Genomic DNA, 72089 nt, shown 5'->3' on the forward strand with positions numbered 1-72089 from the left:
ATTCCGTGTGGGGATTTCTGGTCCCAAAGGACGGTGCCACATCAAAGTTTTGTTCCATTGCGTATTCAGACATCAATACTAATCCATACATACGTTTGGGCCACACGCAGGCAGTGGTTGTCTTCGGGCACTAGCTACTTGCGTGATTATTGGCAAGCTAGCCCATCTCTGGGGTCGCGTGGATGTCCATCACTTTGACCAACAACAAGACAGAGGTTGTACGGCCAAGGTGGATTCTTCTTGGTCTGTTTTATGATATACCTTGGTGAGGTGCCCTATCCCACCGATTGAAAGAGTGTGTGTGTGTGTGTGTGTGTGTGTGAAGGGAGGGGGGCTGCTACTTCGTACTTTGATAGGTGAAACTCTATGGGGTTGGGGATGTCTGGTTAATTTGCGAGGCATGTGACGCATCAAAGATGTGAATTGGGTATTTAAATATCACACCACCTTTTTCATACATATAGGTGGGCTACCACTGGGTTGTTCGTATGTGGTCTCACCCCAGCTTGCACCAGAAGCACACAGTTCTGGGCCTTCACACGGTCCACCTTTCGCTGGAAATGGAACGGGGGTATGGTTTGAGCATGATGGACTCCCATAGGTTTAGTGTTACGGTAGGGTCATATGTTAGACCTAGCGATTTGGGGGCATGCATTCATAGCTAGGATTCCCCTCCTGCCGACACGAGGGGGGACAAGCAATACTATGCGCTTTGTGAGGCAGGGGCCACATCAAAGTTGTGCATTTTGTATTTGAACATCAAACCACCATTTTCATTCATTTTTGGTCCACATGCAAGTGTGTTTGTGCTTTGACCGTTTCCCATGTTGTTTTCGCCAAATTTATAAACATTAGACAAGTCGGATGACACAACAGACACGTTTCACTCACACTACCTGTGTGCCACTCCGGTGCCCCTGTCACTCCCATCAGCACAGTACATTGGGCTCCATGAGGCTTCCCTCACAATCTCAAAAATATCTACCCGCCTGTAGGGTTTTTCTGTTTGATAACACACGGTTATTATGTTTTGATCGTGTGTGATGTTTGTTGTTCCCGCTCCCACCTGTATCCCTCGAAATATCTTCCCGGCTAGAGGGTTTTTCTTTTTGATAACACAGGGTAGTTATCTCGGGACCTTGTGTGATGCATCATCCAAATTTTCAATAGCTCCGGCATTTTGCTCCCGCGTAGTAAAATTTTCAGTAGCCACGTCATTTCCTCAAACACCCCCCTCCACACACACACACCCCAAAAACTCCTCACGCGCGTGCACACACACACACACCACCACCACAACCCCTCCCTCGCTTGAAACCCTAGCAAAGTCGCCACCGTCATCGCATGGCCTCCATTGTCAACATCTGCCAGTTTGCCCATGCAGCTTACCCACCGATCTCCATACCCTAGCCGCCCTGAGTTTCTTAGATGACACCTGCCAAATGCTCCCTTTCCCACAGATCCCCATCCCTCCGTAGTGTCGCAGCCTAAGCTTGGCTATGTTTCCTGTGGAGCTCGAGGAGCGACTGCCAAAAAGAGGTGTATCGCAGCCTCTTCGTCTGACGTCGCCGAGGTGGTCGTCGAGGAAGCTGACGACCATTACAGGCCGCAGGCACTCAATCAGCGGGCTAGACTATGCTGGTATGTCATAGATGCCGGCGACGACATTGAGGTCGTCGACAGCGATGGCCTGACGAAGCTATGTCACAGGTTAAGTGGCCCACCCCACCCCCTCGGGTTCAACCGCCGTCAATCTCATCCATGGCCCCACTGATCTCCTATGGCTCGCTGTCAAGAATTTGCCATTCTAGACATCCATCGAGCCCCTTTTGTCATTTCTAAAGGACACATTCTGCGACGCTGGCTTGGGATCCACAGCTGCCAAGTTAGACCTCATCGACGGCTACCACGAAGACGGAACCCTCTCCGGCTCTTCTAAGGGAAAGAGCCCATCTGTGACATTAGGGAGGGCACCCAATAATCATGCTCTTCCAAGGGGGAGGAGCCCATCTGCGACAACATGGAGCGCACCCAGGGTCCATGCTCTTCCCGCGAGAATGAGCCCATCTGTGACAAGTGGAAACCCATAATTTGTTTTGACGTCCCTCTTCACAGGGGGAACCCATGATTTGTTTTGTCGAGTCCCTTTTGTAGTGTAGTGAGAATATGTCCAGTTTTAATTGCTATATTTGGTTGTTTGCGGTATGCCTTGTTTATTTTAGTTGTTCACAATCTGATGCTCTATATGTGAAACTGTCAGTGCTTTGGGAACCAGGGTACCCAGACATGCCTGCCTGCGGCCCACGGCATGGCTCTGTCAACGGCCTAGTACGGCCCATCTTCAGCATCGACAACACAGGACCCTCACGAGGGGACAAGCCTCGCGAGGTGAACGACGCCAAGACCTCCAGAGGGAGCGGCCTCTCTAGGCTGGCTCCTAAGGAGTGGAGATTCCTATGCAAGCACCCACCTCGTGAGGTCCGGATGAAGTAAGCCATGACGACCACGGCCAGACAAGCGCAGTACAGCAGGTTTCCTCTTTTATGCTAAAGAGGCAGGCGCGAAGTCCCAGGGATCATCCAAAGGTTTCAATTTCCATGCTACAAGACCAAGACCGCCAGGATGGCAGGACAAGGTCATCGCCGAGTCCACCACGACGTCATGACCGGAAGCTTTGCAGGCGAAGACCACCTTTCATCAGGATAAGATGTACTATTTGTCTCCCTTCAAACTTGGTAGTTGTGGGATCACTTCCCGCCTTCATTTTGGGGGAAGAGGACCAAGGCCACTACAAATATAGGTTAGCCACCACCATAGAAGGGGATCGAACCTGGGCAATCCATTCAAACCCTCACCAACTCACACCAACCCAAGAACAGACCTTCTGAGGTAGTTCTTCACCTGTACTAGTTCATTCTCAGCCCACCGCGAGGCAAATCCACCACAAAGCAGGAGTAGGGTATTACACCATAAGGTGGCCCGAACCTGGGTAAACCGTCGTGTCTCTTTCCTTTCTGGTTCATCGAGCTAGGTTGTGGGAGCATTGAGTTGGTAGGCTGGGGAGATTGAGTTCTTCGCATGCACCCCACACTTCGAATCTTTCTCAGGTCTACGGATCCCCGAATCCGACATTTGGTGCGCCAGGTAGGGGTGTGTCGGAGCCTCTCTCCAACCGACCAATTCGCCACTATTCCACCGTCCTCATGGCCGACGCTCGTCGAGTCCGTGCTGAGCGTCGGGCTGCCCTTGCCGTCCGTGTCGCCCTGACAGCACCTGCGGGTGACGGTACCCTCTGTTGTTCCCCATCGCCTGCGACAAACACCGCCACCGGCCCCGCGGCCCATGAGCAGAAGGCTCCGTCGCTGCAGCCTTCTTTGCGGCGTGATGGACGCATCGCCACTCCATCACTGACTCCGGTGGCTGCTTCGTCTTCCCATGCTCATCACGGGCTGGCGAACGTGCAGGCTCCGTTGCTCATGGCACGCGAGCTTCTGCGATATCGCCCAACCGATGACCTCTACGAGGACTGGCTGGACCGCATCGCCGAGCTTGTCGGCGCTGCTGGGGAGGCCCTTGTGTTGTCTCGCTCGCTGCCTCCCCCACCGCCTGTTCCGGGTGACGCATCCAGCGGTGCGCCTCCTCCACCTCCAAGGCAAGATGTCATCCTCGAGCCAAGGCGTGAGGCCCCTCGACACGAGCCGCCGCGTAGGGCGTCGACGCGCGATGAAGAAAGCTGTCGAGTGGTGCAGCGGCCTCAAGGAAAGGCACGTGCGCTCCCAGCACCGCCACGTCAAGACCGCGTGCTACCCGAGGCAGCGGTGTGCGAGCGCCAAGACCAGGCTCGCCCTCTACGACGGGCTCCCGTGAGCGCGGCGGGCTGCCGCACGTTCACCCCGGAGCTGCGCCGCATAGTCTGGCCTGGGAAGTTCAAGCCAGACCTGCTTCCTCGCTATGATGGAACCCCCGACCCTGCCGAGTTCCTCCAGCTCTACGACCCGAGCATCGAAGCAGCCAACGACAACAAGAAGGTCGTGGCGAACTGGTTTCCCAAGGCCCTCAAGGATGGTGTGCACTCATGCCTCCTGAATATCCCCGCAGGATCGATCTCCTCCTGGGATAGAATCCGAAAGCGCTTCATCGCCAACTTCTAGGGAACTCACGACCGTGCCCCCACTGCGGGTGACCTACGGCGCATCAAGCAGCAGCCAGGGGATACCTTGCACAAATACTTCCAGCGCTTCACTAACGTTCGCCACAAGATTCCCAAGGTGTCGGATGAGGCCATCATTTCTGCGTTCACTCATGGCGTTTGGGATATCAAGATGAAGGAAGAGCTCGCCATACATGAGGACCTATGCTCGGCTCTAGAGATGTTCAACATGGCAACCAGATGCACGAGGGCCGAGGAAGGTCGCCTCTCCCTCCTTGAGCTCCCGGAGGCCGATCCATAAGATAAGAAGGACAAGGCCAAGAATGTGAAGCGCAAGTGCCAAGTTGTGCTCGCGGGCGAACCTGCGATGAAGCGCGGCTACGACCACGCAAAGTCTTCCAAGGGCAGCCGCCCATTCTACCTCTTCTACAACGTGCACAGCCACAACACCAATGACTGCCAAGAGCTCAGGGCCATCCGAAATGGGCGACTTGATAGGTGTCCCAAGCGCAATGACCGCGGCTATGGCCGTGGAGGAGGCCGAGGTGGGGGACGTTGGGACAACCTCGACCCTACCAGGAGTGGCGTGATCAGACTCATGAGAATCATTGGCAGGGCCAGCCTCGCGAGGGCCCTTGGAGGGATCAACCTCGTGAGGGTCGTCCTCCGCTACCGCCACCACCATGGACGAATGACGACCACCACCAAGATGATGGGGACGAGGGCTTCCAAGAGCCTCGTGCCATTGCTTGCATCCTAAGTGGCGCTTAGGCACCCGCCTCCCATCACATCTTCAAGCAGTTCGCTCGCGAGGTGAACGCGGCCCTCCCCAAGCTCGAGGCGTCGCGTCCGCTCAGGTGGTCCAAGTACGCCATCACCTTCAACTCTGCTGACCAACTCAAGTGCGCATCCACTATCGGTGCGCTCCCGATGCTCTGCTCACCCACCATCACCAATGTCCTTATACCAAGACACTTATAGATGGAGGCGTGGGGCTCAGTGTCCTCTCTATTGAGATGTTTGACACGCTCCAGGTGTTGTACGACCAGCTCCAGCCTACCAGGCCCTTCTTGGGGTGACCGACAGCTCCACCGTCCCCATAGGGCAGATCTGCCTCGCTGTCTCCTTTGGCAAGCACGATAATTACCACATTGAGCTCATCGACTTCGACGTCTCCCACATTCACCTCCCATACAACGTCATCCTTGGATATCCAGCCCTGGCCAAGATTATGGCCACGACTCACCATGGCTACAATGTCCTCAAGATGCTAGGGAGCGGCGGCATTGACGGTGTCCTGGACTAGGGGGTACTCACCACATCGTCTCCCGACCAGGTGGATCGGGCCGAGGACCCCCCTGGCGGTTCACTCATGGGCCACTTCAGGAAGCCCATGCCGCTTACAAGGAGTATTCCACAAGACTTGGTGATCAAGACAAGGACTCCTCTCCACCAACGTATTCGGCTAGGACTCTTATTATCCTAGGCCTCTGGTGCATTATATAAGCCAAGTCTAGGCTAGTCGATAGATTATTATGACAATCACACAAGCTAGACTTCTAGGGTTTAGCCATTACGATCTCATGGTAGATCAACTCTTGTAATACTCGTATTCATCAATATCAATCAAGCAGGACATAGGGTATTACCTCCATAGAGAGGGCCCGGACCTGGGTAAACATCGTGTCCCTTGTCTTCTGTTACCATCGATCCTAGACGCACTATTCGGGACCCCCTACCCAAGATCCGCCGGTTTTGACACCGACATTGGTGCTTTCATTGAGAGTTCTGCTGTGTGATCGGCAAAGGATCAATGGCTCGACTGTAGATCAACTGTGATGTCGGCATCTTCGTCACTGGCTCGACTAGTCACCTTGGGTTGACCGAGGACTGCACCCTACCTCCGATCGTCGTGTTAGTATGAGGGCCTTCATCAACATCAACTCCAATCTCTATCAAGATCATGGAGGAATCATCCATGGAGCTCGAGGGCTCAACGTCAACATTGCCCTCGGGCGACCGTGTTGTTTTTCTGGACAGCGAATTTGTATCCGCTGCCACCACCTCCTCGAGTGTCTTTTTAACGATTGCTTCGATGGAATTGCGTGGAATTGTGTCTACAACAACCCTGGAAACTTTCGTCGAATTCTGATGAAGGAATCTCTGGCAATCTATGATATATTGGAGCCCTGTCAAATCTGAACGGGAATCCGGACGAGTTTAGGGCGTGATCTCCAGAGCCCAGCTCGGAGGTCCTTTGTAAGATCCAACCGTTCATCTTCTGTGGAATTCTCATATCTACCACCCCTCAATATTTCAGCTTGATCCGACCGTCCAAACTCTGGGAACTTCCGATTAGTGCATCACTTTTCAGATCCGTTTTCTGCGCGAGAACGAATCCGACCCGAATTCATCTTTTTTATTAACGGGATTTCAGACATTCTTTTTGAAGGAAGTTTTGTAACGGGTATTGTGTTTTGTTCCCAAACACATCTCTCTAAATTTAAATTCTTTTCCAATATGATCTTCACCATCACGCTGGTGTCAAACCAGCCCGACAACGTTGCTCTACGGCTGCCGACATGCGCTAGACACGTCGTCGATTTGTTGAGCCAAGCTCAACTTCTTCCGATCATCATCTCTACGAGCGGAAGAAGAGTTCGGCATCGCGAAGGATAAATCATCACCAACATCGCCGCCCCACAGACTACACGAAGCGGGAACACTGGCATCGCCGCACGGTCACTTCATCAAGCCGGCATTAACCATGTCACGAGCTATGACCTACATCGGCATGGCTGCACTATTGATTCTTCAAGCCGATGTCCATCACGCCGACCTACTTCAACACCTCGACTGGACCGGGGGCTCCGCTATTTCTTCGTCAACCTACTCCGGAGACTTTGACATCACTAGCCGACCATCTTCGTTACGTTAGCTGTGACCGAGGGCTTTGCCTTGGCGAGACAATCTTTGCCAGCATCGCCATGTCGTCGCTTCATTACCCATCAGGCAATGGGTGTGCGGATCGAGTCCAAATTTTGGGAGTGACGTTTCTTCGGACTGCTACAGCAAATAAACCAGGTGCTATTAATCCTAGCAATTTTTGTTTGTTCGGGTTTATCTTTTCCAAGGAATTATTACTCTGGTTTGTTCCATCATCTGTACACAGGTCAATCAAATGCTGGCATTAACGACGGTCGCGTGGTGGTTCGGTCAGTTTCCGTACATAGTTCGGCGAACACCACATCCGGAGCTCGGACCGACCTGTGAATTCGGCTTTGCTACGCCTTTACCGCATCATGCCGACGCCCTGCATCGACATTGACTTCGGCGCCAGGCCACATATCTTTAAATAAATTATTTTTGCGAAAAGCAATTACCAAAGGATTATATATAGAGGAGGTGCTCAGTCTCGGCGATGGCCGTGACGAGGGCGAGCCCGCCGACCGCGCCTCATCCAGCTACGGTGGCTCTTCTCTTGGCGAAAGCTCCAGCGGCGGCGGCTACGACTAGCCGCCATGTCACACCCTGCATTTTGTAACATGTCATTTTCATTATTAAAGCATGAAAAATTGGAACAACAAAAACTTTTGCATTATTTGGCTTTTATTTTGGAGTTGGTTTTCTCTGAGTGATTTTTTCAAGTGCTCTTTAAATTCAACTACTCCACCTTCTGTACTTCATCTCCTTGCCCCAAACTTCTACCCAATGATCATGCCATGTGTATAGTACAGTATAGTATTTTCCTACAAAAATAATTTGGCCAAATAGTATTTTCAAATTTTAGTTTTCCAAAAACCCCTGAGCTGAGGTTTGCACTACGAGTACTTGATTTGGGGTATGAAAAATATTTCAAAGATTATATTTGAAACCTATTAGATATAGGATTCCCATAAACCACAGTTATTTTCACATTTTATTTAAAAGCTTTTTCTTAAGGCCAAAAATGGTCCTTAATAGGGAAAACTTATTTTAATGTTTCAAAAATATTTGACAAAAATCAGGGAAACTGAGTGGACATATATTTTCCATATATGAGTTTCAACACATGGTCATGATCAAAATATTGGACAAAACCTCCAAAAACTATTTCTGCCCATTTCAAGGATTTGAAATATTTCTACAGGAAATATTTTCATAAAAATCCAAGGAAAATCCAGCAAGTCACAAATGCATATTGTGGTCACCTTGCAAATCCTCTTCTCAATTAAGGTCAGTTTGGTTCACCAAAATGCACCAAAACCCTCTCTAACCTGAATCAAATTTGAACAACTTTGTACTACCAACTTTCTCTCCTTGACCCCAACATTTGTGATCATCTTCATATGACCAAATGAGGTGACTACACCAAGTGGTGCATCAAGGAGAAATGATTTGATCAACTAGATCTGCACAAGTTCATTTCTGCTAATTTCTAGGGTTTACAAAAGTTGCATTGGCAACTTTGCCCAAATAAGCTCAAAATTGGTGGAAGACCCAAACTATATGTGTCATTTCACCCTGTGGAGTCTCATGGCAAAAGGAAACCATCTACTTGCCCAAACCAGCATCAAACACCTTCTGCTACTTTACAAAAATCCCATTTTTGGCCTCTTCCACTAATCTCCGTAGGCTCAACTCTCTACCACGACCCCTCCTAGTCCCCCTCAAGCACTTGTGTGCTTTGCTGCCTGAGGAAGCAATGATGAAGGGGGGAGAACCCCATTTTTCTTCTCTGGACAGTGGATTCCTCTCTCTCTCTCAGCATCCCTCTCTCCTCTCAGCCTTCCAGAGCATCCAAGGCACTCCCCAGCTTTTGCCCATGCCCCCTTCAGCTGCCAGACGCAAGTGGACACGCACGGACGCGGGAAAGCCGCGGATGCCATACAAAGTCGTGCTCTGGAGCGCCTCACAGGGCACCCGACCGTTCACGCCGCGCCTCCCGGCCACCTCGAGCCTCCCCCGCGCGCCAGTCGATGCCCCTCGACGTCCGCTCCATGCCAGCAGGCCGCCCACTTGCTCCCGCGCCTTCCTCTCTCTCCTGCAGCTCGCGCCAGAACGCCGCCCCATTCGGCCAATGCTCGCGCCGCTCCTATGGCCCGCCTGCAACTCGCCCCGCTCCTCCTCTCTCTCCCTGGCACCCTAGACAACTCTCACGAACACCCTCGAGCCCTCCATTCCCTCTCTAACGGACACCCAAGCCGATCCCGCGGGCACCCGTAGGTCGCGCCTACGGTGGACCTCGGACAGCCTATAAATGGCGACCCCGAGCCTCTCTATCATTCCCTGTCGCTCCCCCACACTCCTAATCCACCTCCTGCACCACCCATTTGTCCTCAGAGCCGCTCGAGATCGAGATTGAGCTCGAGCTCCGCCGCCTCAGCTTGTCGGCGTTCGCACGGTACAGGCCTCCTCCGCCCCCGTTCTCTCTCGATCTGGAACCACGCAGCACCACTGACCCCTTCCCCTCTCTTTCCCCACTCTTTTGCAGCCGGGAACGGCCGGAACCATCGACACCCGAAGCACCTCCGCCGCGTGACCTCATCACTGGTGAACCAGGCTGCTCTGGTGTCCAACTCCACCTCCACCCGAACGGCGACACGACGCTGAGCCCAGTCGTGCCCTCGCCCAACCTCGCCGTGCCTTGAATCGTCGCCGGTGAGCTCGCCGCCCTCTCGACCCAGGGTTGATGACGATGGCCGTGGGGCCCGTCCGTCAGCCTCACATCCTGACACCTAGGCCCGGCCCGTCAGGTTTAAATCTGGCGCGCGCGCGTGTACCGGTGCGCCGGGCCGCCTCTCTGGCTGGGCCTGCTGCGCTGCGCCTGTTCTGGCCCAGCAGGCACAGAGCCCTTTTCTTTTTATTTTTCTATCACTTTTCCAAGAATTCCAGAGGATAAAATATATGTCCAAATAAATTGATTCCAATTCCAAAATTCCTAAAGTATTGCAACCTATTTAATGGTGCAATTTTCATTCAAATCCAACAACCTTTTCTTCACTGTGAATATTTAAATGTGATTTTAAGCATTTAAATATACGTTTGTGAATCCATTTCTCCTATTCTGCTACTCCAAATCCAAAACTAGGAATTTTGCCCTTCTTAGTTTTCAACCTAGTATTTAACAAAAATGAGTTGACATTTTTCTCAGCACTTTGGTTTTTTTGTTTTATTATTGCCTTATTATTCTCGTTATTATTTTGCGACGATAGACTGCGTTGCTGACGAAGGAGTTGGACTAGAAGACTTTGAAGACCTTGAAGACTTTGTTGAGCCAGGCAAGCATCCCTTTGACCATATCTATGAAACCCTTTTTATGCATGTCGTATAGCACTTTAGTAGTGTTGCATCGGAATCATGATGAGATGGTAACCACTTTGATGGGTTGCCTCTATTACTTCCTCGTTGATACTTGCATTGTGCATGACCCTACCTCCTTATGAGGGTTATGCCGGTGGGAGTAGATAGGATGCTAAAGTAGTTGCTACGCAAAAAGGGACGGGAATATGCGTGGTGATGGAGACAAAGTATTTTCAAAGGACTTTTCAAAAACCCCGTCGGATGCCACTTATGCCCGAGGGAGATGATGAGTTGGGTAACCACTTGATGACGAAGTGGTGTACCGAGGCAAGTGTGGGTGTTGATTTTCAAAATGGATTGGTTTAAGTTGCGACCATTATTCCAACCTTACATGCGCAACCACTCTACCCTTGTATGGGAAAGGGCATTATTGATTACCTAGGCCGATACTAGCTTGGAGCCCGCATTACTAGTGACGACAGAGTTGTTGGTGCGCTCTCTCGGGACGGGGTCGTGCCAGGTAGGGCGGCCATGACTGTTTTCACAGGGCACGGGATACACCGTTGTGTCCCCTCTCGGATGATACGATCTCGAGTGAGTCTTGTATGATGTACATCGTGAGGATACAGAACAACGAGTGGACTCCTTGTTAGTGTCGTCTAGGGAAATATGGTGATCGGGTGCTTACCCCGGATACTTGAGGTACCGCGGGTCGTGGATGAAACGGAAGCTCCCTGGATCTTGTGGGTAAAGGGCGCAACCTCTGCATAGTGTAAAACTATTCGAATAGCCGTGTCCACGGTCAAGGACAGTTGGGTAACCGCTCTTGGGCTACGTCCACATGTTACCAACCAGTGAGTGTGTTTGGATAAGTGGGAAGATCTATGTGGATCAAGTCAAAGGACTTGACATGATTGAGTTGGGTTGATGCCCACTCTATTTATGTTGATATCTGTAACCTGTCCTCATGGTTAATTGAATTCTCCTGATGCATGTCTTACACGTGGTTGAACATGTCATAGCACTCAAAAGCTAACTTTCCGCAAAAATTTACCTATATCATGCATTGTTGTACCTTGAACCAAAACATGGGTTGCTTGCGAGTACATTCAAAGTACTCATTGGCTTGCCACTGGTTATTTAATTGGCCAGGCATGGAAGAACAGGAGTTCGAAGAAGAGTTCTTTGGAGACGAACATGCGAACTAGGTCGTTTCCCAGTCAGAATGCCTGTAGGGTTAAGGCAGATGGCATGGGTTCTACTCATCGACAAAGAATTTCCGCTGCTTAAGTTTATTTGGTATTCAGCCCTTGTGGCTTTATCTATGTAAGACTTGACCATAATGGTCATAATTTGTGTAAGACGATATGTATGGATGTAAGACTCTTGTTATTCAGCTTCTGTGTGTTCAGTGAGCATTGATCTCTGGGATCACTGTACATGTGCATTCGGTGATCACGACTTATGAGTCGGGGTCCCCACACGCCACGCCGCTGCGCTCGCTTCAAAGGTGGTAGCGGGTCGTCTCGTCGCCGCGCCTCCGTGATGCGTGAGGAGGGATCCGGCTAGGCTCGGGATGTCGCTGGAGGCCTTCCCCCATGGCTCACTGCAACGCCGCTTTGGTTTTGTTCCTCTTTTCTTTTCTGCATCAAAATGAAACCAGTATGGGCCCGGAGGGGCGTGTATCGAACTGTGATTCCTAAATCATGACGCTATGCTTGTTATTTCCGTGTTGTGTCGTTATTTTGTGCGCAGATAACTTAGCCTGGCGCGTTCGGGGCACCCTCTTCTTCATGAGGCACTTGTTTCCTCATGCCAGTCTTGGCTTAGTGGTTGCTCAAGAACTGCAAAAAATCGTTAGCAAGCTCGCTAGGAGACTTATCATTCACCCGATCCTTGACCCAGCGCCTCATGTCGCCGTACCCGAGGGGCACGGATTAGGAGAGATGTGTCGACTTGTGGGCTCGAACGAGGGTGCCTCGCGAGAAAGCAGAGAGAAGGACCAACAGGAGGAAGAAACCCTCGCGAAGGCGCCTGCCTAGCCCCCTCGCGAGGTATGTGAGAGAGAGAACATAAGCGAACTAGATTCTAAAAAGGCGGCAAAAGGCGATGGAACCAAATCGGCAAGGAACACCAGAAGAAAACTTCGATTAAGAGAAGGCGAGCCTACTACGGAAAGCAAATGAAAAGCCGCGTCCGGCACCTAGTCTAGTCTTCAAGTCTTCTCACGAATGTGGAGCTAAGTGCTGCCACTAGGCGTGGGAGGGAGCCCCTGAGGCCCGAGGGCGGCAGTCCTGAGACTCCGGGGTGTGTACAGGCCCACTCATTATTACGTGAGAGTGTCACGGGCGGCGATTCTTCACAGGCACCGGGCCTTCTTGACAGGCATTGGGCCTTACTTCATAGGCACTAGGCCTTACTTCACAAGAACTAGGCCTTGCTTCACAGGCACTAGGCCTTGCTTCATGGGTAGAACTTCCGGAGGTGCTGGATGTTCCAGGCTTTCTGGATGGGCACCCCGTCCTGTGTCTCCAGGCCCGTGGCACCAGGCCTGGAGATATGGACGACCCTGAACGGCCCTCCCACATGGGTGAGAGCTTGTGCAACCCTTCCCTAGAGTGGACCCGCCTTAGGACGAGGTGGCCTGCCTCGAGCATCCTGGAGCGGATGTTGCGACAGTGGTATCGTCGTAGTGCCTACTGGTACCTTGCCGCCCTTAGTGCAGCTTCGCGGCGATGTTCCTCCCCTAGTATGCGGTCCATCCCCCGCATGGCATCGTGCTGCGTTTCATCAAACGCCAGGACCCGTGCGGAGCAATGCTTGACCTCATGAGGGAGGACCGCTTTGGCTCCATAAACAAGGAAGTACGGGGTCTCGCCAGTAGGCTTAGTGGCGGTGATGTGGATGGACCACAGCATGGACTGGAGCTCGTCGTGCCAGCCCCTGCCGCGGGCCTCGAGCTTCTTCTTGAAGGTCCTGGTTTTGAGGCCTCTCAGGACCTCCGCGTTGGCGCGTTCAGCCTGGCCATTGCTCCTAGGGTGCGCCACCGAAGCGTAGCAGATCTGCATTCGAAGGTTAGCACAGTATGTTTTGAAGAGGTTACTGGTGAACTGTGAGCCGTTGTTGGTGATGATGCGGTTGGGGACCTCGAAATGGCTCACGAGGCCCTTGATGAACTTTAACTGCGGAACCAGCTGGGATGGTGCGGATGGCTTCCACTTCCGCCCACTTTGTGAACTTGTCGATGGCGACGTAGATGTACCGGTAGCCCTCTGGCACTCGAGGGAATGGGCCCAAGATATCCAGCCCCCAGACAGCGAATGGCCATGTGAGCAGTATAGTCTGGAGGCCTTGAGCTGGCTGATGGATCTGCTTGGCATGGAACTGGCAAGCTTCGCAGGACTTCACCAGCTCAGTGATACGTCTTCAACATATCTATAATTTTTTATTGTTCCATGCTATTATATTATCTGTTTTGGATTTTTATGGGCTTTATTATGCACTTTTATATTATTTTTGGGACAATCATATTAACCCAGAGCCCATTTCCAGTTTATGTTTTTTCCTTGTTTCAGAGTATCGCGGAAAAGGAAAATCAAACGGAGTCCAATTGACCTGAAACTTCACAGAACTTATTTTTGGACCAGAAGAAGCCCACGGAGTATCGGAGATGGACCAGGAGAGTCCCGGGCTTCCCACGAGGGTGGGGGCGCGCCCACCCCCCTGGGCGCGCCCCCCTGCCTCGTGGATAACCCGGAGATCCACCAACGTACTTCTTCCTCCTATATATACCCATATACCCTAAAAACTTCGAGGAGCAGAATAGATCGCCGCCAGAAGTCTCCATAGCCACCGAAAACCAATCTAGACCTGTTCCGGTACCCGGCCGGAGGGGGAATCCCTCACCGGTGGCCATCTTCATCATCCCGACGCTCTCCATGACGAGGAGGGAGTAGTTCTCCCTCGGGGCTGAGGGTATGTACCAGTAGCTATGTGTTTGATCTCTCTCTCTCTCTCTCGTGTTCTTGAGGTGATACGATCTTGATGTATCGCGAGCTTTGCTATTATAGTTGGATTTTATGATGTTTCTCCCCCTCTACTCTCTTGTAATGGATTGAGTTTTCCCTTTGAAGTTATCTTATTGGATTGAGTCTTTAAGGATTTGTGAACACTTGATGTATGTCTTGCGTGGGAAACCCGTGGTGACAATGGGGTATTCTATTGATCCACTTGATTTATGTTTTGGTGACCAACTTGCGGGTTCCACCCATGAACCTATGCATAGGGGTTGGCACACGTTGTCATCTTAACTCTCCGGTAGAATCATTGGGGCACTCTTTGAAGTACTTTGTGTTGGTTTGAATAGATGAATTTGAGATTGTGTGATGCGTATTGTATAATCATACCCACGGATACTTGAGGTGACATTGGAGTATCTAGGTGACATTAGGGTTTTGGTTGATTTATGTCTTAATGTGTTATTCTAGTACGAACTCTATGATACATTGAACGGAAAGAATAGTTTCATGTTATTTTACTACGGAATCTTGAATAGATCGATCAGAAAGGTTAACTTTAAGGTGGTTTCGTACCTACCATAATCTTTTTGTTTGTTCTCCTCTATTAGTGACTTTGGAGTGACACTTTGTTGCATGTTGAGGGATAGTTATATGATCCAATTATGTTATTATTGTTGAGGTAACTTGCACTAGTGAGAGTATGAACCTTAGGCCTTGTTTTAGCGCATTGCAATACCATTTACGCTCACTTTTATCATTAGTTACCTTGCTGTTTTTATATTTTCAGATTACAAAAACATTTATCTACCATCCATATACCAATTGTATCACCATCTCTTCGCCGAACTAGTGCACCTATACAATTTACCATTGTATTGGGTGTGTTGGGGACACAAGAGACTCTTTGTTATTTGGTTGCAGGGTTGCTTGAGAGAGACCATCTTCATCCTACACCTCCTATAGATTGATAAACCTTAGGTCATCCACTTGAGGGAAATTTTCTAGTGTCCTACAAACCTTTGCACTTGGAGGCCCAACAACGTCTACAAGAAGAAGGTTGTGTTGTAGACATCAAGCTCTTTTCTGGCGCCATTTCTGGGGAGGTTAGCGCTTGAAGGTATATCTTTAGATCTTGAAATAGAATATTTTAGTTTCTTGTTTTATCACTAGTTTAGTTTATAAAAGAAAATTACAAAGAAATATGGAACTAAGGGTACCTCATATGCTTCATCTTTTTAATATCTATCATGAAAATGAGGATTCCGATAATTGTTCTCAAGTGCTAGAGGAAGAATGCATTACAATGTTTGGCACTAAATCTTTGAATGATGAGCATGATTGCAATGTTGTTAGTATGAATTCCTTGAATATCTATGATGCTAATGATATGCAAAGCCACAAGAGTGGGGAAGCTATGTTTGATGAAGGTGATATTTTTTGTCCCCCACGTTTTGATGAGCAAATTTATTATGATGAAAGCATGCCTCCTATTTATGATGATTATATTGATGAAAGTGGATTTGGAGAGGTCATGACTTTATTGTGTGATGAATCCCCTATTTCAGAAGAGGTTCCAATTGATTATGAGAACAAAGTTGCTACCTATGATGATTATTGTGATGACATGTATGCTATAAAGATTAATGATAACCATGAAACTTGCCATCATTATTTTAGTTTTAAATTGGATTATGCCTCACATGATAGGTATTTTGTTGAGTTTGCTCCCACTACTATTCGTGAGAAGAAGTTTGCTTATGTGGAGAGTAATAAAAATTCTATGATTGTAGATCATGAAAGAAATGCTTTATGTGATGGTTATATTGTTGAATTCATTCATGATGCCACTGAAAATTATTATGAGGGAGGAATATATGCTTGTCGGAATTGCAATAATATCAAGTTTCCTCTCTATGTGCTTAAAGTTTTTATGTTATGCTTGTTCTGCCTTCCTATGCTAGTTGATTATTGTTCCCATAAGTTGTTTTCTCACAAAATCCCTATGCATAGGAAGTGGTTTAGACTTAAATGTCCTAGTCATATTCTTCATGATGCTCTCTTTATGTTTCAATTCTTATCTTTTATGAGAGCATCATTAAAATCATCATGCCTAGCAAGGGGCGTTAAACGATAGCGCTTGTTGGGAGGCAACCCAACTTTATTTTTGTTCCTTGCTTTTTGCTCCTGTTTAGTAATAAATAATTCATCTAGCCTCTGTTTAGATGTGGTTTTATGCTTTTAATTAGTGTTTGTGCCAAGTAGAACCTTTGGGAAGACTTGGGGTAAGTCTTTGCGATCTTGCTGTAAAAAACAGAAACATTAGCGCTCATGAGATTTGCTGCCATTTTTTACTGGAGAGTACTATTTAGTTAATTATTTTTGCATATGATTAATATATAAATTCCTCACGTCCAGAAATTTATTTTTGAATTTTTGGGGTTCCAGAAGTATACGTTTGATTCAGATTACTACAGACTGTTCTGTTTTTGACAGATTCTGTTTTCTATGTGTTGTTTGCTTATTTTGATGAATCTATGAGTAGTATCGGGGGGTATGAACCATAGATAAGTTGGAATACAGTAGATATGACACTAATATTAATTTATAATGAGTTCACAACAGTACCTAAGTGGTGATTTATTTCCTTATACTAATGGAGCTTACGAGTTTTCTGTTAAGTTTTGTGTTGTGAAGTTTTCAAGTTTTGGGTAAAGATTCGAAGGACTATGGAATAAGGAGTGGAAAGAGCCTAAGCTTGGGGATGCCCAAGGCACCCCAAGGTAATATTCAAGGACAACCAAGATCGTCTTCGTTCATCGGTAACTTTACTTGGAGCTATATTTTTATTTACCACATGATATGTGTTTTGCTTGGCGGGTCATTTTATTTTCTTTTTTTTGATTGCTGTTTTAATAAAATACCAAGATCTGAAATTCTTAAATGTTAGGGAGTCTTCACATAGTTGCATGATTATTCGACAACTCATTGATCTTCACTTATATCTTTCGGAGTACTTTGTTGTTGCTCTAGTGCTTCACTTACATCTTTTTAGAGCATGGTGGTGGTTTTATTTTATAAAAATAGATGAACTCTCATGTGTCACTTATATTATTTTGAGAGTCCTAAACAGCATGGTAATTTTCTTTGGTTATGAATTTAGTCCTAATATGATGGGCATCCAAGAGGGATATAATAAAAACTTTCATATAAAGTGCATTGAATACTATGAGAAGTTTTATACTTGATGATCGTTTTGAGATATGAAGATGGTGATATTAGAGTCATGCTGGTTGAGTAGTTGTGAATTTGATAAATACTTGTGTGAAAGTTTGTGATTCCCGTAGCATGCACGTATGTTGAACCGTTATGTTACGAAGTCGGAGCACGATTTATTTATTGATTGTCTTCCTTATGAGTGGCGGTCGGGGACGAGTGATGGTCTTTTCCTACCAATCTATCCCCCTGGGAGCATGCGCATAGTACTTTGTTTCAATAACTAATAGATTTTTGCAATAAGTATGTGAGTTCTTTATGACTAATGTTGAGTCCATGGATTATACGCACTCTCACCCTTCCACCATTGCTAGACTCTCTAGTACCGCGCAACTTTCGCCGGTACCATAAACCCACCATATACCTTCCTCAAAACAGCCACCATACCTACTGTAACACCCCGGATGTAACTTTCCCAATTTGTACTCCAACTCTTGCCGTTTCCGGCGTTAAGTTAATTTATTTTCTTGGGTTCGGGTCTTTGTCTCCGTGTGTTGTTATCGTTGTCATGCATCTCATATCATGTCATCATGTGCATTGCATTTGCATACGTGTTCATCTCATGCATTCGAGCATTTTCCTCGTTGTCCGTTTTGCATTCTGGCGCTTCGTTCTCCTCCGGTGGTCATTTCTACCTTTCTTTCGAATGTGGGGATTAAACATTTCCGGATTGGACCGAGACTTGCCAAGCGGCCTTGGTTTACTACCGGTAGACCGCCTGTCAAGTTTCGTATCATTTGGACTTCGTTTGATACTCCAACGGTTAACCGAGGGACCGAAAAGGCCTCGTGTGTGTTGCAGCCCAACACCCCTCCAATTTGGCCCAAAACCCACCTAAGCCTTCTCCATCATCTAGATCGTTCGATCACGATCGTGTGGCCGAAAACCGCACCTCATTTGGACTCTCCTAGCTCCCTCTATGCCTATAAATCCCCTCAAAAAATCTCGGATCCCCCTCCCCGAAACCCTAGAAATCGCCCCCGTGCGCGGGACATTGTCCGCACCGCGTCGGACATCGCCGCCGCCCACTCCCGTCGCGCCACGTGGCGCCGCCACCGCCTCCACCGCCGCGGCCCGCCCGGCCCAGTGAGGGCCCCCGCGAGCCCGCGCCTGCCGCCGCCCTCCTCCCACGTCGTGCCGCCCGGGGCCTCTCCTCCCCGCACTCCGGCCACTGAGCCGCCTCGCCGCCCTTCGACGCCGGCCGCCGTGGTCGCCGTCGCCGGACGCCGCCGCCTCGCCCGGTCGCCGCGCCGCCCGGCCGCCGTGCCGCCTCCGCCGCCCCGCGCCCGTCCTCCACCGGCGCCGCCCCACCTCTTCCTCCCTCTACTCCGGCCATCGTCACCGGCAAGGTCCCGGCGAACCTCGGTTCGCGTGCCGTGAATAGTAAACCCTAGATCTGCGAGGTGTTTTCTCTAAGTCCCGAACTTCCAGATCCAAGTGCTCATGTTCATAGCCTCGTTACTTTGCATACGTAGCTCCGATTCATGCATATAGCATATCAAATTGTTCGCCTCGGAGAGTACATCATTTCATTCCATTGCATCATTTTCATTTGAGTTCATCTTGGTGCCCGAAATGATGTTAGAAGAGGGCTACTTGAGATAATTGCCAGATCTGCTACTCCATTTGCATATTTGTCATTTTTGCCATGATTATTGCTTGCATGATATGCCATGATGCTCTACATATGTTTTGTTAAGGGTTTTGTCATCTTTCCAGAGGTGCAACCCATGTTTTTTTGTGATGTGTGTGGTGCCTAGTGCAATCTTGCAAAGTGAGGCACTTGGTAATTCTGTTTTCAGGGACTTAGCATTTTCCACTAAGTCCTTGAGCTGTTTAGTTCATGATGCCATATGTCCATGTTGTTTCCTAGTGATCCATGCCTCTTTTGATGATGATCATTAAGGATGTTTTGTTAATATTGTAGTGATCTATCCATCCATGTCTTTGTTTGCAATTATGGAGCACCCTAGCTTGAGTCAATCGAGCTCTACTTTTGCTACTTTGTGAATCTGGGCAGATTGTCAACTTGTTTGCAATTTTGCCGACGATGTTGTAGTTGATCCGTGCATGCTATGCTATTGTTCTTGCCATGTCTAGCTTGCATTTTGTGTTTTCTTGATGGGTGTATGCTTATATTGTCACGACTTGATCCGTAGTGAGTGCATCGAGCTCGTAAACATGCCTACTTGATATCTGTTTTCAGCATGTGCCAGTTTTCACTAAGTCTGAAAACTGATTATGTTTTTGCCATGTTCACATGCTTGCAATTGTATTTTCTGATCCCTTTTGACTCAAGGTCACTAAGGGACTTTTTTTAAGCTCTTTGAGTAGCTCCATTCCATGCTTTACTTTGCCATGTTCAGGTCCTGTAGCATGTAGTTTTGTTGCTCCGAAGTGTGCTACCTGATCTGAAATTCCAGACAAGTGGCACACTTGATTTTCCATGCACACTTTGCCATGTTCAAGAGATTTCATCTCATCTTTCCAGTGGCACACTTGATTTTCCATGTTGAGGCCAGGATCTTGCATTTCCTGTCACATCTTGCATATGCATCCCGCATCGCATCCCGCATAGCATATCATCTTTGCATCATATTGTTGGACCTTTGCACGTGGTTGATTGTGTTCCGTTTGCTTGTTTGTCTTGTTTGGGTAGAGCTGGGAGACGAGTTCGCTAACGAGGAGCCCGTTAAGTTTGCTTTCGAGGATCCAGTCAACTCTGACAACTTTGCAGGCAAGATGATCATACCCTCGAAATCACTACTATCTTTGCTATGCTAGATTGCTCGCTCTTTTGCTATGCCAATGATACGATGCCTACCATTTGCTTTCAAGCCTCCCTATTTTCCATGTCAAACCTCTAACCCACCATATCCTAGCAAACCGTTGATTGGCTATGTACCGCTTTGCTCAGCCCCTCTTATAGCGTTGTTAGTTGCAGGTGAAGATTGGAGGCCGTTCCTTGTTGGAACATTTATTTACTTGTTGGGATATCATTATATTATCTTGTTATTTTAATGCATATATATACTTGGTAAAGGGTGGAAGGCTTGGCCTCTCGCCTAGTGTTTTGTTCCACTCTTGCCGCCCTAGTTTCCGTCATATCGGTGTTATGTTCCCGGATTTTGCGTTCCTTACGCGGTTGGGTTATAATGGGAACCCCTTGATAGTTCGCCTTGATTAAAGCTTTTCCAGCAATGCCCAACCTTGGTTTTACCATTTGCCACCTAGCCTCTTTTCCCTTGGGTTTCCGGAGCCCGAGGGTCATCTTGTTTTAGCCCCCCCGGGCCAGTGCTCCTCTGAGTGTTGGTCCAACCAAGCGATGTCCGGGGCTACCAGGGGCAACTCTGGGCTGGCCTACCCGACGTCTTGCTCATCCGGTGTGCCCCGAGAACGAGATATGTGCAGCTCCTATCGGGATTTGTCGGCACATCTGGGTGGTGTTGCTGGTCTTGTTTTAACCTGTCGAAGTGTCTTGAAGAACCGAGGTACCGAGTCTGATCGGAACGTCTCGGGAGGAGGTCTATTCCTTCGTTGACCGTGAGAGCTTGTCATGGGCTAAGTTGGGACTCCCCTGCAGGGATTTGAACTTTCGAAAGCCGTGCCCGCGGTTATGGGCAGATGGGAATTTGTTAATGTCCGGTTGTAGATAACTTGAACCTTAATTTAATTAAAATGAATCAACTGAGTGTGTTACCGTGATGGCCTCTTCTCGGTGGAGTCCGGGAGGTGGACACGGTGTTGGAGTAATGTTTGCGCAGGTTGTCCTCTAGTTTCTCGCTCACGCTTTGCCTCCTCATCTCGCTCTCTTTTGCGAATAAGTTAGGCACCATATATGCTAGTCGCTTGCTGCAGCTCCACATATTTTTACCTTGCCCTACCTATAAGCTTAAATAGTCTTGATCACGAGGGTGCGAGATTGCTGAGTCCCTATGGCTCACAGATTACTATTACACCAGATGCAGGGCCTGATGATTCCGCTCCAGGTAAGCGCTCGAGCTCAAGTGGGAGTTCGACGAGGACTCTCAACGTTACTATGTTTCCTTTCCTGATGATCAGTAGTGGAGCCCAGTTGGGGGTGATCGGGACCGTGTCGCATGTTGGGTTATCTTTTATTTTGGCGCCATAGTCGGGCCATGAGTGTTTGGGTGATGTAATGTTATTTATGTACTTTATTGACGTGGCGAGTGTAAGCCAACTATGTTATCCCTTTTTATTATCTATATTACATGGGATGTCTGTGATGATTGCCTGACTTGTGACAATCCCTTCAATGCGATTATGCCTCTAAGTCGTGCCTCGACACGTGGGAGATATAGTCGCATCGAGGGTGTTACACCTACCTATTATGGAATTTCCATAGCCATTCCGAGATATATTGCCATGCATCTTTCCACCATTCCGTTTACTATGACACGCTCCATCATTGTCATATTGCTTTGCATGATCATGTAGTTGACATTGTATTTGTGGAAAAGCCGCCGTTCATAATTCTTTCATACATGTCACTCATGCATCATTGCACATCCCGGTACACCGCCGGAGGCATTCATATAGAGTCATATCTTGTTCTAAGTATCGAATTATAATTCTTGAGTTGTAAGTAAATAAAAGTGTGATGATCATCATTATTAGAGCATTGTCCCAGTGATGAAAGGATGATGGAGACTATGATTCCCCCACAAGTCGGGATGAGACTCCAGACATTGAAAAAAAAGGGGCCATAAAAAAAGAGAAAAAGGCCCAAATAAAAAAAAGAGGCCATAAAAAAAGAGAAAAGGCCCAAATAAAAAAATGAGAGAAAAAGAGAGAAGGGGCAATGCTACTATCCTTTTACCACACTTGTGCTTCAAAGTAGCACCATGATCTTCATAACAGAGAGTCTCCTATGTTGTCACTTTCATATACTAGTTGGAATCTTTCACTATAGAACTTGGCATGTATATTCCAATGATGGGCTTCCCCAAAATGCCCTAGGTCTTCGTGAGCAACCGAGTTGGATGCACACCCACTTAGTTTCTTTTTGAGCTTTCATACACTTATAGCTCTAGTGCATCCGTTGCATGGCAATCCCTACTCACTCACATTGATATCTATTGATGGGCATCTCCATAGCCCGTTGATACGCCTAGTTGATGTGAGACTATCTTCCCCTTTTTGTCTTCTCCACAACCACCATTCTATTCCACCATAGTGCTATATCCATGGCTCACGCTCATATATTGCGTGAAGATTCAAAAAGTTTGAGAACACCAAAAGTATGAAACAATTGCTTGGCTTGTCATCGGGGTTGTGCATGATTTAAATACTTTGTGTGGTGAAGATGGAGCATAGCCAGACTATATGATTTTGTAGGGATAGCTTTCTTTGGCCATGTTATTTTGAGAAGACATGATTGCTTGGTTAGTATGCTTGAAGTATTATTATTTTTATGTCAATATTAAACTTTTATCTTGAATCTTATGGATCTGAACATTCATTCCAAAATGAAGAGAATTACTTAGATAAATATGTTAGGTAGCATTCCACATCAAAAATTCTGTTTTTATCATTTACCTACTCGAGGACGAGCAGGAATTAAGCTTGGGGATGCTGATACGTCTCCAACGTATCTATAATTTTTGATTGTTCCATGCTATTATATTATATGTTTTAGATGTTTATGGGCTTTATTATGCACTTTTATATTATTTTTGGGACTAACCTATTAACCCAGCGCCCAGTGCTAGTTTCTATTTTTTCCTTGTTTTAGAGTATCGTAGAAAAGGAAAATCAAATGGAGTCCAATTGACCTGAAACTTCACGGAACTTATTTTTGGACCAGAAGAAGCCCACGGAGTATCGGAGATGGACCAGGAGAGTCCCGGCTGCCCATGAGGGTGGGGGGCACGCCCACCCCCCCTGGGTGCTCCCCCCTGCCTCGTGGACAGCCCGGAGATCCATCGACGTACTTCTTCCTCCTATATATACCCATATACCCTAAAAACTTCGAGGAGCAGAATAAATCGGGAGTTCCGCCGCCAGGAGCCTCCATAGCCACCGAAAACCAATCCAGACCTGTTCTGGCACCCTGCCGGAGGGGGAATCCCTCACCAGTGGCCATCTTCATCATCCCGGCGCTCTCCGTGGCGAGGAGGGAGTAGTTCTCCCTCGGGGCTGAGGGTATGTACCAGTAGCTATGTGTTTGATCTCTCTCTCTCTCTCTCTCTCTCGTGTTCTTGAGGTGATACGATCTTGGTGTATCGCGTGCTTTGCTATTATAGTTGGATCTTATGATGTTTTCCCCCTCTACTCTCTTGTAATGGATTGAGTTTTCCTTTTGAGTTATCTTATCGAATTGAGTCTTTAAGGATTTGAGAATACTTGATGAATATCTTGCGTGGGATACCCGTGGTGACAATGGGGGATTCTATTGATCCACTTGATGTATGTTTTGGTGACCAACTTGTGGATTCCGCCCATGAACCTATTCATAGGGGTTGGCACGCATTTTCGTCTTGACTCTCTGGTAGAATCTTGGGGGCACTCTTTGAAGTACTTTGTGTTGGTTTGAATAGATGAATCCGAGATTGTGTGATGCATATCGTATAATCATACCCAGGGATACTTGAGGTGACATTGGAGTATCTAGGTGACATTAGGGTTTTGGTTGATTTGTGTCTTAAGGTGTTATTCTAGTACGAACTCTATGATAGATTGAACGGAAAGAATAGCTTCATGTTATTTTACTACAGACTCTTGAATAGATCGATCAGAAAGGATAACTTTGAGGTGGTTTTGTACCCTACCATAATCTCTTCGTTTGTTCTCCTCTATTAGTGACTTTGGAGTGACTCTTTATTGCATGTTGAGGGATAGTTATATGATCCAATTATGTTATTATTGTTGAGGGAACTTGCACTAGTGAAAGTATGAACCTTAGGCCTTGTTTTAGCGCATTGCAATACTGTTTGCGCTCACTTTTATCATTAGTTACCTTGCTGTTTTTATATTTTCAGATTACAAAAACCTTTACCTACCATCCATATACCACTTGTATCAACATCTCTTCGCCGAACTAGTGCACCTATACAATTTACCATTGTATTAGGTGTGTTGGGGACACAAGAGACTCTTTGTTATTTGGTTGCAGGGTTGCTTGAGAGAGACCATCTTCATCCTTCGCCTCCTACGGATTCATAAACCTTAGGTCATCCACTTGAGGGAAATTTGCTACTTTCCTACAAACCTCTGCACTTGGAGGCCCAACAACGTCTACAAGAAGACGGTTGTGTAGTAGACATCACTCAGCTACATCGTTGAGCATCGTGGGCCAGTAGAATCCAATGCAGACCACCTTGACGACAAGAGTCCATGACGACGAGTGGTGTCTGCAGTCCCCGCCATGTATGTCAATCAGCAACTCCTTCCCCTGGTCCCTGGAAATGCAATGCAGCGAAACATCATTTGGTCGCTTCCTGTACAACTCACCGTCCTGGATGCAGTATGTCGTGGCTTGCCGGGCCACACGCTCTGCGTCCTCTTCCTTCTCCGGTAGCGCCCCTTGCCTCAGATATTCCTTGAATTCCTTGGTCCAACATCCCTCTTGGGGCTGAGCGCCAAGAGCAAGCGAGCTCCTGAGGTCAGGCCACAAGCTGGGGCTCCCGTGGCAGGCGGTTGTGGGAGCTCCTCCCAAGGCCGTGCCATGCTTGAAAGTGGTGGCGTTGCTGACGGCTCGAAGTGCTGCTCCTCGAAGACACCAGGCTCTTGGGGCTGCCGCTTGGATGCCCTCCTAGCGATGTCGTCGGCTTCCTTGTTGGTGCCCCGGGGCACATGCTCCACCTCTAGGCCTAGGAACTGCTTTTCCATCTTACGTACCTCTATGAGGTATGCCTCCATGTGCTCGTCCTTTGGCTCATATACTTTGTTGGAGAAGTTGACTAGGAGCTGTGAGTCGCCCCTAACGGTGAGGCGCTTTACCCATAGAGCTGTTGCGGCCTTCAAGCCAGCTATGAGACCTTCTATTATGCGATGTTGTTGGAGATCTTCTCGCCCTGCTGAAAACAGAGCTGCACAGCGTAGTAGAGCTTGTGCTGCGTGGGTGAGATGAGTACTGCTCCAGCCCTCGCGCCCTGGTGCGCGAACGCACCATCAAAATACATGACCCATCCGTCGGGCGCTTCGCTTCCTGGCAAGGTGGACCGGTCCTCGCCCACTTCAAGTGCCGGGGCATCCGTCCATTCCGCCACAAAATCAGCGAGCGCGGCTCCCTTGATGACCCTGGTAGTGCTGAACTCCAACTGGAACGCCTGCAGCTCGATGTTCCACTCAGCGACCCTTCCAGCGGAGTTGGGGCTCTTGAGCACCCTCTCCAATGGGTAGGCCGAGACGACCTTGATAGGGTGGCCCTGGAAGTAGTTCCGCAACTTGCGCAAGGCCACTAGGAGCGCGAGCAGGAGCTTCTGAGGCATGGGATATCGTGCCCTCGCGTCCCTCAACACCGTGCTGACGAAATACACCGGGTGCTCGACGAGGACAGGCGTGTTGGTGAGGCCCACGTCTTGCGAAAGCTGGGGTGCCTCCTGAGGTGGCAGGACCCCTGGCGCCTGATCGCTTGCGGGAATCTCTACGGCGTCGCCCTGCCGAGCTTGGTCTTCCATTGCTGCCGCTAAGGCTCTTGTTGTGCCTTCTTGCGTCATCTCGGTTGGCGGGGTAGCTTGGCGCGGCACGCCCTCGGCCTGGTGCTCCTCCCGAACCGCCACTAGCACAGTGCTGGCAGAGTATGGGGTGGCAGCAAGATAAAGTACTAGAGGCTCAAGAGGCCGTGGCGCCACCATCACCGGAGGGCTGGTCAGGTATCTCTTGAGGTCTTGGAAGGCTCGGTCTGCCTCCGGAGTCCATTCGAACGGGCACTTCTTCTTCATCAGCTTGAAGAAGGGTAAGAAGTGCTCTCCCAGCTTGGAGATGAAGCGCCCCAATGCAGTCACCCGCCCAGCCAGTTTCTGCATTTCCTTGAGGGTCTGCGGTGGGCTCATGCCCTCAATGGCCTTGATCTTCTTCGGGTTCGCCTCGATCCCTCTGTGTGACACGAGGAATCCCAGCAGTTTGCCAGAAGGGACGCCGAACACACACTTTTCTGGGTTAAGCTGCAAGTTCACCTGGCATAGGTTTTCGAAGGTGTCCTCCAGGTCTTGGATCAAGGTTCTAGCCTCCCGAGACTTCACCACAATGTCATCAACGTAGGCCTCTGTGTTCCTCCCGAGCTGCCGCCCCAAAGCGATGTGCATCAGCCGCTGAAAGGTTGCGCCCGCGTTGTGCAGTCCCAAGGGCATGCAGGTGTAGCAGTACACCACACACGGGGTCAGGAAGGCTGTCTTCTCTACATCTTCCACCGCCATCTTGATTTGGTGATACCCTAAGGACGCATCCAGGAAGCACAGTAGGTCGCACTCTGCGGTGGAGTCGACGATCTGGTCGATGCGCGGGAGAGGGAACGGATCTTGAGGGCACGCCTTGTTGAGGTTGGTGAAGTCGACGCACATTCGCTCCTTCCCGCCTTTCTTCGGCACCACGACAGGGTTCGCCAGCCATTCGGGGTGCCTAACCTCACGAATGGCACCTGCCGCCTCCAACTTGTGGGTCTCTCGGACGATGAAAGCCTGCTTCTCCCTGGACTGCCGCCTTGCTCGCTGCTTCACAGGGCGCACATTGGGGCATACCCTTAAGTGGTGCTGAATCACCTCTCTCGGGACCCCCACCAGCTGATCGGGCTCCCATGCAAATATATCCTTGTTCTCGCGCAAGAACTTCACCAATGCTTCATCTTGGCTGTGGTTGAGGCCGGCACCTAGGGTGAAGGTGGCTCCTGAGGAGCCGTCCTCGTCGACCGGCACCTGCTTGGTTTCTACCTTGTCTTGGGTGAACAGTTGCTTCTTCTTGGTTGGCGCGGCCTCCTTGGCGTCGGGGGCACCGGTGCCGAGGGGCTACGCCGCCGCAACGGTACCGAAGGCAAGTTTGAGTGCTATCACGACCTCCTTGGTGTCCCCCTTGACGGTGAGGACACCTTTGCTTCCAGGCATCTTCATGAGGTTGTAGGCTGGATGAGTCGCCGCCATGAACTGAGCCAGAGCTGGGTACCCGAGGACGGCGTTGTACGGGAGGCCGACGCGGGTGATGTCGAAGTCGACCAGCTCGGTGCGGTAGTTGTCGCGCATGCTAAAGGTGACGGGAAGGCGGATCTGCCCCAGGGCGGGCAGCGCCGCCACCAACTCCTGAGAAAGGCTTGCTGAGGCTGAGCCGCTCGAGCGGCACGTGAAGAAGGCTGAAGGCTTCCACGGAGAGCAAGTTGAGGCCAGCGCCGCCGTCGATGAGGGTCTTGGTGACGTCCACATTGCAGATGGTGGGCATGCAGAGCATCGAAAGCATGCCTGAGCCGGTGGTGGCGACAAGGTAGTCTTCTGAGCTAAAGGTGAGGTCAGCCTCAGGCGCAGCCCAGCCCGACAGAGCCCCCGAGCGCTTGGAAGCGGAACCAATCTGGTGGAGGAACGGCTTGACATGGCGGTCTGAAGGCTGCGCCTGTGAGCCGCCTAGCAGGGCCCCGGCCGCATGGTGCACCGGTGCCGCGTAGCATGCAGTGAAGATGTCGCGCAGCTCCTCCCAAGATGCCACTGTGGACCCAGGAAGGTTGAGCAGCCAGGCGCGCGGCTCGCCGGCGAGGGCCATGGGAAGCCAGTTGGCCATGACCTTGTCATCACCCCCGGCCTCGAGGACGACCTCCTCGTATGCCAGCAGGAAAGCTGACGGGTCCGATGCATCGTCGTAGTGCGGCGACATCTCCGGCCTGAACTTGGGTGGCCACCGCACCCGCCGCAGGGCGGGGGCCAGGGCTCGGAGCCCTCTGGTCCCGTTGTTGACGCTAGCCGTCGAAGTCGGTGGCAGGGCGCCTGCCATGTGGGCGAAGCGCGGTGGCGACGGAGCACAAATCGACGGAAGGGAAGAGAAGCTACGGCGCACCCATACCTGGCCCGCCAAATGTCGGATCACGGGTTCCGGCAAAACCCTCGAGGTTCAAACATTGGTGTGCGCGCAAAGGTTTTCTCCCTATCGATCCACGCCCTAGCTCTCTAAGATCTCGCGGACGAACTCGATGAACTTGCAACACAAAGAGACAAGATTTATACTGGTACAGGCCATCGTTGTGGTGTAATACCCTACTCCAGTGCGGTGGTGGTGGATTGCCTCTTGGGCTGATGATGAACAGTATAAGGGGAATAACATCCTCCTGAGGTTGAGGTGTTCTTGTGGTTGGTGAACTTGTGTGAGTGAGATGCCTCTGAATGAGTTCTCCGTTTTCTCTCCTCGGATCAGTCCTCTTCCTACTGTGGTGGCTAGTTCTACTTATATAGGCCCTGGTCCTCTCCCCAAATATTGAGCGGGAAGGGATCCAAAAACGGCCAATTTGAAAGGGGACAGCTAGTACAGCTTTTCCTGAAAAAAGTAGTCTTCGCCTGCAAAAGGCTCTGGTGGTGACGCCATCTTGGGCTCCATGGTGACCTCCGTCTTGCTGTCCTGCTGGTCTTGGTCTCGTTGCACCGATATGGAAACCTTTCCTTGATGCCTTGGTACTCCACGCCTGCGCTTGCCCCCTTGGCACCAAAGAGGAAGCAACGACACTACGCGCACTAGCGCCCGCCTGGTGCCCGCATGGTCTTGATCGTCATGGCTCACGTCACGAGGACCTCGCGAGGTTTGCCTTGCCTTTATCTCTCTGCCCCTCGTGAGCCTGCCTGGCAAGGCTGCTCCTGAGGAGGTCTTGTGTCGTGCACCTCACGAGGCTTGGCCCCCTCGTGAGGGTCCTGAATAGCCCATCGATGAAGATGGGTTGTACAGACCTGCTAGCCCAGCCATGCCGTGGGCCGCAGGCAGGCAAGTCTGGGGACCCCCGTTCCCAGAACGCTGACAAAGGGCAGTATGGCAGAGTGAGTGCTTTGGAGACAGCAAAGCTTATCTGGGACAGGCTATCCAAGGTCAATGAAGGAGTCTCAACACAGCGTGACTCTTGAGTTGACGTTCTTCGCAATCTCTTCAACCGCTTCAAAAGACTTGACAATGAAATTGTTCAGCAAACCATTGATCGCCTTACTGACATTTCAAATGACCTTCAAGCACTTGGTGCCTCTGACATCACCGACCACGAGGTGGTGAAGAAATTGCTTCGATCGCTTGATTCCTCATTTGACACCCTTGCACTGATGATACAAGAACGAGGAGACTACAAGTCACTTGATCCCGCCGATATCCTCGAAAAGCTAAACACTCATGAGTTCTAGCTTGCTGAGAAGAGAGATCTCTATGGACCAAGCTACGACAGATCACGAGCTCTGAAGGCCAAGGCAGTGTCTGAATCTGAAGGTGAAGATTCTGGTAGCAGCCTTGGTGATCCTGAAGAACTGGGCCAGGAGCTAGCAATGCTCGTGAGGAAATTCTAGAACTTCTCAAGACATGGTCGTTTTAGAAAATCCTCAAGAAGTGATGACTTAAGATCAGAACCTCATCCCGTGACTACAAGAAGAGGCTTTGCCACAAATGCAAGAAACCTGGTCACTACATTCAAGATTGTCCTTCGTGGGAAAAGGAACCAAAGAAGAAGTACAAGGACTACAGTTCTAATGATTCAAAGAAGAAGAAGAAATCTTCAAAGTCCTCTTCATCAAAACGTTCAAGGTCTTCATCTCACAAGAAGAGCAGCTCCAAGAAGGCTCAGGCATTCATTGGCAAGGAAATGGACTCTGAGGCTGAATCTGAGGAAAATGAGGAAGAGGAGGAATCTGAGGAGTCAGACTCTGGTGTGGCGAGCCTAGCCCTCGCTACCACGTTCGTCAGCAAGTCCATCTTCAACTGTGAGGAAAAGGACCTCCCCAACACCACTAACGATGGCGATGATGACTACGCTCCCACCTATTGCTTCATGGCAAAATGTGCAAAGGTACTCAAATATCCCTCCTCTGAATCAAGTGAGGATGAATCTGATGAAAATCTCAAGCCTAGTTATTCTAAACTTGCTAAGATTGTTCTGAAACAACAAAATGCTCTTGAAAAGGTTCAAAATATGCTAGACAAAAGCGATGATATGTTGGGTGATGAAATGGATCGGACTAAAACTTTGACTGAAAATCTTGAGAGACTTCAGACTAAGTTTGATAACCTTCAGAGTCATCATAACACTCTCTTATCTATTCATGGGAAGCTTTCTTATGATTTTCTTCAAATAAAGCAAGATCTTGAACAGTTAAGAGTGAGTTATGAAGATCTTCAAAAGGAGCGTGATTCATTACTTGCTCAACAAATTAGCGCTGCTCAGGAAGAGTTTAATCCTCCATGTTTGAAGTGCATTGAACGTGAATCTGCTGTAAAGGGACCTTTAGTGGATCCATCTACATTATCTGGCTTTACATGTGAATCTTCGTATTCTTCTAATGAGTCATTTGACTCCAATTACAAATTGTCCAAAATCAAAATGGTGAAGTATTTGCTAGATATGTTGGCACTAACTGCAGGAACGGTCCCCCTATGAAGAAAATCTGGGTTCCCAAAAGGTGCCTTGAAAGTCTTCAGGTGAATGTCATCATGACACCACCTATGAAGAATAGGAACCCCAGGTCAAATTCTTCATATGGACCAAAGTCTTCATATGGATCCAAGTCCTCATATGGACCACATTCCTCACAAGGATCAAAGTCCTCATATGACCATCATCGTGCTAACACCTCTGTTTCATAGGGAAAGGCTAAGGATTATGGATATGTGCACTATTCTTCAAATAATTATGTTCATAAATCCTCGAAGAATTTCTCTGCTTATTCATATGCTTACCCTAAATCCTCTTATGTGAAACAAAATGGACTGGCATCTATGACACCTTTCTCTTATGGAGCTCGCAGAATGATGAACTCTTTGCCACCCCTTCAGATGTGGGTGGTGAAAAAAAGAACTAATCTCTTATGCAGGGTCAGGACTCCAGACATACTTAAAAACGTCTAAAGAATTTGCTGCAAACCTGAATATGCTTGAAAGGACGCATGCTAATCATGAAGAAATGGATTTTCATTTCTCACGTCCTCACATTGCTATATCTGTTCTATTGCTTGATGAAATTGATCTGATGAATTTGATGTCATATTCTTCACTAATGAAGTATATGAGTCCGTAAGCTGCACTAATTCATCTGTAGGATGATCAACCCAAAGCCACTGAGTGGGTCCTCGATAGTGGATGTATAAATCACATGACTGGTGACAAGAATCTATTGATGGACGCTCCCTTATCTCCATCGCATCTAGAGCATATCACCTACGCTGACAAAGGCAAAATCAAGGACCACAACCTGCTACATGTATACTTGCAAAAGCTTTATAAGGCTGGTTATGTCATCGACGACTTGGCCATGCTGGGATGAGGAACTAGCACATGATCGTGAAGAAAAAGCATGTCATTGGCATCGAGGGTGTCAAATTCCTCAAGAACCATTTGTGTGGAGCTTGTGAAGCTGGAAAGATGACCAAGGCCAAGCATCCCTCAAAGACCATCATGACTACCACTCTTCCATTTGAATTGCTTCACATGGATCTCTTTGGCCCTACTCACTATGCCACATTTACTAATGCTGCATCTTTATATGGCTTTGTCATTGTTGATGATTATTCTCGTTATACATGGGTGCATATCATCACTTACAAAACTAAACTGCAGGAAGTCTTCAAACGATTTTCCTCGAGGGATTCAACCAACTTTGGTGTGAAGATCAAGCACATCATTAGTGACAATGGAACTGAGTTCAAGAACACTGGTCTTGATGACTATCTTGATGAACTTGGTATTACTCATGAGTTATATGCTCCTTATACTCCTCAGTAGAATGGCGTCGTCGAGCGCAAGAATAGGACTCTGGTTGAGATGGCCCGCACTGTGCTTGATGAGTACAAGACGCCTCCTCTCTTTTGGCCTGAGGCAATTGATACTGCGTGCCACATCATCAACAGAGTATATCTTCACAAATTATTCAAGAAGACTTCATATGAACTCCTCACTGATAAGAAACCCAATGTGAGTTATTTCAAAGTCTTCGGTGTTAGATGCTGGATTAGAGATCCTCATCACAGTTCTAAATTTGCACCGAAAGCACATGAAGGTTTTATGCTTAGTTATGGTAAGGAATCGCACACCTACAGAGTCTTTAACACCTATCACCACAAGGTTGTTGAAACTATAGATGTGTGGTTCGATGAGACTAATGGCTCACAAAGAGAGCACCTACCTCCTGTGATAGATGAAATACCTCCTGAGCAATCTATTAAGTTCAAGGCTACTGAGGATGTCATTCCTACCGAAGAATCTGCTGAAGAAGTCATTCCAGAACGTGAAGAACATCATGCTGGTGTTTTTGAAGAAAATTTTGAGCAAATTCCTCATCGTCAACCAGCTCATCCATGCGTCGCTAATGATGTGCAGATTGAGAAAATCATCAGCGACATCAACACACCAGGTCCTCTCACACGCTCAAAAGCTTCACATTTATCTAACTTTTGTGGGCACTTTGCTTTCGTCTCTATCACAGAGCCCACTAATGTAGATGAAGCATTTCTAGAGCCCGAGTGGATTCAAGCTATGCAAGAGGAATTACATCAGTTCGAGCTCAACAACGTCTGGGAACTTGTCAAGCGACCAGACCCTCGCAAGCACAATATTATCAGCACAAAATGGATCTACCGCAACAAGAAAGATGAAAATGGCCTTGTGGTGAGGAATAAGGCACGACTTGTAGCTTAAGGCTACACACAGGTTGAAAGAAATGATTTCGATGAAACTTTTGCACCTGTTGGTAGACTTGAAGCAATTGGCATATTAGTTGCTTATGCTAACCATCATAATATCATTTTATATCAAACGGATGTGAAAAGTGCATTCCTCAATGGTAAGCTTGAGGAAGAAGTATATGTTGCTCAACCCCCAGGTTTCAAAGATCCAAAGCATCCTAACAAAGTCTTCAGACTCAATAAGGCCCTATGTTGCCTCAAGCAGGCCCCTCGGGCGTGGTATGATACTTTGAAGGAATTCCTCATGAAAAAAGGCTTCAAACCCGGTTCACTTGACCCAACTCTTTTCACCAAAGCTTATGATGATGAATTATTCGTGTGCCAAATATATGTTGATGATATCATCTTTGGCTATACTGATCAATGTTACAGTGATGAATTTGCCTACATGATGAGTGAAGAATATCAAATGTCTATGATGGGAGAATTTAAATTCTTCTTAGGTCTTCATATTCATCAACAGCGCAATGACATATTCATATCTAAGGAAAAATACCTCAAGGATGTATTGAGGCAATTCGGCATGCAAAATTGCAAAGGCGTCAAAATCCCTATGCCCACAAATGGCCATCTATGCACTGATGAAAATGGTATTGACTTCGATCAAAAGGTATACCGCTCCATGATTGGTTCTTTATTGTATTTATGTGCATCTGGGCCAGATATTATGCTTAGTGTTTGCATGTGTGCCCGTTTTCAAGCTACACCGAAGGAATCACACCATAAGGGTGTGAAGCATATTCTTCAATATCTAGCTCACACTCCAACACTTGGATTATGGTATCCCAAGGGCTTGTCTTTTGATCTCATTGGATATTCAGACTCTGACTATGCTGGTGACCGTGTGGACCGCAAGTCAACATCAGGCACATGCCATTTCCTCGGACGATCCTTGGTATGTTGGTCTTCGAAGAAACAAAACTAAGTATCACTCTCTACTGCTGAAGCTGAGTACATTGCTCCTGGATCGTGTTGTGCTCAATTGCTGTGGATGAAGCAAACTCTCAAGGACTACGGCATCAATGTGAAGAATGTGCCACTCTGTTGTGACAATGAGAGTGCCATCAAGATTGCTCATAACCCAGTTCAGCACTCGAAGACAAAGCACATTCAGATCTGTCATCATTTTCTTCATGATCATGTGTTGAAGGGTGACATCTCCACCGAGCACGTGAAGACTGAACAACAGCTAGCCGATATCTTCACAAAGCCCTTGGCTGAGAAGAGATTTAGCAACTTGCGGTGTGAGCTAAATATCTGGGAATCTTCGAATGTCCTTTGAAAAGGACACACATCCTAACACTTATGCAAAATTGATGACTTAGATGTGCAACACACGAAGTAACGTTTTTCTTCAATCAATGAAGACTAACTCTCTAAGTGTGAAGAAATTAACGAAGAATTTGATTCTCAGAGCCCTACGATAATTGTACGCGGTGTCTGAAATCATCATTCTTATACGGTGGGTCACGCCACCAACAAAAGTTGAAAATCTTCAATTTGAGTTTTCTTCATTTTTGAATTTCCTCGGTTGTTCAAATTCTTCAACTTTCCAAGTCTGCACTATTTCCGTCATTTTTCTTCATTGGCTATATAAATATATGAGTTTATGTCCTCTACAGCATTCACTTATTGTAATTTCTTCAAGCTGTTTTTCCTGCTAAGTGAATGTGATCGGACCCTTCCCCCTCTATGCTAAACTCAACCCAGTCTGTTCACAAATTCCTCATATGCATTCTATTTGAAACCCGTTCATAATCTTCATTGTGTCCTCGTCAGCTGAAGAATTTGTGAACGAAACATTAAATTTTTCATATCCGAAATTTCGGATTTTGCCGCCCAAACCGTTCCACATTCCACGATAATACTTATCTATTCACCCACGATCTCACAGGATCTCCACCTCACAGTACGTGGGTGACACATGTCACATAGATGAGAAAGGTCAGGGGCACGTTCGTCCACTTTCCTCGCACGAGCAGTTTTTCACTGTGGCTATATATACCTCTTCCCTTCCTCGGTCTGTTTTTACTCCGCTCGACCTCACTCCCTCGCTTGAGCTCTCAAAACCTAGCGCCACCGCTACTTCCATCATCGCCGATGAGGAAGAGCTTCGCTGCCTCGACCTCGTCGCCGTCGTACTCGCGCCGGCCACGGATTTCTTCACTCCGCCGTCTTCGTAGCTATCTTCCTCTGCCAATTTAGGGCATGGAAGATCTGGACTGACGAACTTCCAATCTACACTCCCAGTTCGTCGTGTTCTTCATCAAGGGTAATTAAAATTCACTTTTACTGCCCTTATTGATTCCAGTGATTTTGTCAAAATCTTCAAAAGGTGTTTATTCTTCGATATTCACACTCTAAACACCTCACACAAACATATGTTCTTGATCTGTTTCCTAAGCCATGTTTTTCTTCAAGATACCTCATTTGTGTGGATTTTCAATCTACACAACTCTGGAACCTAAGTCAAAAACGCTTAGTGAAATTCCTCAAGACACATCTGGTCAAATTCCTCAAACTTGTTATTTTTGCAAAAACTTTTGAGAACGCATATGCCCTCTCCAAATTCTTCGCACCTATACTCTGTTCATAGGTACACATGTCTACTATTGAATCACTAGGTTCTCATCAACTTAACTCATTTGTAGCGTTCCTCAAAGAAAAACTGCGTACCTCTTTAGAAAACTCCACTGTTCAAATTCCTCAGCTGAAGAAAATGGCTGATGGAAAGAAACCTCGAAAGGGAGAAAAGAAGTTGGAAATCAACACTGCATTTGAAATCCTTGAAGACATCTGTGCAGGGTATTGCACTCTAGATGAGGCAATTCATGGAAAAGAAATGAAGAATCAGCGCAAAGTGCGCATTCAGAAAATAGAGAGGAGATGGGCCAGAGAATGGAGGGAATATCGCTATGTCACTCCCAAGTACATGAAGAAATTCGATGTACACCCTCCATGCCCAAGACCTCCCTTGGCACTAGGCCAAGTTGCTGATCCCTCAAGCATCAGACGAGGTGAGGAATTTCCTGCTGAATGGGCCAAGCGTCAAGCTAAGCTGGCCAAAGTAGCAAAAGAAGCAGTGAAGAAATTTAATGAAGATTCTGCTGCTGTTGTCACTCCTGAGGCCTCTGCTAGCAAGCCCAAAAAGGCCATGCCTAAGAAGCCCGCACATAAGCCCAGTGCTTCTTCTTCAATGCCCTCATGGCCAAGCTCTTCTGCTAAGCCCTCACGGCCAATTCCTTAAGCTGCCCCAGATCCTCAAGTTCCAAAACCCTCCGCTCCTCCGGCAAAGTCCTCAGCACCTGTGCATCTCGCCTCCTGCCAAAGGACCACAGGAAAATCTATTGCCTCAGGAGCTTCTGCAAGTTCTTCAGCTCCTCTGCATTCCTCAACTGGCCCCACTTTGCTGAAGACTAAGGCCATTGCTGGACGAGGCACTAGACCAAGCCCTCAAAAGAAGCAGGTCGCCTTTCAACTACCGTCTTCTGATGACGAAGTTGATGATGATGAACTCGCAGAAATCATCAGAGATAGACAGAAGAGGGCCGCTGGAGCCAAAGGAAGTGAAGTTCCTCTTCTATTGGATCTAAAGTTGATCCTTGAATACATTGATCTCTGGCACAAGGACCCCAACACTCCTATGCCAGACTTCAAGCTGACTTCTGGCCAAAGTCACATGCTGACCACCTTCATAGGTGAAGAAAAATGGAAGTTTGAGAAGGCCAGGCAGCTGAAGAAAGCGCAGTACAAGAAAGAGCGCTATCTGAAGAAGAATGTTGTCAAGATGACAACTGATGAACTTGTGGCTGTTCAAGCTGAGATCAAAAACCTCAGTGATGAATTTGATGCCTACCATGCTGACTGGAAGGGCGCCAAAGTCAGATTTGTGAAATTGGCAAAGACATTCACCCCCAATGTTGCTACTCAAATGCACATTGAAATTCCTCAAGCTGAAGCATCTGCTCAGCATACTGAAGAACATGCCAGCACCACTAATGAAAATCAGGCTGTTGAAGAAAATGAGAGTACCAGGGCTGATGATTGCATTCCGACCGCTGATGACATTGCTAAGGCAACCACTAGTATTGCGCCTAAAGAACAAGCCAGGCCATCTCAAGCTTCAACCGTTGTGCCTGAAGAACCTGAAAATGTCAGGGCAACTACATCAGTTGCGCCTGAGGTTACTGAACCAATCTCCTCTGCTCCTCCTGCACCAACACCAACTCCAGTTCTTCCTTGCGCATCAGAAGTAAAGAAAACCAAGGCTGTGGAGCGAGCAGCAGTGAAGAAATGGAAAGCATCTACTTCATCTCAGTCTTCACCACCAAAGAAGATGAAGAAACTGACAAGCTCTTTTGAGAATCCAATTGATGTTATTCCAGTTTCAGCATGCCATCAAAGGAACTCGTTCCTTTTGGTGAAGACTATGTGATCCCAAGCTGATCGGATGAAGACGTTCCTTCTGCTGCTTCTACAGAGAAGATGGACGAAGAAATTGAAGCGAATGATATCCCTTCAACTCATATCATCTCATCGCCTATGCCTCAATTCACAGCTGAAGAGGCAGGCGTTGAAGAACTGAATAAGGAAGTTGAAGACGTGGATATTGGGTGCTCCACTCCAGTGCTAAATGATGACTATTGGGATAGTCAGCACCCCAACTCTCCGCTCTTCACCCCTCTACAACAAATCCCTTAGTCCACTGTACACACATAAGTTCTTATGGGATCTGAAGAACCTCGTATTCCTAAAGAAATTTCAGCCACTAGTGCTGATGAAAATGCTACTAAAGAAATCCCAGCCACTAGTGTTGATGTTAATATTGATGAAGAAAAGAAGAACCAGGCTGCAACTCAAACTAAAACTAAAATTCCTCAGCCTGTGGTTCTGGAGAACGTGATTCCTGATGCTGTGATGACTTTGACTGCCACTCCTCACCTCCAGCCGAAGAATCCCTTCTCCAAGAAGCAAAAATTCAAGGTTGCTGAATTCTTCCATGAGCATGTATTCTTCACATATTAGAACCCATATGACTCTACTCGTCTTAGAAGGAAGCGTTTCTGGACTGCCAGCCAAGCAAACTTCTATTCTTCACTACTTTTTGATAAGGACAAAGTCTTAGACCATGCGCATATTCCTCATGTGGAAATGGAATCAATGTCTTGCTTCACGCCAGTCCTCAGTGTTCTTCACGATGCTGGACTTCTCAACTTCTGCATCGATATATGTGATTGGAATGAAGAATTAATTCTTCAGTTCTATGCAATGCTGCACATCATAGGAAATGCTAAAGATGTGAACTCTTGGGTATTGGACTGGATGACAGAGAATACTCACTTCAAAGCATCAACCTCTAAATTGCTTCATGCCCTGCCTATCAGTCCTCCCCTTGAAGGTGCACGTTGTATATATCATGAACCTGAACTTACTGACCACTATATGCAAGTGTTGATGAAGCCATTGAAGCCTGGTAAAGCCTCCAAAACCAAATTCCTCGTGAAGGAATTGTTGTATGTGCCACGGACTATATATTGCATCTTATCCAAGACTTCGAGTCCAATCAAGGGCCACGACTCTAATGAAGAAGAGGTCGTTGGTATCATGAAGAATCTGCTATTCAACCTCATGAGGAGTCTGGCAAATGTAGCTTTGTCCCCTTTTGAATTGAAGCCTTACGCTCCCTGGATTATGAGATTCCTCAGAGCAAGGTATTCAATCAATTACAAGGCCAAATTGTAGAATCACGTCAGTTACTTGCCCCCAATAGAGGTCCTCAAGCAGAGATTTTCCTCAGCTCATGAAAAGGGCAAGGCTACTGCTATTATTGATGAAGGCAATCGTCCATTAGATGGTCAGTTCCGCAAAGCTGCATCTTATTCCACCAATGATGACTCTGCCACTCATGACTCTGCCGCCAATGCCTCAAAGAAAAATCCTCAAGGCACAGCTCCAAGGGTGATGACTGATCGTGAGCTTCTCCTCAGTCTTCACTAGAAGATCGATTGCAACCACAAATGGGTTAAGCGTCAGTTTGGCTCTATTCTTCACAACATGACTGCTACACACAATGCAGTGAAGAAAAACCACTTCTACCTCCATGAAGAATTCAATCGTACCTGGGTTGTTCTGTCTCATCTCCATGGCGAAAAAGATCTGAAGCAAATGGGTTTCAAGCAGGACTTTGAATGGTCACAACCACCAGCAAAGAAATTCAAGAATACCAAAGTTCCTTCCTTGGTAGCCAGCTCATATTCTTCATCGTGTGAGACTTATGAGAATGAAGATTTGGACGACACTACGGCAGGCCCTACCTAAACAACTGACCCCAACAATGCTGGCGCTCCTTCATCGACTCAGTGATGATATTCTTCAGGGGCGTTAATCCTCACTTTTCGTCCCTTTTGGTCATTCGATGACAAAGGGGGAGAAATTTGAGTTAGTCTTCAAATGGGTCTCTATATATGGGCGTTTTTTTAAAATTACAACTCTCGTTCTTCTGAAGATTTATTGGATCGAGTTGTAAACTTAAACTCGATGGTGGTCTGATACTTTTGCTGTGTTCTTCTGCATGCTATCTCCTCATATATGTTAATGCACGCATGTTGAATCACATTAGTCACCATATTTCATCATGAATTTCAAATTCTTCATATCTTATGTTGAATGCATGTATGAATTACAAGATATGGGGGAGATCTCCATGATTCTACCCTTCAAATGTGCATTGCTTCAAAAGCAAATTCCTCACTATGCACATCTTCTGGGGGAGTTCTTCTATATCTTGCAATCAAATTCCTCAATATCAGTATTTACACTTCATATGTTTATCCCCGTTTGAAAAATAAACCTATATTATCATCAATCACCAAAAAGGGGGAGATTGTAAGTGCATCTAGTGCCCCTTAGTGATTTTTGTGTATTGAGGACTTATAGGTTAAGGGACCAATGCGTTTGTGAGTGTACACAGGTCTATAAGTCTACGAGGAGTTTGATATTTACTGAGAAAGTTGAACCCTAAAAATGAATGTCTTCGACTAAAGACTTCGTATTTCTGAAGACTTTCTAAAGACTTTGAAAGTGAAGAAATTGGTGTTCAGGCGAGGAACATGAAGACCATGAAGACTTGATATTCAGGCGAGGGACATGAAGCGTGAAGACTTCTGTTTTCGTAGTTTCATTTTCTCTTTCTTGAGTCATAGGAAACACCGTACTGTTAAAGGGGGTCGAGGTAAAACTAAGGAAAAGTTTCCAAGTGATGCTCATCTCAAAATCCTACACCTACCAATCCCTTCGAGTGAAGCCATTGGAAATCTCATACAGTTCAGTCAATTTCTTCAGTGATAGAGGCGAAGTTCTTCTGGTCTCTGAGGAATTTTTCCTGACTGAGGAGTTAGGAATTCGCCAGTGCGGATTGCCTACAAGTGAGGAACATGATAGCCCTGAGGAATTTGATAGCCAAATTTCCGACAGTTGTTGTGCTACGCGCCAGCTGTCCCAAAATATCTACCCACCTAACGGTCATATCATTGAAGGGCATTTATGTATTATCATGCCGGGCTGCTCCGTAGGCTATAAATAGCCACCCCCTACAACCACTAGCTGGTTGGCTGCTCCACGAGAAACTGACATTTGTCATTGAGAGCATCCCATCCTCCGAGGACTTTGAGCGAAGATCATCAAGTGAGGAAAACCCAAACCCCAAACCAAACATCTACAAACCCAAAGTGATTGAGCATCACTGAAGAGATTGTTCCTGTGTGGAACCGACGCTTGTTACCTTTGAGGACTGTGCATCCTCCAGAAGGTTAGGCGTAATGGTCTAGAGCATCCAAGAGGAATTGTGGATCGCTGAGTGACCGAGTCTGTGAAGGTTTGGAAGTCACCTAAAGACTTACCACGAGTGATTGGACGAGGTCTGTGTGAGCTTAGTTCAAGGGGAATATGGTGAGGACTAAGTGTCCTGAACTGTGTGTTCAGGACTGGGTGTCCGGGACTGTGTGTCCTCAGGTTTGAATACCTAGCCGGCCTAACCAGACGTACAACTGTCACAGCAGTTGGAACCGGTCTACCAAATCATTATCTTCACCGAGCTAACTGGTTCTATTTCCTCAACCCTTTCAATTCTTCATTACTGTGTTGTGTACTTGTTCATATATATTTGAAGGCTTTGACTAAAGACTTTCTCAATTTCCTCAGTTCACTTTCTTCAGTCTGTTCGTCTTCATCATGTTTTACCATGTGCTTACGCTTTCTGTACTCTGTGTCTGATTTCATTTCATCATGATATCCATGTTTATGTTATGTCATGTATGCATCTGAGTACTTATTCCGCTGTAAGTAGTTCTTCGCTAAGGAATTTCCTCACCTTGAAATTCCTCAGTGAAAAATTTATAAAAATCACCAATTCACCCCCCCTCTAGTCGACTTAACGCACTTTCATGGACCTCTTGAAGCGGCTGAAGAGATTTCAAAAAACATCAACTCGAGAGTCTATTTTCATTGAAACTCTCTCGTTCACCTTGGAGAGCTTTTCCCGGATTAGTTTCGCATATTTCATTGAGCTGATGCGGCCATACTGCCCTTTGGTCAAATGACCATGTTGGGGAACATTGCATGGAAAACAAAAAAATTCTACGCACACGCAAGATCTATCCATGGAGATGCATAGCTATGAGAGGGGGATAGCATCTACATACCCTTGTAGATCTCTAAGCCAAAGCGTTTATCAACACGGTTGATGTAGTTATACAACTTCATGATCTGTACCGATCTAGCAGCGAATGCACGGCACCTCCGCGTTCAGCACACGTTCAACTCAATGACGTCCTCACCTTCTTGATCCAGCAAGAGAAGCGAAGTAGTAGATGAGTTCCGGCAGCACGACGGCGTGGTGACAGAGGTGGTGGAACTATTTCATAGGGTTTCGCCAAGCACAACGGATTTAGGACGAAGGAAGAACTAGAGGGAGAGGGGGCACCGACACACGGCTTGGTGAATCATAGTGTCCCCCAGGGGCTAGCCCTGCTCCTCTATTTATGTGTTGAGCCCTGGGTTCGTTTCTTGGAGAAAGAGCCTCCTCAAAGTCGGTTTGGAACGCAAGGAAGAGTCCTTCTCGGTTTCCAGTAGCAGACGGCACAGTCCTCGGCATCTGGCCCAGACGCCATGGACCTCGGCGTGGGCCTTACCCCTTGGCCCAACCATATCATCCTATATATCAATCTTTACCTCCGAACCATTCTGGAGCTCCTCCTCATGTCTTTGATCTCATACGGGACTCCGAACAACATTCGGTCACCAACATACATAACTCATATAATACTATACCGTCAACGAATGTTAAGCGTGCGGACCCTACAGGTTTGAGAATGATGTATACATGACCTAGACGCTTCTCTGGTCAATAACCAATAGCGGAACCTGGATGCCCATATTAGTTCCTACATATTCTATGAATATCTTTATCGGTCAAACCTTTATGACAACATACGTAGTTCCCTTTATCTGTCTGTCGGTGGGAACGACACCTATGGGATCACAAGAATCCCTACTGTGGTTAGCGGGGCGCGGGGTCGTCAGAAGAGCGGATCTAACAGGTAGCACACGGTTCGTTTATCCAAGTTCGGGCCGCGAGGATGCGTAAAACCCTACTCCTGCTTTGGTGGATTGTATATCTGTGTTCTTGAGCTAGCTATGGGGCGTGAGGAGCTCCAAAAAGCCGAATCCTTCTCCTGGTCGCCTCGGGCCTCCTTCTATAGAAAAAGAGGTTGCCACAGTGGCACACAGGAGGTGGAAAGGGTACAGTGATGCGAGGTTATCCCTCGCATTACATGACAAGGCGCATTTAATGCATCTTGCTTAGGTGTCCTTGCTTTATCGGGGACGGGGGCAGAGATATGTCTCGTCCGTCGCCGCTCCTTCTTGTATCCACACGTGCCCTGGCCAACGATGCCTGAGATGCCACGTAGGTAGGCAGGCAGCTGAGGTGGCACAGTGGTGGGTCTTCACGAAGATCTGCATGCCGCCACGCAGGTGCCTGCCCAGCTGGTTGGGTCGGCAGCTGCATGCTTGCGGTGGTGGAGGTTTAGTCGGCGTAGGCCTGATGGTGGCCATGCGGGTGTCCTCGGTAAGGGCCTTGCCGGGGCCCCGGCAAGGATCTTGCTGAGGCGCCCGCTGTCATCCCCGGCAAGGCGCTTGCCGGGGGCCTTGTGGTCTTCCTCGGTTGGGATCCCGCCAAGGGTTGTCGTCTCCTTAGTGTGTATCCGATCTTGAATGTCTTCACGAAGATCTGCATGCCGCCACGGGGATGTCTCCTGAATCCTTGCCATTTGGGGGTAGTGGACTCAAGGGTGATTTGCTCCGTAGGCGCGGGACGAGTCGCCGCGGCAAGGGTCTTGCCGGGGCTGTTAGAACTGTCTCCTGGCACGGATCTTGTCGGGGGAGTCCGCTTCGTCCCCTTTACTCTTCGTGGTCTTGGCCTTGGCGTCGTAGTTCTCTTGAGCTTCGGTCTTACCCTGGCTCACCTCCCTTGCCTTGCTTGTTGTGGTGGTGCCCGTGGCTCAGACTGCCCGTGCACAGTTATAGGGGTACAAAAAGTGTACCCCTCTTTTTGTACACCGACAGGAGCCCCGGGCCTGGTCCACACATAAGCGCAACGCATTGTTGTGCTAGGCCCAAAAACGGTGTGCGGGCAGGCGGGGCGGTTTTTACCGCGGTAAGGTTCTTCGCGCGCTGCGCTTCCAACGACTCTCGCGCGTGGCGCGGCGTGGGGAGGTGCATGTGACGTGGGCAGCATGCGTGGGGTTGGTTCCTGCGGGCATACGTCACACCACTGTTAATGTGAAAGGAGGCGGCCCGTGTTTTCCCCCATAAAAAAGGAATAACCGCGGGCGCGCTGCTCACTTTCTCCTCTTTGCTCGTGCCTTTTCCAATCTCAGAGCCGTCGTTTCCTCTCTTCCTTCCCTCCTAAGCTTCCGCCGTTGCCCACCCTCGTTGCTTCTCCATCCCCCTTCCTCAGTCCTCTAACTTTCTTAGCCGCCATGGCGCCCAAGTCTGCCAAGAGCAAGGGGGTGGCTAAGGGCGCTGGGATTGTGGAGCCGCCGGAGAGTGCGCTATTGGGGGACCGGACGAAATCCGCCTTCTTCTTCCCCTCGATGGTTGATGTTCCTGAGCTCCGGGCCTCCTTCAGGCCCCTATGGGGAGCGAAGACGGGGGGAGAGAATTCGGGACACCCGGCGACGCGCGTCATTCCTGCTGCTTGCACCGATCCTGCTCCAAATCGGTATCCCTTTTTCGTCGATTATCTTTCTTGCAGGTTATGCCCCCCTTTCTCCGATTTCTTCTACGACATTATGCACACCTTCGGCTTTCTCCTCTTGGATTTTACTCCAAATGTGGTGGCGTGCATGGCTTTCTTCACGCATCTTTGCGAAGGCTTTGCCAGGGTGCAGCCCAACACGGCGCTCTTCCGCCATTATTTCTTCCCCTCGGATCCAGCCGGGAGGTGCCATCTCTGGTTGCGTCACCTGGATCCCAAGATCCAAGCGGGTGTACCCAGACAGTGCCGTGAAGGAGAGGTGGGAGGAATGGCGTGGCCGGTGGTGCTGGATTGCGGATGAAAACCCACCGGAATTCTGCAAGGTCCGCCGAGTGCCGCCGGTCCGTGGCAGCGATTGGAGCGATGTCGACGCCGTCGACGGGAGGCTCACTGTTGCCACTACTAGGATTCTCCGGCTCACCCGGGCCGGACTCACCCTTGAGATGATCGGGGCGGACTTCATTCGCCGCCGGATCGCCCCGTTGCACAACAAGGGGAGGCCAGCTTGGCTCTTTACGAATCCGGCTGACATTATGTGACTCCACCCCGGCCTCGATCACAACTTCACAGTGCTGGCGCATGCCCACTTCTGCCAGCGGCTTTTCCAGCTTGATGTGGGTCGCGATGGCGAGGTCGAACGGACCGGCAAGGCCGCGAGGGTTGCCGCAAAGGTTGGCAAGGCCCTCAAGGGGCCATTTTTCAAGCTACCAGTGGGGGTGGTCCCGTTGTGCAACAATTCACGTCGGTCCGAGATCATCGCTATGATGCCGGACTGTAACGCGCACGGCCCTGTCCCGAGCTGGAAGGAGCCGAAGGATGCTGATGTGCAGCAATTCTTTGACACCCTAATCGAGGTGTATGTCAATGCTGACGCCGAGCGGTGGCTTGTCATGGACACCACCTAGGCAGAGATGGACTACATCGCCACCAGGGCGAGGGAGGCACAGCTTGCCATGGAGGCCGGCAGCGCCGGAGGTGTGGAGGACAAGGCCGCAACGGCTGCGGAGGAAGAGGAGCTCACCCGGTGGGCGGCGGCCTCCGGGGAGGTCAGCAGCGCCGACACTGGAGCTCCGCTCGTCGAAGACACGGCTAACGAGTCGTCGGAGGAGGAGGACGTGGCGGCGGGCTCGACGCCAACCAGGGGAAGAGGGAGAATCCTGCGGTGGGCTGGCTCCCGGTGAGCCGGTCCGGCCCGGCAGGGCTACACGGCCTCAATTGACCCTGGAGGGGTCTGGGCGTCACACGATGGCCACGGCAGCCAAGAGGCTGACGAAGGCCGCTGAGAAGAAGAAGACAATAGCCCCTTCCTCATCTGGGCGCGCACAAACCCCGCCGTCTTCGCCTCCTCCGGCAGATGTCGACTCGGACGTTGACGCGGAGGTCACTTTTGATCTGGGCCTCTCAGCCCGAAGAGGAAAGGAAAGTGGCGGACGAAGAAGGAGATAGATGATGAGTAAGTACTCCGTTCCTTACTGGCCATTTCCATTCCTCTGAATTAAGTGACTCAATCTTGATCCATTTTGCTTTTGCAGGGAATGCAGAGACATTGGCCCAGAGGGGTGAAGACGCTAGGCCTCGGCGAGCAGTCAGCCCCAAGCTGGGACTTCAAAGACGCCCACTGGTGGTGTTGAGCAGCCTGGACAGCAGCCCCTAGCGTAAGTTCGTCACCCTCCTCTTATTCGACATGTGGTAGGCGTTCGATGCTATGGTGCTGACCTTGTCGGGTTTGCAGGAGGGGAGCGGCAGCAGGAGGAGCCACAGAGGGCTACCCCCAGCACACCACCCCCATCGACTACGCCGCCGCGAGGGGCGTCCCCGGCAAGGGCATCAAGCATGGAGCCCACACCCATGGAGGAAGAGGGGAACTTGGGCGCTGGTGACTCTGCCACGGAACCGGATGCTGGCGAGGAGGGGACTTCTGCTTCACAGCCTGGCACTGGTGAGTCGCCTGTCCTCCGTCTTTGTTTTTCCCTTATTCTTTTTCTTGGCTTCAATGCTCCCATTACTACCCAGGCCCTCCTTCAATGGGTATGGAGGACGTGGATACTGTTGTTGGGAATGTTGCTGAGGAGGCCGTGGCGGAGGCCGCCAAGGATGCTGACGAGGTCGCCGCCGATGAGGCCGCCAAGGATGCTGCCGAGGACACCGCTGCGGGGGCCGCCAAGGCGACCGGCGAGGCTTCTGCCGAGGGTGCCAGCCGTGGGCCTGCCGGGGAAGCCGGCAAGGCCACCGCCGAGGAAGGGGCGATTGATGATCAGCCTCCCTCCTCCTCAAACTCGGGCCTCGGTAGATATCTGAAGGTGGGTGACGATCTTTTCGTCCATCTTCCAGGGGCATCAAGTTCCCGAGCGCCCGCCGAAGGGGAAGTCTTCGACGGCGAGGTGCTTGCCGCCACCGGTCTTGAGGTTGTCGATGAGCCGGGCGTTGGCGGTGATGGTTCTCCAGAAGAGCAGCTTTTCCGCGCTATGGGGGCCAACTTCCGAAAACTCCAGACGCTCTACCGCGTCCGTCTAGACAAGGTTAAGTCCAGGACGGCAACGGTGGACCAGGCGGAGGCGGATTTCAAGGCGCGCGTTGCTGAGATGCAGACCTGGTTCCACCAGACTCGCGAGGAGCAGAGGGCCTTTCAGTAGGAATTGGCCAAGCGCAATGTCGAGCTCACCATGAAGATGGCTGACATCGAGAAGGCCTAGGAAAAGGCGGCGAACTTGGCTGCCGCGGCCGAGGCCGTCCGGAACCAGCATCAAGCTGCACTGGATTCCCAGGATGGGGACCTCACCGTGCGTGAGGCGAAGCTTGCCGCAGCGCTCCGTGGCAAGGATGAGGAGCTCGAGGCCCTTGTCGCGCGGCGGACTCACAAGCTGGAGCAGAGGCACAAGGAGGCACTCGATGCCCAGGATCTGGCCCATGCCGGCAAAGTAAGGGAGTTGGAGGTGGCGCAGGACGAGCTGAAGGAGCAGGTCCTCAAGCTGTCCAATGAGAAGAGCACGCTCAACAGCGCCTTGGTGGAGGCGCAAGGAGCGGTCATCAGCAGGGCTGGGGAGCTCTCCGAAGTGCAAAACTCTGTCAGAGATCTCAAGATGAAGCTGGAGGATCTCGAGAAGATGTTGTCGGAGAGCAGGTCTCGGGAGGAGACCTTGACCAGGAGTCTGGAGGAGGAGAAGCAGCTGCGGGTGAACGAGGACGCCTCCCACCAAGATTATGTGCCGGGCGAGAACAGATGGATCAGCCGTCTGGAGGATGTCACCGGCAGGGTCACCTCGCAGTTGGCCACCATGGGGATGCCAAACGTGAGGTACGCCCCTGAGCGCAGCGGGACCGTCAACACCAAGCTAACCCTGTTCTTCGAGGGCGTCCTTGGAGCCTTGGCTTATCTTCACTCCAACCGAGCGGCCACGTTGGCCGGGGATGCCCGGCGACTTTGCCGGGGGGTCATGACCAAGGTCCTCACCAAGATGGTGTACTGGAATCCTGACCTCGACTTCAGTGCCGCGATGGATAGCCTGTCGGATGGTATTGACCTCACGGTGCTCAAGGAGCGCATCAAGCACGTCATCAGCAGCATCGACGAAATCAAGAGGGTGGAAGGCCAGCGCCGGGATTAGGCATCCCGTTCTTCACCGCCGCTGCAGGTTCACGACCAAGAAAAACTTCATCTTTAGTTAGAACCGCAGCAATGATGTGATGTAATATAACTTTGCAGTACTCTTAATTTCATGCACGTTATTTCCCTGTTCAATTCCTCTTTGTATGCGCGCCCTACGTCGATTGGGTAGGCTCGCCGGCGCGGAAGCCCCTAGCGGTGTTTTGGGGACAGATCCCCATGGGCCTACTGGGTACGCGTGCTGCCGGACGAGCCACCTTTCCGTTCTGAACGCGGCCGCTCGAACTTTCGAGCTTGACTCGAGTCAGAATCCAGAGCGTTGTCGATCGCGGAAGGCTACTCTGCCATTCTCGACGCAGCCGCTTGAGCTATTGAGCGGACTCGAAATAGGGCAAGGGTGTTGCCGATCATGGGAGAGCCCCCTAGCATGCAGGTTTCTCATACAAATGTGTGACATCTTCGTGGGAAATAACCTCATATAAAAAGGATAGAACAAATAAGGGTTCAGTGCAACTTAGCTTCTGTTTGTAGTCGCTCGAGCGCTGATCTTCCGGCCTCCTTCCCTCTCCAAGAACCACGAAGACGAAGGAGTACTGGGCTGATTGCTAGAGCCGATTCTCACAAATGTTTCCCCTACCTGGCGCGACAAAGATGTCGGTGGGAACGACACCTATGGGATCACAAGAATCCATACTGTGGTTAGCGGGGCGCGGGGTCGTGAGAAGAGCGGATCTAACAGGTAGCACACGGTTCGTTTATCCAGGTTCGGGCCGCGAGGATGCGTAAAACCCTACTCCTGCTTTGGTGGATTGTATATCTGTGTTCTTAAGCTAGCTATGGGGCGTGAGGAGGTCCAAAAAGCGGAATCCTTCTCCTGGTCGCCTCGGGCCTCCTTTTATAGAAAAAGGGGTTGCCACAGTGGCACACAGGAGGTGGAAAGGGTACAGTGATGCGAGGTTATCCCTCGCATTACATGACAAGGCGCATTTAATGCGTCTTGCTTAGGTGTCCTTGCTTTATCGGGGATGGGGGGGAGAGATCTGTCTCGTCCGTCGCCGCTCCTTCTTATGTCGACACACGCCCTGGCCAGCGATGCCTGAGATGCCACGTAGGTAGGCAGGCAGCTGAGGTGGCGCAGTGGTGGGTCTTCACAAAGATCTACATGCCGCCACGCAGGTGCCTGCCCAGCTGGTTGGGTTGGCAGCTGCATGCATGCGGTGGTGGAGGTTTAGTCGGCATGGGCCTGATGGTGGCCCTGCGGGTGTCCTCGGTAAGGGCCTTGCCGGGGCCCCGGCAAGGGTCTTGCCGAGGCGCCCGCTGTCATCCCCGGCAAGGCGCTTGCCGGGGGCCTTGTGGTCTTCCTCGGCTGGGATCCCGCCAAGGGTTGTCGTCTCCTTAGTGCATATTTGATCTTGAATGTCTTCACGAAGATCTGCATGCCGCCACGGGGATGTCTCCCGAATCCTTGCCCTTTGGGGGCAGTGGACTCAAGGGTGATTTGCTCCGTAGGCGCGGGACGAGTCGCCGCGGCAAGGGTCTTGCCGGGGCTGTTAGAACTATCTCCCGGCAAGGATCTTGCCGGGGGAGTCCGCTTCGTCCCCTTTGCTCTTCGTGGTCTTGGCCTTGGCGTCGTAGTTCTCTTGAGCTTTGGTCTTACCCTGGCTCACCTCCCTTGCATTGCTTGGTGTGGTGGTGCCCGTGGCTCAGACTGCCCATGCACAGTTATAGGGGTACAAAAAGTGTACCCCTCTTTTTGTACACCGACACTGTCGGTATGTTACTTGCCCAAGATTCGAGCGTCGGTATCTCTATACCTAGTTCAATCTCGTTAACAGCAAGCCGCTTTACTTGTTTCGTTATACATCATCTTGCAACTAAGTCCTTAGTCACTTTGCTTGCAAGCTTTTTGTGATGTGTATTATCGAGAGGGCCTTGAGATACCTCTCAGTCATATGGAGTGAAAAATCCCAATCTCGATTCATGACAACTCAACACACACCTTCGGATATACCTATAGAGCACCTTTATGATCACCCAGTTACATTATGACATTTGATAGCACACAAGGTATTCCTCCAATATCCAGGAGTTGCATGATCTTATGGTCGAAGGAATATGTATTTGACATTAAGAAAACAGTAGCAATAAACTTAACGATCATATGCATATGCTAACGGATGGGTCTTGTCCATCACATCATTCTCCTAATGATGTGATCTCGTTATCGAGTGACAACGCATGTCTATGATTTGGAAACCTTAACCATCTTTTGATCAATGAGCTAGTCTAGTAGGGGCTCACTAGGGTCACAGTATTAGTTTATGTATCCACACATGTATTTAAGTTTCTGGTCAATACAATTCTAGCATGAATAATAAACCTTTATCATGATTAAAGAAATATAATAATAACCACTTTATTATTGCCTCTAGGGCATATTTCCAACAAACCACACATGATGTTCTTCGCCTGAGAGGTTGTGCATTCTTCACACATCAGCAGTGGTAGCACCTTCACGTAAATCCACAATGCCCATCTTGATGACAAACCAGAGATCATTGTTAATAGCTTCAATATGCATGTGCATCTTATTCTTCCAGTAAGGGTAGTCAGTGCCATCAAAGACATGACACTGGACGGAGACTTTGAACTTTCCTGTAGTCAACATAGCTGAAACTCCTAGTGGTTAAACTAAATCACACAGATCAAGGGAGCACCTTGCTCTCATACCAACTGAAAGTGCTAGTTATCTTATAGAGGGGGTGAATGGGAGATTTTTATGAATGTCTTCGAAGATAGCTAATTCTTTAAAGACATGGAAGCAAGATTTAAGCACGGCTAAGCTATACATGCAATTAGTATGCCGATGATGTCATCAGAAAAGATAGGATGCAAACGAGGTAGCAGAATATGTAAAACAGACGCAATACAAGAAGGTGCACTAAAGAATAACTAGACTGAAGACAAAGCAAAGCATGACGACATAGAAATACTGAAAGTCTTTAGGCAAAGTGATAGAATAGAAAACAGGCAAAGTCTTCACATCAAGTACAAAAATAAATGGGGTGAAGTGATAGAACCAGTTACTCGACAAAGACACGGGATTTGTTGCACCAGTTCCAATTGTTTTGGCAGTTGTATGTTTCGTTAGAGAGGCTAAGATTTAACTTAGAAGACCGAGTCTTCACCATATTCTCCTTGAGTGAAGGTCACTTAGACCTCGCCCAATCAGTCATGGTAAGTCTCCAAGGTAGACTTCTGAAACCTTCACAGACTTGTTCTTTGGCCTTCCACAATTGACTGCTGGTAGCTCAAAACATGAGCCTAACCGTTTGGAAGATCATATTCTTCAAGTATAATAAGTCTTCGGTTCACTCAGAACAAATTCTTCAATAATGCTCAATCACTTTGGCTCTTGGATGTTTGAGTTTTCTCACTTAGGATTCTCTCAAATGCTTTGAAGGCTGGGTTGCTCTAGAATGACACTTGTCATGCAATAACTCGGAGCAGCCAACCAACTTATGGTGGGAGGGGGCTATTTATAGCAAGGGTAGCAACTCAAGGTGATATTACTGAAATGACCTTGGGCCATCAGCCAACTGACACGTGTCCCAATGGTCAGATTTCAAACACAATGTGGCAACATTGCTTGGGCTACAAGTAAAGCTGACTCAACCACTCGGAAGAGATTTCCAATGTATTCACTCTAAGAAATAGGTTTGCATTGAGCATCATGTCAAACTCATTCTTTGTTCGCCTCAACCCCACTTAATAGTACGGTGGTTCATACGTGATGAGGACATCAATACCATTGTTACACCCACAGCCCCTGCTGCTATACATACTGGACCAATTACTAGAGCTCGCGCACGCCAATTAAATTATCAGGTACTTTCATTTCTTGGTAATGATTTTAATGTTCATGAGAATATGATGCTTTCTAAATTGGATATATATTTTTTGCTTACAAATGAAGGGCCTGGCATGGATAAGAGGGATGAACACTGGAGCAAGACGAAGCATGGAGATGATGCCATGCACAAGGGGATCAAGAACGGAGTTACAGGTGATGATTTCAGGACTTTCAAGCCACCATAAGGAGTGCATGAAGCCTTGGACAAAATATACAAGATGCCACTTCATAAATTTCGTCCAGAGGCTATTATAGGTGCTGTGTCACCTTATTATTGGGCCAGGCCCATCTAATTTCGAAATACTTGAGTATAGGCTGTTTTTAGAGTCTGTATGTGTGGGAAAACAAGAGTTAGGGTTGGTTTCAGACCCCTCCTCCAAGGGCCACGAAATCCCCCCCTCCTCTTCCTCCATATATATATACAGCCCTTAGGGTGTCGTTTAGACTTCAGGATTTGTTTAGATTAAAGTTTGCCATAGCTGCAACTTCGCGTACTTCGTTTGTGTTCAATGACCAGACAAAGGCATCACAGAACCCCACCTTGATCAATAAATCTTTCCTCTTACATTCGCAATATCCAGATTGCAATCTTAGTTTCTTGCTTGTTCTTCGTTTGCCTGCAGGAGACAGACCTTCGTGGTGAGGTTGATCGTGCTCCGGTGTGGTCAATAACCTCTCGGAGTTGGTTTAGCGATTGCTAAGGCACGACGTCCTCGCATGTTCGTAGTCGGATCGTCAAAGTCGACTTCCTCCAAAATGATAGCCACCGTCTCATCAAAAGATGGGACACCTTTGCCTCTATCAAGTGGTATCAGATTTCTAGGTTGCTCGGTGAGATTTTATAGTTTTTCGTAGTTTAGATCGAGTTTGTTCTTCATACCTATTGTCCACGAAAAAGCCACACACAAAATTAGGGATAGTTCATCATATCCGAACCAATCTGAGCCTTTGCATACTCTTTTTAGGGTTTTTGCTTTGTTGAATTTGCGGTTGCATCGTCGTGTCTAGTTGCTGGTCTTAGCGTCTAGACTTTTAGAGTTTCGAGTTCTGGTCATAAGTTGTCACGCCGCCACCGCACCATCATCATCGCCCCTGCCATCTACCACCACCACTTATCCGCCACCGCTCTGAATCCGTATCCATATACCACCACCAATCTGTATCCATATACCACCACCGATCCGTATCCATATACCACCACTGCTACCACCACCGCTGCCATATACCACCACCGCTGCCATATCCTCCCACCATATATCCACCACCAATCCGAGTTCCTTTCATAGTAGGTTTGTTTTCGAGATCCATATAATTTCCGATTCGTGTTTCCTTGCCTGAGTAGTTTTCGGAAAAAAAGAGTCTTGAGACCCCCGGGCAGTTTTTAGGCCAAAATTTCGGCGACCAGAAATATTTTTTCCTTATCCTATTTTTAGGCTTTTCTGAGTCTTTTGAGCCACATGCCATCATAGTGATTTTTTGTCGCCCTTTTTCGTCGTCGCTGCCCTTATTTCTGAAAAAAAAATAGTCAAAAAAATTTCATGCCCATCCTGTCAGTTTGACCTGGGAAGAGTTTTGAGACACTCGCCATTATAGTGATTTTTCGCAAAAAAAAACAGAGCAAAAAAAATTCCAGAGTGTGCTTTTCCCTTGTTTATGTGCTGCGCCGTGATTTTGTTCGTGTTCTAGGCTCGTGTCTCTAGTATGGTCTAGCCTAGGACCAGCACAGTACCGTCGTTGAGCGTTTATTCAACTTTGCATCTCTGAATTGATTATTGCTGACCCTTTTTGCTACCATATTATAAGCCTTCCTAGCTCCACATACATCTGCGTCGTGGTTTGACTCTCCCTGGTAGTCGCTCTATCCAAGATTTGAGAGTTTTGACTACAACGGTTGCCGATCACTGCCTGCTGCTAGGTAAGAACTAGTAAGAATTTGAGATTCGCTTGACGGATTTGTGACACCCACCACCACCCCTTGTTAGTAGTCTGTATGATCATATTCTTGTGTGTTTCTATTGTTGCTAACCATGGCAAGATCACAAGTCGATGAGATTGACTGGAGAACTTGACGAACAAGGAGCTTCATGATAAGTTTCAGCAAATGATGAGTGGACAGGTGCAAGATGTGCTAAACAGATTTGAAGAGGCCATTGTCGGCGTTCTGGGAATGGGGGTCCCCAGACTTGCCTGCCTGCGGCCTGCGGCGTGGCTCAAAGGGGGGCCCAGCACGGCCCATCTTCACCAACACAAACCCAAGACCCTTGCGAGGGGCCAAGCCTCATGGGGCGGACGACACGAAGCTTCCTCAGGCACGGCCTCGTCAGGCTTGCTCACGAGGAGGCGGAGGGATCAAGGAGGGGTACCTCACGAGGTGCCCATGACGCAAGCCATGACAACTCAGGGCGCCAGGCGGGTGCCAGCCCGCGCAGCGTCCTCCTTTCCTCTTTGGTGCAAAGGGGGCAAGCGCAGCCGCGGAGTACCGACGCATCAGCCAAAGGTTGCCATTTCGGTGCAACAAGACCAAGACCAGGAGTACTACAAGACGGAGGTCACTGTGGAGCCCAAGACGGCGTCATCACCAGAGCTTTGCGCAGGCGAAGACTACTTTTGCCAGGATAGCTGATACTTGTTGTCCCCCTTCAAACTAGCCCGCCATTGTTGGCTCCCTTCCCGCTCAATATTTGGGAAGAGGACCAGGGCCTCTATAAATAGGACCAGCCACCCACATAGAGGGGAGGACGAAAAAGTGGTAGGAAGGAAGAGGCTCGTTAGAAGGGTCGGCCAAAGGAGAGCAGAGAGAGAGAAAGGTGGCTGAACTCCTCCCAGCAGTTCATCGCCTCAGCCAAGAACAGACCCTCGCGAGGCTGTTCTTCCTTGTATTGTTCATCATCATCAGCCCAAGAGGCAATCCACACACCACACACTGGAGTAGGGTATTACACCACAACGATGGCCCGAACCAGTATAAACCCTGTGTCTCTTGTGTTGTTCTTTCCTTAGTTTAGATCCTAGCACGGCGGAGGGGTGCAGGAAGGTAGGAGGCGAAATCTCCACGTGCACCCCAGTGTTCGAACCTCAAGGGTCTGCCGGAACCCGAAATCCGACATTTGGCGCGCCAGGTAGGGGTGCGCCGGAATTCGTCTTCCACCGCCCCGTTCTCCTCCGACCGTCACGCCCATGTCCGACGCTCGTCGGGCCCGGCGCTCGTCGGGCCCGCGCCGAGCGCCGGGCCGCACTCGCTTCCCGCGTCGCCCAGACGGCCCCTGTCGGCGGGCATCCACGCCGTTCCCCGTCACCTGCCGTCAACGCCGCCACCGGCCCGGCGGGGGACGAGCGGCAAGCATCGTTCCAGCATCAGTCCGTGCGGCAAGACGGCCGCACCGCAACTCCCTCGCTCGCCCTAGCTGGATCTTCGTCCCGCGCGCTCCGCGCGCCCATGGAGGCTCGGGTTGCACTCATCGCGGCAAACGAGCTCCTGCACTACCATCCCGTCGACGACGTTTACGAAGAATGGCTCGACCGCGTCACCGAGCTCGTCCGCGCTGCAGGGGGCTCTTCCGCGCCGTCCGTTCCGCTGCACCGCACCCCGCCTCGCGCGGGCGAAGAGGCTCCGGCGGCGCCCCGGCCGCCTCCTCCTCAATAAGACGCCATGGCTCCAAGGCGCATGGCCCCTGGGCGAAACCCGCTCCGTCAGGTGCCAGCGCAGCAAGAACAGAGCTGCCAAGAAGTCCCTCGCCCGCCAGAAGCTGCTCGGGTGGTCCCTGCTCTAGCACGTCGCGACCATCCCCCTGCTCCAGCGCATGGGGACATGCAAGACCAGGCTCTCTATCACCTAAGGCCTCCCGTGGCCACAGCAGGCTGCCGCGCCTACACCACCGAACTACGTAGCGTCGCGTGGCCCGGCAAGTTCGAACCAGACCTGCCTCCTCGCTACGACGGCACGGCCGACCCTGCGGAGTTCCTCCAGCTCTATGAGCTGGGCATCGAAGCTGCCAACGGAGACGAGAAGGTCATGGCGAACTGGTTTCCCATGGCGCTCAAGGATGGGGCCCGCACCTGGCTCCTGAACCTGGCTCCAGGCACAATCTCCTCCTGGGAAGAGATGCGCACCCGCTTCATCGCCAACTTCCAAGGTACTCGCGACCGGCCACCCGCCGTGAGCGACATGCGCCGCATCAAGCAACAACCCGGGGAGACCCTGCAGAAGTACATCCAGCGCTTCAACAACGCACGCCTCAAGATCCCCAAGGTGACTGAGGAGGCCATCATCTCAGCTTTCTCCGACGGAGTGCGCGACGTTAAGATGAAGGAGGAGCTGACGATGCAGGAAGACCTGTGCACTTCCTTGGAGCTGTTCAACTTGGCAAACAAGTGTGCCAGGGCTGAGGAGGGGCGTCTCTCCCTCCTCGAGCTGCCTGCCACAGACCCAGAAGAGAAGAAGCTCAAGACCAAGGATGTGAAGCGCAAGGGGGCTGAAGTGCTCGCGGCAGAACCAGACACCAAGCGGGGCAGAAATCAGCCCGAACCTCCCAAGGGAAGCCGGTACTGCGTGTACCACGACCTCCACACCCACAACACCAACGAATGCCAAGAACTCTGAGCCGTGCGTGAAGGAAGGATCGGCCGTCGCCCCGACCGCGGTGACCGGGGCTACGGTCGAGGAGGAGGAAGAAACACAGGACGCTGGGAAGACCGTGGGCCGCGCCAAGGGTGGCGCGACCAACCTCGCGAGGATCGCTGGCAAGACACACCTCGCGAGAGAGGATGGAGGGATCAGCCTCACGAGGGAGACTGGAGGGATCAGCCTCGCAAGGATCACCCGCTAGGCAACGCAGGCCTCCCACCGCTGCCGCCGCAGCAAAGGAGAAACGAGGACCACCATCAGGACGAGGAGGATGGGGGCTTCCAGGAGCCGCGCACGATCGCCTGCATCTTGGGCGGAGCACAAGCCCCAGCCTCTCAGCGCATCTTCAAGCAGTTCGCCTGTGAAGTGAACGCAGCACTCCCCAGACTTGAAGCCACACGCCCTCTCAGGTGGTCGGCGTGCGCCATCACGTTCAGCTCAGCAGATCAGCTCAAGTGTGCGGCAACAGCCAGAGTCCTCCTGATGCTTTGTTCCCCAATCATCAGCAACGTGGTGGTCACCAAGACCCTCATCGACGGTGGGGCAGGGCTCAACGTCCTATCCGTGGAGACGTTCAACAACCTCCAAGTGCCCTACAGCCAGCTTCAGCCAACCAAGCCCTTCTCCGGCATCACTGACGGCTCCACGGTCCCGATTGGGCAGGTCCGCCTCCCTGTCACCTTCGGGGCACGCAACAACTACCGCACCAAGCTCATCGACTTCGACGTCGCTCACATTCGCCTGTCGTACAACGCCATCCTTGGGTACCCAGCGCTGGCCAAGTTCATGGCCGTAACACACCATGGCTACAACGTCCTCAAGATGCCAGGAAGTGGCAGAGTCATCACGGTGCCCTGTGAAGAGAAGGACGCGGTGTGTTCCCTGGAATGAGCCTTTCAGGCCGCATCACTCGAAGACCCGGATCGCGGAAGCAGGAGGCCTCCTGAGACCACCCCCAAGAAGAAGAAGACATCGTCCGGCTCGACCACTCAGGAGGCAGGCCCCTCTGGGCCCGCGCCTGCCCAGGGGGAGCCTCCCTCCATCACATAGGAAAGCGCGCCCAGTGCCCTCCTCAGGCAGGGCTCGGGGGCTCTCCCCTGGAGGGCCACCGACCTAGCTAGGGTCACGAGGGAGACGCTTGGGCACCACATGGAGGCGTGTTTTGAAGCATGTTTCCCTCGAGAAGGAGCAAGGCAAGGAGATCCAGACCCACAGGAGTTCGTTAGCAAGGCCATTCAGGAGCTACAGGAGTCAAGAGTCATGAGAGGCGCCCGCTGCCTACCAGCAGTGGCCCCCCATCCAGGCGAGGATGGTGGGCTGCGCGTCTGCATCGACATACCAGGGCTCAACTGAGTCGCCTCTCTGGAGCGCCTCTGGCCCTCGCGAGTGGGGCGCTGCGGAGGTCCACCCCACAGCTACGTTCTCATGCCTTACGACTTGTCGAACGCGGCTGACGCGTACCAGCGCCTCATGAGGGGCATCACGGAGGTACGAGAGGCCAGGCGTTCTGCAGCCCTGGCGGAGATGGAGATGGTCCGCGAGGAGCCGCCGGCGCCTCCGGAGCCTCCCGAGGCCCCTGGGCCTGGGGACTCGTGAGGATCGGCTCCCGCAGCCCCCCGAGCCTGCTACACCAACACCCCTTCGTCCTCAACATCATCAGGTGACATCTTTTGAGTTTTACTTCCAGCTGGGAGCGCCCCTAGGGCTGCATTATTCCCAGGCCGCGTGGGTCCGTCCTTGCGGCGTGTATCCCTTTATTCCATGTTGTTAGCTTACCTTGTTGGGGGCGCCCCTCAGGCTGCATCACCCCCAAGTCGCTTGGGCCTGACCCAGTGATCTCCGCATTCCCAGCATCTATTTGAACGAATCCACTCCTTCGCGGCTAACGTGTTTACCTAGTTGCATACTCAGCTGACGCCAACTAACGGAGCTGCTCCCGAACGGCACGACGCTTGCACATGGGTCCGTCCCTGCAACGCTGACAAACCTGGATGGCTGAGCTCTGGCCGCGGCAGCTCCGCATAGCGTCACCTCGTCAAGCCTTCAGTGCCTCACCACCCCTCAGAAGCAACCAACGGCTGACCGTCAATTATATAGCAACCACTTGCTTTTTCTATGATGGACCTGCCGGACCTCCTGAAGGAGCTGCGTCAGGCGAGCCTCTTGCTGTGCCTCCTTCGCCCTCATCCGCGCGAACCGCTTGCACGTTAAAGGGGGGGGACCTGAGCATCGCGACTCAGGGCTCCTACTGGCTCTCCAGCCCTCACCCTCTGGCCTTGACCACCGCATCGTGACCTGGCATACCAGCGACGGCTGAGATTCGCTTGAGGGCCGGGACCCGAGGACGTAGAGCAGAAAGGGGAGCTGAGGCGAGAGGGAGGAGACACACGACGACCTCGCCAAGCAACCCCGCTCCTGCCGACGCACAGACCCGGCCACACACCAGAGAGCGGCCCCTGATCCTCGAGATAAGTTATCGCCCAGAAGCGCCAGCTAACGTGGCACCATCCACGCACCTAATGCTATCCCTTGTTAGCGACGCTGCTCCCCTTTCTCACCAAACGACGGCTGCTTGGGCGCCAAAGGGGACCTCCTGAGCATCGCGACTCAGGGGCTCTTACCAGACTCCGGGTCGCTCACCTCCTGGCCTTGACCACGGCATCGCGACCTGCCATACCAGCGACGGCTGAAGCCGCCTTGGGACTGGGACCTGTCGGCGCAGAGAACCAAGCCCTCGTGAGGTTCGATAGGGAGGACTGAGCTAAGATGGAATGAGCAACTCGTGCAATTCTACGACAAGTGTTATATATACAAGACAGGATCACAGGCACCTTACAAGCCCCTACGGGACGCGTTTTTGATTCCTAGCAGGGAACGGATCCTAAAGGGACACAAACTACGCGCGTCCCTGCAAAAGATGCCATCATCAACAGTGGGCCATCAAGCACCGACGCCAACCCCATCCAGATCAGAGTAGGCGGCGGCCTGACGAGCCCACCCTGCTCCAGGAGCGGTGCCGGCTCTGGGGCTCGTAGCTGTCATCACTCGTCTGCGGAGTCGCGAAGAGCTCGCCGGAGTCACTAGAACCTCCGACGCCTCCACCGCCTGAGGAGCCTCCAAGGGAGTGGGTGGCGTGCCCAGTCCTCGTCGCAGCAGGGCTCTGGCCACCTTCCTCAAGGCAGCACTTCAGCCGGCGCCCGCTCGCATCAAAGACCTTGAAGAGCATCACCGAAGCACCGTCGTAGTCCAAGTGGATCGTGAAGACTCCCCTTGTCTTGCAAACCCGGGCGATCTCCCTCCAGCCCCGGGTCATGTAGACCTCGCCCGGGGCGACGACCGCGACCTCTGCCTCGGTCGCGAGGGTGCTGCAGCGGGCGTGCTGCAGCCAGAGCTCCAGGGGCTCCCCCTGCGGGATGATAGAGGCGAAGAAGGGAGGCAGGTGAATCCAAGACTGAAGAGGAATGGCGACGTGGAGCACGAACTCTTGGGAGGAGCCCTCGGTGTGGACCCCATGGGGGACGACCCACACCTTCGTGACCCGTCGGCGCCGACGACGGCGCCGCCCGTGGTGGTCATCATCAGCTCCTTCGGGGCCCTTGACATGGGCGTGCAATGGAAGAGGGAACCCCGACGGCGCCCGCTCGCCCCAAGGCTTCGGCACCACCTGAAGGGCCCCTTCGTCCAAGCCACGAGGGATGAGCCGTTTCTTCGGCGGGACAGGTCTGGCCCCTCTCGGGGAGCCTTTCCCTTCTCTGCCGTCGAGAACCGGCGGACCGGAGCCATCGTGGCAAGACGGAGCAAGGATCGGGAAGAAGGAGAAGCAAGGAGGGGTGGACTGGAAGGGCGCGCGTCGTTCCGTACTTATAGCCGGCGAAGGCCAACCGCCGGCCTCCATGATCGCAGGTAATCATGACCCATTTTTGTATGCAGGGACTTTTCCCATCCATGCAGTTGCCGAGGTGTCGTGGGGAAGTGGAGGCGCCCACGTCCAGTCAACCGCCACGCGGCGCTCAAGGCCGCAGGCTGTTAGGGCCCGCAGCGCTTCGCTCTTGCCCTTCCGCCTCCCTGCACGGCCAAGTCCGGGCGCGCCTTGGGCCCGGGGGCTACTGTCGGCGTTCTGGGAATGGGGGTCCCCAGACTTGCCTGCCTACGGCCTGCGGCGTGGCTCAAAGGGGGGCCCAGCACGACCCATCTTCACCAACACAAACCCAAGACCCCCGCGAGGGGCCAAGCCTCGCGGGGCCGACGACGCGAAACTTCCTCAGGCACAGCCTCGTCAGGCTGGCTCATGAGGAGGCGGAGGGATCAAGGCGGGGTACCTCACGAGGTGCCCATGACGCAAGCCATGACAACTCAGGGCGCCAGGCGGGTGCCAGCCCGCGCAGCGTCCTCCTTTCCTCTTTGGTGCAATGGGGGCAAGCGCAGCCGCGGAGTACCGAGGCATCAGGCAAAGGTTGCCATTTCGGTGCAACGAGACCAAGACCAGGAGGACTCCGAGATGGAGGTCACCGTGGAGCCCAAGACGGCGTCATCACCAGAGCTTTGCGCAGGCGAAGACTACTTTTGTCAGGATAGCTGATACTTGCTGTCCCCCTTCAAACTAGACCGCCATTGTTGGCTCCCTTCCCGCTCAATATTTGGGAAGAGGACCAGGGCCTCTATAAATAGGACCAGCCACCCACATAGAGGGGAGGACGAAAAAGAGGTAGGAAGGAAGAGGCTCGTTAGAAGGGTCGGCCAAAGGAGAGCAGAGAGAGAGAGAGAGAAAGGTGGCTGAACTCCTCCCAGCAGTTCATCGCCTCAGCCAAGAACAGACCCTCGCGAGGCTGTTCTTCCTTGTATTGTTCATCATCATCAGCCCAAAGAGGCAATCCACACACCACACACTGGAGTAGGGTATTACACCACAACGGTGGCCCGAACCAGTATAAACCCTGTGTCTCTTGTGTTGTTCTTTCCTTAGTTTAGATCCTAGCACGACGGAGGGGTGCAGGAAGGTAGTAGGCGAAATCTCCGCACGCACCCCAGTGTTCGAACCTCAAGGGTCTGCCGGAACCCGAAATCCGACAGCCATGGAGAAGATAGATGGCATGGAGAAGACATTCGAAACAAAGCTCAATAACAAGTTTAATGAATTGCTTGCGCATCTTCCACCACCACCACCGGCTGCACCTAATGCAACTCTACAACAACAACAACAACAACAACAACAACAACAACAACAACAACAACATTGCCTTCCATGTCAAGTGGGACGGGCACTGCGCATTCCCCTTGAGCCTGGTCAAAATTCTGGTGCCGCTATTGATGCTTCTGTAGCTCCTGCTGCACCTGCAGAGGTGGAGGACCATTACGAGGATGAGGTTGATCAAAATCAGAACTACATGCAACTACCAGCACCACCGCCACCAGGTCGTCATCATGCATATCATCGCAATGGTAGGGCTACACAACCACCTGAGGTACGAGATCATGACCATCTTCCTAAACTAAAATTGAATATTCCACCATTTGAGGGTAGGCATATTCCTGATACATATCTTACTTGGGAGTTAGAAACTGAACAGCGTTTTACATGTTTACAATATCCTGAGGAGAGACGTGTTCCTACTGCTCTTTGTGCTTTCACTAGTTTTGCATGTGTTTGGTGATCCAAACATTGTAGATTATATCATATTCCAGCTACGTGGGCTTCTTTGAAAACTACTATGCATACTCATTAGGTTCCACCATATTATCAACGTGAATTACTTCAAAATTGAAATGCTTAAGACAAGGAAAAAATTATGTAGAAGAATATTATCAGGAATTACAAACTAGCATGATTCGATGTGGTATTGTTGAGGAGAATGAAGCTATGCTTGCATGTTTTATGGGTGGATTAAATAGAGAGATTCAGACCATTCTAGAGTATAAGGAATATAATAATATCACTCATTTTATTCCATCTTGATTGCAAAGCTAAATGTGAAGTGCAGGATCGACACGCATTGGCGCGAACTAATTTTTCTGCAGGTCGACCTTCATCATGGACACCGTGTGCATCCTCACATCCACATGTTCTGCTGCACCGGTGCCTACGTCAACTGCCACCGCCAACCATGATACAAGAAAGCAGGCACAACCACCACTATCTGCCAAGAGCACACCTTCTAGGCCTGCACAGAGTTCTTCTTCATCCATGGCATCAACAGGGCAAACACATGATATTATTTGTCGTCGTTGCAAGGGTGGAGGTCATTATGCGAGACAATGCCCATCTAAGCATGTGATGATTGTTACAGAGGATGGTGGGTGAGGGAGTCCTGGATTAGGGGGTGTCCGGATGGCCAGACTATACCTTTAGCCGGACTCCTGGATTATGAAGATACAAGATTGAAGACTTCGTCCTGTGTTCGGGAGGGACTTTCCTTAGCGTGGAAGGCAAGCTTGGCGATACGGATATGCAGATCTCCTACCATTGTAACCGACTCTATGTAACCCTAACCCTACCCGGTGTCTATATAAACCGGAGGGTTTTAGTCCATAGGACAGCATACACATCAACAATCATACCATAGGCTAGCTTCTAGGGTTTAGCCTCTTCGATCTCGTGGTAGATCTACTCTTGTACTACCCATATCATCAATATTAATCAAGCAGGACGTAGGGTTTTACCTCCATCGAGAGGGCCCAAACCTGGGTAAAACTTCGTGTCCCTTGTCTCCTGTTACCATCCGGCCTAGACGCACAGTTCGGGACCCCCTAGCCGAGATCTGCCGGTTTTGACACCGACATTGGTGCCTTCATTGAGAGTTCCTCTGTGTCGTCGCTGTCAGGCTCGATGGCTCCTACGATCATCGATAGCGATGCAGTCCAGGGTGAGACCTTCCTCCCCGGACAGATCTTCGTCTTCGGCGGCTTCGCACTGCGGGCCAATTCACTTGGCCGTCTAGAGCAGATCGAAAGCTACGCCCCTGGCTGTCAGGTCAGATTTGGAAGTTTAAAATACACGGCTGACATCCGCGGAGACTTGATCTTCGACGGATTCGAGCCACTGCCAAGCGCACCGCACTATCACGACGAGCATGATCTAGCTCTACCGCCGAACAGTGCCCTGGAGGCCGCACCCGCATCGGCTCCGACCTTAATTCGGAGCCAACTACGCCGATCGAGGACGGGCGGTTGGACGCCACCTCGGGGACTGCGACCCCAACGGCGATTGAGCCAAGCACCAGCCCCGTACTCTGCGAGACTCGTGACTCTAAGGAGCCGGACTCCTCTCCGGACTCCGAACCCTCCGTGCCCCTGCCAATCGAATCCGATTGGGCGCCGATCATGGAGTTCACTGCCGCAGACATCTTTCAGCACTCGCCTTTCGGCGATATTCTGAAGTCACTAAAGTCTCTCTCTTTATCTGGAGAGCCCTGGCCGGACTACGGTCAGCAAGGTTGGGATACGGACGATGAAGAAATTCAAAGCCCACCCACCACCCACTTTGTAGCCACTGTCGGCGACTTAACCGACATGCTCGACTTCGACTCCGAAGATATCGACGGTATGGACGCCGATGAAGGAGATGATGAAGAACCAGTGCCTACTAGGCCCTGGAAAGCCACCTCGTCATATGACATATACATGGTGGACACCCCAAAAGAGGGAGATGGCAATGGAACAGCGGAGGATGACCCCTCCAAGAAACAGCCTAAGCGCCAGCGTCAACAGCGCCGCTCAAAATCCCGCCAAAACAAACACGGTGATTCCAGCACGGGAGATAATAATACTCCGGAAAGCGCCGAAGAAAACCCCCTCCAGCAAGATTTAGCACAGGAGGATGGAGAAACCAGCCCTCACGAGAGAGCGACAGACAGAGAGGTCGAGGACGATAATTATATGCCTCCCTCAGAAGACGAGGCAAGCCTCGACGACGACGAATTCATCGTGCCAGAGGATCCTATCAAGCAAAAGCCTTTTCAACGCAGGCTTATGGCCACGGCAAGAAGCCTCAAGAAAAAACAACAACAGCTTAGGGCTGATCAAGATTTGCTAGTCGACAGATGGACTAAAGTCCTTGCGGCCGAAGAGCATAAACTCGAACGCCCCTCCAAGAGCTACCCAAAGCGCAGGTTGCTACCCCAATTAGAGGAGGAAGCACTTGATGCGGCCCACCGGCCACCTCGTGGTCACGACAGAGAGGCCTCTCGGCCCTCCACTCAAGCCGCACCCCGTACCAAGGCACGGGAATATGCATCGGACTTACGAGACATGCTGGAGGACAAGGCAAGGCAAACAAGATCGATCTACGGATCGCATGGGCGCCCCACGGCTCGAGACGGTAACCGTCATGCCGGCCACAAATTCGGCGGGGCCGAACACAGTAGACAAGGCTCATTGGAGCTACATCACGATATAGCCCAGTACAGAGGCGCCGCACACCCACTCTGCTTTACAAACGAAATAATGGCTCATCAAATCCCCGAGGGTTTCAAACCCGTAAACATCGAATCATATGATGGCACAACAGATCCTGCGGTATGGATCGAGGATTATCTCCTTCATATCCACATGGCCCGCGGCGATGATTTTCACGCCATCAAATACCTCCCACTCAAGCTTAAAGGACCAGCTCGGCATTGGCTTAACACCTTGCCAACAGGATCAATCAGTTGTTGGGAGGACCTGGAAGCCGCATTCCTCGACAATTTCCAGGGCACTTACGTGCGACCCCCAGACGCCGATGACCTAAGTCACGTAATTCAACAGCCAGAGGAATCGGCCAGGCAATTCTGGACACGGTTCCTGACAAAGAAAAATCAAATAGTCGACTATCCGGACGCGAAGGCCCTAGCAGCCTTCAAACACAATATCCGCGACGAGTAGCTGGCCCGGCACCTTGGACAGGAAAAGCGGAAATCTATGGCAGCACTCACGGCACTCATGACCTGCTTTTGCGTGGGAGAAGACAGCTGGCTTGCTCGTAGCAACAATATGACCAAGAACCCTGGTAATTCGGACACCAGGGACAGCAGTGGCAGGTCGCGTCGCAACAAGCACAAGCGCCGCATTAACAACGACAATACTGAGGATACGGCAGTTAATGCCGGATTCAGAGGCTCTAAATCCGGTCAGGGAAAAAGCCATTCAAAAGGAATCCTAGGGGCCCCTTCAGTTTGGACCGAATACTCGAGCGCTCGTGCCAGATACATGGCACCCCCGAAAAGCCAGCCAATCACACCAACAGGGATTGTTGGGTGTTCAAGCAGGCAGGCAAGTTAAACACCGAAAATGAAGACAAGGGGCTGCATAGTGATGACGACGAGGAGCCCCGGCCGCCGAACAACAGTGGACAAAAGGGTTTTCCCCCACAAGTGCGGACGGTGAACATGATATACGCAACCCACGTCCCCAAAAGGGAGCGGAAGCGTGTGTTAAGGGACGTATACGCGGTAGAGCTAGTCGCCCCAAAGTTCAACCCATGGTCCTCCTGCCCGATCACTTTTGATCGAAGGGACCATCCCACTAGCATCCGTCATGGAGGATTCGCCGCATTGATTCTATACCCAATTATTGACGGATTTCATCTCACTAGAGTCCTTATGGACAGCGGCAGCAGCCTGAACCTGCTTTACCAGGATACAGTGCGGAAAATGGGCATAGATCCCTCGAGGATTAAGCCCACCAAAACGACCTTTAAAGGCGTAATACCAGGTGTAGAGGCCAACTATACAGGCTCAGTCACACTTGAAGTGGTCTTCGGATCTCCGGATAATTTCCGAAGCGAGGAGTTAATCTTCGACATAGTCCCGTTTCGCAGTGGCTATCACGCACTGCTCGGGCGAACCGCGTTCGCTAAGTTTAATGCGGTACCGCATTACGCATACCTTAATCTCAAGATGCCAGGCCCTCGAGGAGTAATTACGGTCAATGGAAACACCGAACGCTCCCTCCGAACAGAGGAGCACACGGCGGCCCTTGCAGCGGAAGTTCAAAGCAGCCTCTCCAGGCAGTTCTCTCGTCCGGCCACCAAACGACCGGACACCGTCAAGCGTGCCCGGAGTAACCTACAACAAGACCGCCTGGCACGATCCGGGCAGGCGTAGCAATGCAGCCCCAACCCCAACCCTCGCAAAAAGGTGATGCCAGTACTTCGCGTACATAACTACGCTCTAGAGATACCATGGGCACAGGGGGAGGGGCACCATCACGGCACGCCCAAAACACGGCTTAAACCGTACCAGGGGCTGCCGATTTTTTAATTTTCTCTTACTTTCAGGACTTCATCCTTCGGAAGGCCTGTCCGGCAGTTCAATTGTCGCACAAAACGATGCAAGAACCAGGGAAGCAGACAAGCCACGTCGCACTACGGAACTCCCAGGTGGTCTCTATCACGAGTAGTATACCCGTTCCGCATACTATTCCGTAGCTTGCCCCTGGAACAGACATGTTAACTAGTCCAACCTCCCACTTATCGCATTATTTATATCGTTCTGCTTTGATCGCAACCCTTTTTAATAAACAATGCATAGCTTTCGTCTATTTCTGCATTACCTTTTTTATATGTTCCTTAACGACATGTTGCACCCGTACACGTTGGTACGGCCAAAATATGCTAGGGTCTTTAGTACCCCTCAATATGGTGTGAGAAGTCCGAAAACTTTGACAAGTGCGGCACCCCGAACTTATAGCATTATATGCATCGGCTCCGAATCATCTCTTGGGTCAGTAGTTGGGTTTTCCCGGCTCCTATGTTTTGGTGCCTTATGTTCCGCTATATCAGCTAAGGTAGCACTAGGAGAACCACTGTGATTGTGCCCCGGTTGAGCTGGGTCGAGCACCTCAGTGGAGAAAGCTAAAACTGACTATCATGATGAAGCGAGAGCTGGTGGCTGTTCGAGAGGTTTTTCGAGTCCCTAACGACTTATGCCGCTTAGGGCAAGGAGCCGGCTCTGTCCGGCCAAGGCGTGGATAGCGCCCCGAACTCGGTTTTCCGAATACCAGGGGCTTCGCCGACATTTAAAATTATAGAATTCTATGGCTAAGTGAGAGTGTTCATGCATTATAGACCGATTGCCTTGTTCGTTGGGCTGAGCGCCTCCCTCGAAGGACCCAAACATGGGAAAAAGAGCGCTCAGTTTTATCCCCGAACACCCCAGCACTAGCGGCACGGGGGCAGAAGCTGACGACTCGCCATCTCTCAGAATTGATAAACAGCCGCACAGAAGGTAATATTTTAAATTCAAACAGCATTGCTTAGCGCATATGAACAAGTTTTCAGTGCACAGGACAAAACGAGCGAGTTTTACTCAAAAATTACATCCATAGAACATTCATCCGCCACAAGGCAGGCACCCTTCAGAACATCCTTATAGTAATTCTCAGGCTTGCGATGCTCCTTCCCCGATGGTGGCCCGTCCTTCACAAGCTTCTCAGCATCCAGCTTGCCCCAATGCACCTTCGCACGGGCAAGGGCCCTACGGGCACCTTCAATGCAGACGGAGCGCTTGATGACTTCGAGCCTTGGACAGGCCTCCACCAGCCGTCGCACCAGCCCAAAATAGCTCCCAGGCTGAGCCTCTCCGGGCCACAGCCGAACTACGAGGGCCTTCATGGCCTGTTCGGCCGCCTTGTGGAGCTCGACCAGTTGCTTCAGATGGTCGCTCAGGGGCACAGGGTGTCCGGCCTCAGCGTACTGAGACTAGAACACCTTCTCTGTCGAGCTGCCCTCCTCGGCTCGATAGAATGCGGTGGCATCGGATACACTCCGGGGAAGATCTGCGAATGCTCCTGGAGAGCTCCGGATTCGGGTAAGTAACAGGTAACTCACGTTTATGTGTTTGCTTTGCATAAAGAATGCCTTACCCGTTGCTATCTTCTTCACCTCATCCAACTCCTGGAGGGTCTTTTGGGATTCGGCCTTGGCAGATTTGGCATTTTCAATAGCCACCGCAAGCTCGGACGCTTGCGTCAGCGAGTCACGCTCCAAACTCTCATGTTTTTCCATGAGAGCCTGGAGCTCTTGCCGCACGTTTCCAATCTTTGCACCTTATATATATATATATATATATATATATATATATATATATATATATATATATTTAACAAGGTATTTCTTACCTTCATTGTCCTCGAGCTGCTTCTTGGCACGCTCAAGCTCTTGTTCGGACCTTTCGAGGTCCTGCTTTAGCGTGTCCACATCCGCAGTCAGTGCGGCAGACGCAAGCAGGGTAGCCTGCACATGCATATTGACTCATTTTTGTTAGACTCCTGCGAATTCTATTTGATCCTCTATTCGGCTTCTCTTCCCGAAAGCCAAACAGAGCATCAGGGGCTACTGTCTATGCGGTACTATTATTTACACTTTCTTTGCTTACCTCGAAGCTTGTCAAAAGGCTAGTACAAGCTTCAGTCAGTACGTTTTTTGCGGACTAAACCTTCTGGACCACCGCACTCATAATAGAGCGGTGCTCCTCGTCGATGGAGGCGCCTTGGAGCGCCTCCAGCATATTGTCCAGTGCCTCCGGTTGGACGGAGGCCGCCGGCACGGTGGACTTGCTCCTCTTGGAAGGAGGTCCTCTGCCGGACTCTGGAACCTTTGAAGGTTCCGGAGCGGGGTCCAGCCTCGAGCCGGACTTGGAGCCCTGGGGGTTTCATCCCCTTTACTCCTGGAGTCCGGGAGGTCGCCTTGCGGCGCCTCCAGGACCACCTCCTCCCGGCTTGGAACCTGTTGGGACAACACTTCGGTGTCGTCCCTAGGGTGGGGGGAGGAAGCCGTCGGAAGTGAGTTCACATACGACGAGTCCAGTGAGCCGCTCGACTACGCGTCGAGCCGGTCTTTGGGTGGGCTGCATAAACATGTTCGACGTGAGGGAAAGCTGTGCAATAAACGAATATTATGAATTACTCTGGTATCCGGATACTTACGATTTGGCCAGGGGCTTGGCCCTAGGCGCCCACTCCTCTCCGACGCCGTAGGCGTCGGTGGAGCAGTCTGGAGGAAGGGTTTTCCCCTTCTTGGACCCTTCGTCCTCCCTAGTTGGGGCAGCCTTCCTTTTCTTCCCTTCCCCCGCGGGAGCGGGAGGGGTCTCTTCTTCTTCCTCCTCCTCGTCTACACGGGAGGAGTGCGTCTTGGATTCGTTGGATGATGAATCTGACACCTCCGGGCATCGGGTACTCTTTCGAGTCCCCGCGGCCTTCTTCTTGACCTTCTTCTCTGGCACCACATAGGGTGCCAGAACCAGCAGCCTCGCCAAGCGAGCGTCCGTTGGGCCTTCGGGCAGAGGGGCTGGACAGTTGATCTGTCCGGACGTCACCTGCCAATCCTGTCATAGGAAAGGGAGCTTAGATCCCGCATAGAGTCAAACTATGGAAAACGGATACCCTGTAAAAGGAAAAAACAGCTTACCGCGAGCGCGTGACGCTGCGCACTGAATCCGCGATCCTTAGTAGCGGATGCGGGAGCCTCGGCGCCCTTGAAAACCACCTTCCAGGCATCTTCGTACGTCGTGTCGAAGAGCCTGCTCAAAGTTTGGTGCCGCGCCGGGTCGAACTCCCACAGGTTGAAAGCCCGTCGTTGGCACAGGAGGATCAAGCGGATGAGCATAACCTGGACTACGTTGACGAGTTTGAGCTTCTTGTCCGCCAGGGTTTTGACACATGTTTGGAGTCCGGTCAGCTCTCCTTTTTTACCCCACGACAGGCCCGTCTCTTTCCAGGACATGAGCCGCGTTGGGGATCCGGACCGGAACTCGGGGGGCGTGACCCATTCGGGGTCGAGCGGCTCTGTGATGTAAAACCACCCCGATTGCCACCCCTTCAGGGTCTCAACAAAGGAGCCCTCGAGCCATAGGACATTGGCCATCTTGCCCACCATGGCACCTCCGCACTCCGCCTGGCTGCCGCGCACCACCTTCGGCTTGACGTTGAAAGTCTTGAGCCAGAGCCCGAAATGGGGGCGGATGCGGAGGAAGGCCTCACACACGATGATAAACGCCGAGATGTTGAGGACGAAGTTCGGGGCCAGATCGTGGAAATCCAGGCCGTAGTAGAACATGAGCCCCGGGACAAATGGGTGGAGAGGGAATCCCAGTCCGTGGAGGAAATGGGGGAGAAACACCACCCTCTCATGGGGCCTAGGGGTGGGGATGAGCTGCCCCTTCTCGGGGAGCCGGTACGCGATGTCGTTAGACAGGTATCCGGCCTTCCTCAGCTTTTTGATGTGTCCCTCCGTGACGGAGGAGACCATCCACTTGCCTCCCGCTCCGGACAAGGCTGGAGAAGGTTGAGGTGGGGAGTGCAGACATGGGCGCTGGAGCTCGAGTGCGCAAGAATGGATAGGCAAAGGAGGAAGAAGGCATAGGTGAAAAGGTGGATCTTTATCCCCTTATATGGGTGGACGCAGCTACATGTCCCCACCAGCCTGGTAAAACTCGCTTATCTCCAAGCGTCGTAATCGATGGCGCGGTTGGGTTACCCACGCCCGTATTGATGAGAATCCCGGAATAAGGGGACACGATCTCTGCTTTAACAAGACGTGCCAAGGAAACCGCCTCGCATAGCACGCTGAGATGGGACAGTAAAACGGTTCGAATAAAAGCTTGGCCGTGGTGTGATGTCATGCTACGGAATACGTCAGCAGATTAGATTTGTGTAAATATTATTCTCTCTATGGCAATATGTGGAAACTTATTTTTTAGAACCGGACACTATCTTTGTGTTCAAAATCTTCTAATGAAGTACTTGGAGGAGGAACCCGCCTTGCAATGCCGAAGACAATATGCGCGCCGGACTCGTCATCATTGAAGCCTGGTTCAGGGGCTACTGAGGGAGTCCTGGATTAGGGGGTGTCCGGATGGCCTCACTATACCTTCAGCTGGACTCCTAGATTATGAAGATACAAGATTGAAGACTTCGTCCCGTGTCCGGGAGGGACCTTCCTTGGCATGGAAGGCAAGCTTGGCGACATGGATATGCAGATCTCCTACCATTGTAACCGACTTTATGTAACCCTAGCCCTACCCGATGTCTATATAAACCGGAGGGTTTTAGTCCGTAGGACAGCATACACATCAACAATC

This window comes from Triticum urartu, chromosome 4 (genome assembly GCF_003073215.2).
Source record: "Triticum urartu cultivar G1812 chromosome 4, Tu2.1, whole genome shotgun sequence".
NCBI classification, from domain to species: Eukaryota; Viridiplantae; Streptophyta; class Magnoliopsida; order Poales; family Poaceae; genus Triticum; species Triticum urartu.